The sequence below is a fragment of the Crassostrea angulata genome, unplaced genomic scaffold, assembly GCF_025612915.1.
Source record: "Crassostrea angulata isolate pt1a10 unplaced genomic scaffold, ASM2561291v2 HiC_scaffold_151, whole genome shotgun sequence".
NCBI classification, from domain to species: domain Eukaryota; kingdom Metazoa; phylum Mollusca; class Bivalvia; order Ostreida; family Ostreidae; genus Magallana; species Magallana angulata.
This window is the reverse complement of record NW_026441706.1, coordinates 17,409-82,500: the sequence shown is the minus strand read 5'-3', so window position 1 is coordinate 82,500 and position 65,092 is coordinate 17,409. Positions and strand designations below refer to the sequence as shown.

The 65,092-nt window shown below is 32.9% G+C and overlaps 1 protein-coding gene and 1 long non-coding RNA gene across 2 annotated transcripts; both read left to right on the top strand.

The window, feature by feature from the left end:
• The first annotated feature begins 5,967 nt into the window (after positions 1-5,967).
• LOC128169587 (uncharacterized) lies at positions 5,968-20,087 on the top strand. The gene is made up of 5 exons (XM_052835700.1): positions 5,968-6,096; positions 17,529-17,704; positions 19,051-19,155; positions 19,260-19,466; positions 20,080-20,087. Exons 1-5 carry the CDS (start codon positions 6,023-6,025, stop codon positions 20,085-20,087), a joined length of 570 nt encoding a protein of 189 aa, XP_052691660.1. The 5' UTR covers positions 5,968-6,022.
• Positions 20,088-20,525: 438 nt separating this feature from the next.
• Positions 20,526-39,591, top strand: LOC128169586 (uncharacterized). The gene is made up of 5 exons (XR_008241557.1): positions 20,526-20,995; positions 25,031-25,072; positions 34,617-34,688; positions 35,244-35,291; positions 36,964-39,591. It is a non-coding gene; the product is annotated as an uncharacterized LOC128169586 (long non-coding RNA).
• Positions 39,592-65,092: the final 25,501 nt, after the last annotated feature.

The following is a 65,092-nucleotide window of genomic DNA, read 5'->3' as shown; positions in this document are numbered from 1 at the left end:
GTTCTTTTACAATTTCAAGTGACAACCCACATGATTTGCCTTTGCCTGATTCTGCTGCTTTCCACCAAGCCTCCTTTCTAATGTTCATTTCACTCATACGTTTTGAGCAACATCTAACTCTGTTGTTTACGAAAATGTGATGCGGATCAATGATGGGCTGTATCAACTGATTTTCTGCTAAGCATGGTTGAGCATACCACTGTGGAATATGAAAAACTCTGCCAGTATCTGTTACTAGATTGCATGAACCTTGAAACTGATTTCCTTCATTCCATTCTTTGAATTTTTCAGAGAAAATCATTTGTGCATACGCCACGTTAACAGCGTCTACAGACCATGATCTAATATGCTTCTCGGTGATAGCTTTTAGGGATTTGGGTGATTTGAGATTTCCTTCAACTGTAGAACCGTCCCCAAATTTAGCAGACACAATTGCAACAAGCTGATGTTTGAGCAGTTTTTGAGATGTTTTTGCAATGAGTTTTAGTTCGTCGACTCTAAAGCATTTCTTTATCGTTGAAGCATTTTTAAAGCATTCCCTGAAACTTTCTTCAGAACACTCACTCCAACATTTTGACCTCTCGCCATTGTTAAGTGATATTAAAGTTTCACGCAAAGTCTTAAAGTCTGTTGTACATGCATCTGTCATGTCAACCCCTGAATCCTCGGAAATAGTTTGATCTTCCTCATTTTTCTTGGCATTTCTATAAGTTGCCATCTGTCCAGCTTCTGTGATGGACTTCATCGTCTCTTCGTCCAGTTCTTTCAAAAGATCCTCTGGTAAATACTTTAAGATGTCTATCACTGCACATTCTTTGTCAACTTTGGATTCATCTTTAGTTTTGACACTCTTTGATTTTTTATTCAGTGCTTTTGTAATGTTTTGTGGAGATCCAACTTGGGAGGAAGAATGCAAAAGAAATGAAAGCTTCTCATTTTTTGGCATCTTGCATACCTTTTCCCATAGTGCTTTCATGAATTTGCATACCGTAAGAGGTTTTCCAGAAGCATCCGAAACGGCCAGTTCAAGAAATTGTCCATCAAACGCAATGACTTTGACATGTAAATTCCTGGAATTACAAGCTCGTATTGCTTCTCCTATAAAGTTTCGTGCCGTTGTCATTGTTAAGCTAAAGCCACTGAATCAGCATGACCAGCATATGGAGAAAATGGGGTTGACAATCTATCTAGATCAGATACGACAGTGACGATTACCTCCTTGGCAGGTTTTCTTACAATGTCATAAGTGTCCTTAAATGCATTCATTGTACTTTCCAGTGATGCAGACAGGTCCGCAAAGGTAAAGATCGTCGGCTGAACATCTACATATGATCCATGTTGCATAAAAACTCCATCAATACTGGACACATCTGGACATTTACAAGCCTGATATCTTAATGATGGAAATTCTGCAATGAACTGGCATTTCCTAGCATATTCATCTAGTTGTTTACCCACAGCGTTTGCAAGAGGGTCACGCCGCGTAGGTCGTTTTGCTGTTGATTTTCCATACAAAACCTCTGCGATTTTCCAAACTTCTTTCCAAATGTCTACGTCAAATGATCCCTCAAAAAACGTTGCAGATTCTGGAGTGAAGCTTAGGTATACTAAACGATGACATTTCTTTGCTGACATCTGACTGAGCACCTGTGTAGTATAATAGTTTGGAAAATTGTAATGAACACCCGTGGTTCTCTTGTTATCTGGATTGGGGCATTTAAATTCGAATGCCACTTCTGTATTTCCGGCATAGTCTACGCCTGACCCATCTCCACTTATCACAGCATATGAGTCACCAAGAGGAACCATCTCGTATCCATCCTCCCTATAAGATAAATTTGGAAAATATACTGGCAAAATCTTCCCAAGAAGTGTTGCTAGAGCATTGTTTTCGTTATTTGTCCCATAATCGAATAGTTTTTGAAGTTCCACTGAAATCGGTTTTTGTATGCCATGAAAAACATTGTCATAATGTTCTTGTTGATCTTTCAGAAATCCAAAACCAAGAGCTTTATAAAGTGTGCTTCCTGTTATTCTACTACTCTCTCTTAGCTTACACCATCTCTGGGATCTTTGTTTTGTTACTCTGGCAGATATTTCATCAGCAGCTAATTCAAAACTATCATCTAACTTTCGAAGGCATATGTAATTTGACTGTTTTTCAAAATCAACAACAACATTTCTTCCCCTCACATAATTGTGACTCGTTCCATTTATGCAGGATACAGCATATCCAATGCTGTCGACGCAGTCTAGAAGCTGTGAGATCATTTTCTCAGATTGCAATATTTTGGTTTGCCAGTAGCTAATTGATGGTGCAAAGCGACTAGTTTTCCAATCTCCTTCTACTAAGGAAAACAAACTTTCTAGATATAGTTTTCTACTCAAGATAAGATTTCGTAGTTCCTTAATCCTACTGCTCATGTTTGAAATTGTAATTAGTAATGCGTTCTTCTTATCTTTTTCTTGTATGCTAAGACTTTGCTGATTGTGCAAATCATCAGCAGGTAATGATGATACAACACTTTGTACAAGATTAAGTTCATCTTTCAGTCTCTGCTTCTTTTCATTTAATGTAGGACTTGCTTCGTGCCCCATCATATCTTCATCGCCAACTCTTCCAAATCCAATAGCAAGTCTCTTCCCATCAATAGACAATTTAACATCCTTTGACTGGTGTGTTTTTACAAATGCATCAAGGGTTAAGGTCAAAATCCCTGGTTCTGTGGCGTCGTCTCTGTAAGGGGCTGCTGTTTTCGATAAAACAGGATCAGATGGAACGGCAAAGTTAATTTTACATTCTGATGTGCTAATTCTAACATTTCCCAGTCCCTCGCCTTTATACCCACGAAAAAAATTTACTCCTTTTCCCTTGAAAAGTTTTTTAACTGTCAACCAAAATGCCATTGATTTTTCGGAATACCGCATTGAAGATGCTGTGGGGTTTGAAAAAAAATTAGCAACATCAAATAACAAGTGGAGCGTTATGTTGTCAATAAGTTGGCCAGAACAAATGCACTTAACAACCGCGATAAAATCTTCAATGATGTTGTTTTCTTGCAAAATAGGGATAGCTTCTGATATGAGTTCATAAAGTTCATGCATATCTGTTTGACAACCCTCAGAAAAATAATTGTTTCCTGTAGTTTTATCAATGTCATGGTGTTTTTCTTCTGATGATCGTTTGAAAGAAAGATTTCTAGCTTGGATATTTATATAACATTTCAATCCATTTTTAATTTTGGAAATTATGTCAGTAACCAAGATACCAAAATGTATGCTTCGGTACACTAATGTTCCTACACTTTCATCAAACAATTTTTGTCTTATGCTAAATTTCTCATTTTTCTGTGTCCATTGACAATTCAATGTATGATTAAGTACTTCATTCGGATCTGATGAACTAAACCCACAGGAGAGAGCATAACATATGTAGTTTTCATCTGAAAAAAAAAATCAATTTGTATATTAGTGGTACGTATATCTTACCGATGGTACGCATATCCAAAAATTCTTTTTTGTTTAATGGTACGTGTATCTGTTTTTGTAGGTACGCATATCATCGAGATTTTCATAAATGAAGAAAATATCAATTAATATGCAGTTTTGGTTTATTTTACAAGTATCTACATGTGAAGACTCGGTAGCCCTTCAGACACTTATGTTTTACCCGCTGAAATACGATGTGAATAAATAAAAAGAGTTGTGTAAACTTACGAACCTGCAGAGGTCGTCGCCATCTTATGATATGCGTACCAAATGGTACGCATATCGGCTTAACACCAGTGAACTCGTTGGATAAAGCAAACATAAAATCACACAGTATAGATAACCTCTATATATCCATCGTCAAAACCCACGGGTTTTCTATCCGTTAAAGTGCTGCAACGGATAGAAAACCCCTGGGTTCCGACGGTGCTATATATCACACCACTTTCCGGAAATCTCCAGATGTTGTATCACACCCCTTTCCGGAAATCAGCTGCTATTATGACGTAGAGTTCAACATGGGTCGTTCGACTCCGATCACCGAGTATGACGTCAAATAGTTACGTCGACGTCAACATGCTATATAAACAGCTTGCAAAAAAAATTCACGCAAGTTTATCAGAAATGGAATACATAGACAAGGAGCGATTTGTCAACACTAATCATTCATTACATAATGTTTTTCATTTTTTCTTTAAAATTTAAATAAATCCGATAAATCGGAAGAGTACTGTCGTTTGTGTTATATATTTAAAACATCACTGGTACTTGAAGATTACCAATTTATTTTTATTTTTTTTCCCAATCAAGCTTCACTATTTAATAATCAATAAAAATTCCTCAAAAAATTGCGGAAATCATCTGGATTTTGGGGATTTTACGCATGCGCATTACATTCACGCTAAATCTCATGAGGCTCTTTAGTTTATGTTTCCATAATATCACATTTGCATGGATAAACTCAAAAACGATAATACAAATGCATGTAAATTTTCATTCGGCTATATATTCTGTTCATCAACGAAAATACGGGAGATAACTCTAACACAGTGCATTTACTTTGTAAAATCACGAGAGTTCTGAATTTCAACATGTGTTAATGTGAAGCGAGTAAAAAACGTTGGTGAAAAAATGTTACATACTTCGATATTATGAATTAAATTTTTAGATGAAAGGTATTTATGGCCTCAAAATGGTTTGTTATGAATAATTTGACTGGTTTTTTCAATGCAACTTCATTAACTTTCTCTAAAATCGTTTCAGAGCGATTCTGCAATGTTCTGCTGTATATATTACGGGTATATTGGAGCATCTTAACTGTGGTGAAGGCGTGTCCCGAGACACAGTAAGATTATTCTTACACAACAGAGTGTAGTGAAATTAATAGTGCACGCACGGGTCAAAGTCTAGTTCGAATTAAAAAAAACAGTTATCCAAAAATTGATATCAATTTCAGTTAAGTTAATTATGAAGTTATAAAATTCATGTTTTTATAATTGCGTGGACCCTGAGGTCCACGCAGAAAATATATAAGCGAGGTTAAACCGGATGCTATGGGGAAAATTCAGCCTGTGCATGAGCTAGCCTGGTTCCTGTGCGTAATGGGTAGCTCAGGGAACCAGGCTAGCACACGTTTATCGGAATCGGGATTCCGTGCCATATGCACACATAAGTTCAAAGGCGCTGTAATTGTAAAGATGTCGGTAAACAGTACATAAACAAAGTATTCCTTTTTAAAAAAGATTGGCATGTGATATGAACTATCAGTATTATGAAATAAGTTAATGTTATGCCGAAACTACAACATGCATCAAATAGCATAATTTGCAATGTTTTGTTGTTTTCCGAATATACATGTAACTTAACTTTACTATTATATGCCTAGAAGGCGAGGCTAGAGTACTTCTCGATTAAATTTTTTAAGCATTTAAGTATGATTGAATAATTATGTCAGTTGAAAAGTTTAAATCTCAAGAAAAATGCGTAAAAATATGAAATTTTTAATTTACACAAAGCTGTCACTGCATAGTTAACAAAGTAGTGCGAATCGTAATGTGTGCGCAAATAGTAGAATTCACCGAATGCATGATACTGTACATGCAAACTTCATTCATAGATAGATCATAATTATTTAAGAAGTATGAATCCTTTAAATTCTGAGATAAAAAGTTAGGGCTATACATACATGTATACGTAATACAACGTACAAATTTAGTGGTTAAAAGCAGAGGGCTAGAGTCGGTGGAATCTCTGATAATCATAAGGCTTTCACGTTTTCGTTGGAAACGCATACAAATGGTCCACGTATTGTAGTCCTTTTTAAAGGACAGCAACTTGTTTTATTATATAAATTACCGACCCCTCAAGCTTTACGCTAGGCTGTTCAAGTTCTTCAAGTCGACCCATAAATAAATGCCTCTCATTTAAACGGATCCGCTCGATATTTTTTATCAAAACTTTTGGTATTTAAATACAACGAACGCCACGTCTCGATCGATAACCTTCTTCCGGTTTGTGAATCTGCCATTCCAAAATGATAAGTGCAACAGCTTTCCTTGACTTTTTGATAGCGGGATTATTTGCATTGACTTTAGTGGAAGGTAGAAGGTAAATATGAATTATATATCCAAAACTATAGCTGTTGTATGGATCGGAAGGTTCCATTTTTCCGTATTTTTCAAAACGAAAGTTGATTGAAATATTAGAACCTATGTAGATTTAAAAATTAATTTCATTCGTTTGCATGGTCGTTTTATGTTACCTTTGCATATAGCAAGTTAACTAGATGTGTTTAATCACCAAATGTTTACTGCATATATATTTGTGAAATTTTGAAATAATATTAAGGCATATGCAGGAGGAAAAAAAACAAAATAATATTCCCTCTTATTCGATGACATATACATGTACTACTAACTTCATAAAGCACGACTAGTTCATAAACTGCGTTATGTAAAGTAGACATTGCAATATCCAATCTATAATAACTTAACATTTATCCGTATGTATTAATATGTAATGTAATAAACAAATACCACTTAAAAGCATTCATACGAGGTTGAGAGTTTATGCAATACCCTCGACGTCGTTGTCTGGTTTGCAACGATAATCATTTTAAATTTTTAAACAAAGTTTTTAGGTTTTTTCTGTGTTTTACAACAATGAAAAATTTGAATTACAGAAAAAATATATAGTTTTAAGACAAGAAACCAAAGTGATTGAACGATATATTGAATTGCATATAAATAAAATCTACCATGTTATCATTAAATTGTTATTATCATTCCATGCTGTTACACGGAAAACCACACTGCTCTATAATTTAAGTACAATTTATTTCAAAACGTACATTTTTCATTATTTGTTTTACAAGACAATGCTGTAACGGCATCCTGACAGCGACCGACCTTTCCTGGCGTGTGTGTTACCATAAAGTTCGCATGGGCGACTGACTGTGCTCTCGTTGAATGACTATGACGTAAACAGATTTTTTACTTAATGTTCACTGCGTGTCTAATGAGCTCATGTATCAGAACACAGAGTCCCAGCGCGTAGTTTTTGAGTGCTCAGCGGCACGTTGTAACAAAAATTGTCAAAACTGTTATCCATCATAATATAGTCATGTTATAGTTATTACAATTTAAGAATTATTTTATATCCAAGTTTTTTAAAAGTCTTTGTCTTTAAAAAGGAAACCAAAGCAGTCTCACCAATCTGATACTTATTCAAAATGAAACCCACAACATAAGTATCGCTAAAAGAGGCACGCTTTTTAAAATGATTATGAAATGGTCAATGATTATCAATAAAATTTACACTACAAAACACGATTATAAATTGAAGTGCCAGGGACAGACTATTTTGCCTCGTTAAAAGCGTTATACGTTATACACGTGACGTTAACATGTTATAATGTCACGGGGAAGAAGATCATTTCACTGTAAACGTTAATTCATTATAAACGTGATCGCTATAACCGTATTTACTGTCAAAGTTTGCTTTCGATAAAGCAAAAATTAAATCACACAATATAGATAACCTCTATATATCCATCGTCGGAACCCATGGGTTTTCTATCCGTTACATTGGTGCAACGGATAGAAATCCCCTGGGTTCCGGTGTAATGAAGAATAAAGACCCCCGTAGAATATTGACCGGGGTCATTTTTCTACGTAGAATAATGACCCCCCTTGCTGAAGAATAATTGGATTTTTCTGAAGAAAAAAGACCCAGGGGTTATTTTTCTTCATGTCAAACATGAAGAAAAATAATGACCCCCATAAAAAATTACCCCCCCCCCCCCCCGTAAACTTGTATAGAAATTGGTTACCCCGTGTCCAAGAAATGACTTTGAAATTACTTAATTTTTCACTTTGTTCAACTGATTTTAAAGTTAAAAACACCGAAGTTGTAAATAAATCGCTGTATATAGTTTTTCATATCCGTAGCAAGCACACGCAAAACACTCTGACATTGCCACAAATTGATTGTTAACAGTTACGTTACTTCTCTCGTCGATATACGGCGGGAAATGACGCAAATAAAGAAAAATTCATACACAATGAGGATATTGTTTGATAATTAACGAACAATAATCATGAAAGAATAAATGTTGTAATGATATAAGCAATATTCATTGGTGAATGATTTGTCAATCGAAGAATGATACATGTATATATCTTTATGGAAAAAGACTAAGGGGCAGGTAACGTAGAAATGTGAATGCTTCTTATTTTCATTTCTTGGGGAAAGTGATTTTTTAAAAAATCATTCTGCGTTAGTTTTGTTTTCTTCTACGTAATACATGAACATCAATATTCTAAACATTTGTTGTAATGTTGTTTTGTGATCATGAATATACTTTATTCTTTTGGAGCAAATTTGTGAAAAGTACCTGACTATAGTAAATCTAAATAGATAATAAACACTGATCGATTATGATAAGAAAAGATTGTTTCTAAAAGCGTTGATAAGAGGTTAGGGCCCATGTTAGGGGTTTAAATCCCGCTTGATTTTGATCACACGATCTTTATTGTATCCAAAGTTACCAATGCTCATACAAACTATTGCAGCATTAATCATCTTGATATTAGCTAAACTAAAGTATGCCGAGGATAAAGTAAAATATATTTTCTGTACGAGTACTCTCAGTACTTTGACAATTTTTCTTATTGGCCGTTAACCTCTACTGGCTTAATGGCTGCTGTCAGTGCCTACTAACTTCAGCTTGGTTATAATGCCTAACAGTGGAGTAAACTTTTCATAATTTTGGTTTTATCATTACTTCTGGGTGATGAACTTGTATACCCAGCTGTTTGTATTGTGGAAATCCTCAATGCAAGTAAAATTCATGAACAATATGAAAAATATAGAAGATGCGACGGCGAAGTGCGAAGATGCGAAGACGAAAGTGCTAAGTTGCGAAGTCGAAGAAGTGATACTACTATTGCTTCTTCGTTTCTGCAACTTCGCACTCTCACCTTCGAAACTTCGTGCTTTCGCTTTTTTAGCTCACCGAGATGAAGTCAATGGGAGCATATGCTATACCCCCCGCGTCGGCGTCCGGAGCTGGTTAAAGTTTTAGTTGCAGCTCCTGTATCTAAGCTATTACTTGTCCTCTCTTCACCAAAATTACATGAATGATGCATCTGGATCTACTGAATCTGGCTCCTAACTTTCAGAGGAGGAGGTTAAGGTTTTTGGAGCAGGTTAAAGTTTTTTGTTGCAGGTGCCCTTTGATAGCAATACCTAAGTTACTGCTGGTCCGAACTTCACCAAACTTGCATGGATGGTGTGTCTTATGATACTGATGCTCGAGACAGGCTTGAATGCTGAATCTGAGCCATAGGTTTCGGATGCTGGAGGAGGTTAAGGTTTTTGGAGCTGGTTAAAGTTTTTGTTGCAGGTGCCCTCTTATGATTATCTCTTAGTTACTACTGGTCCTAACTTCATTAAACTTGTATGAATGGTGCGTCTTATGATACTGATGCACCTGAGAGGATTGAATGCTGAATCAGAGCCATAGGTTTATAATTCTTGATGAGGTTTAGTGTTTTGGAACAGGTCACATGTGTTATAGATGATAACTTGCATAGTTGATTTAACTATATTATAAATGAAACGTAGAGGTTGCTTAAGATGCAGAGCCTGATCTCCATTATAAAAGATGCTAGAGAAATCGCCTACCTCACTGAAACCTGCTTGATAGATAGATGTGGTTGTTGTTAAATGATGTAACACGATTCCTATGATACAGTATTGTATGATTTGAAACACGATTGTTTAATAGGATGCAATATAATGCCATATGTTATATTGTAAAACGTTATATGATGCGATAAAATATTGTATCATTTTTTTTTTATATTTTATGATATGAAATTGTATCGTGATATTGTAATGTATAGTATTGATTTTTTATGATACAATATTATAAAATATCGTATCATACGATATTGTATAATATGATAAATTATCATATCACATGAAATTGTATTTTAATATATATTATTGTATCATATGATACAATGTGTATAAAATCATTGTATTATATAATATTTTACTTTATCCCATGATATTGTATCATTTGATATGATACAATGTTGTATCAAATTATATTGTATTATATAATACAATATCGTATTATGTATCAAATATGATATAGTATCATACAATACAATATCATACTATAATATTCACATTCACTTTCTTTCCCTCTATTAAATTGCATTGGTTGATTTGAGTGATATTTACGCACAACACAGAAGACCCAATCACCAAATCTGAAGCGTATGAATACATTTAGTATTCCTTCAGTATTTCTCGAAGAACAGGAACTGACTCTTCTCGCGACTTCAAATCGGATATCGACCTGTTATTATACTTACGCTGATAAATATTTCATTGATGCAAATATATGTTGACAGTTAAATGATTTCAAGTGATTAATTTCTTAGTTTACCAAGAGCAAATTCATTAAATTACAGAAAGAAAAATAAAATTGTGTTATTAGAATTTAAAAAGCTGTGCACTATTTTTGTCAGCATATTTCGGCTGTTCCAGTGGCCATTCCGTTACTTTCGCATAACTCCTTGAATAAGACAGAGCTTTTAAAAAACAAATCATATTTGCGGGACGGAAATACATGTTTAAAAAACGTAAATATAAGCATTGATTCATTATTTATTGAAAGATGAGGTCTTATAACTGCAACGATGAGTGCAAACAAATTTTCATTACGAGCTAGCGCGCGTTATACAATTTGTATGCACACACCGTTGCAGTTATGAGACCACATCTTTCAAAAAATAATGATTTAATGCCTAATTATACAATCTAATATCATATGTTTCAATGTTACGATATAATATTATGATATGATATTGTTTCATATAATACTATATTGTATTATGTTTTATGATGTTCTAATATTTGATCAAATACAATTATAATGTATAACATCATAATATCATATCTCACAATTTTTTACGGTATTTTATGGTTTCATATGATATATATTGTAAGTATGATAGGATGCAATTTTAATTTTATATTATTGTATTGATTAACATATGAACATATGATTACCATACAATTTTTTAACAAATGATATACGATATTGTGTCAAAACAGAATCCATGAATATCCAAGATCATAAAGGATGGTTTTCATATAATACAATGTATGATAAAGGTGGTCTCATAAAGGTAATGCCTCATAAACGTGATACATCCTCTTGGTGAGCTTTGTAATCTGTGATAACCTATGTTTTATAATTGCGGAGCTCTCCATCGTTTAAAGGGTTCCGAGGCATATTTTGGATTTTTTTTATAAATTAAATAAAATTAAATTTTCCAGGAGGATAGGGTCCGGACTTCCTCTCCCGTTTTACTGCGCAAACTTATTAATATTGAATTTTCCGGGGGGCGGACCCCCTCTCCCCCTCTAGATCCATGCATGAGCAAGGAGTGTCGCATAATGAAATTAGAATGTTACTGTGTTTGGTTCACAGTAAACAGACGGCTGGTAAGTGACATGAGTGTATACATTATGGCGGACATTACATTTTTTGTGGAGTATATAATGATTAAGCATAGCCAGCACTGGTAAACATACATGTTACATGTTCACATTAAAATATTTATAAACATTCATAGTAAGCGCGATGGCCTAGCGCATGCGTACCAATAATAGCATGGATTAATCGGAAAACCTTGGCGAGTACGGTGCCTGTATTAAATTCTATGTAATCGACCGAGACTTGCTGAATTCAATCAAAAAAGGCGAAAGTGCGAAGATTCGAAGGCCAGAGTGCAAAGTTGAGAAGGAGGGATAGTAGTATTGCTCCTTCGCCTTTGCACTTTAGGCATCACATCATCGCGCTACGTCGTCGCATCTTCGCACTTTTGCTCCTTCGCCTTCGCACTATCGCCCTTGCAACTTAGGTCGAAGTGGCCCTATCGGAACACTATATATATAATAAAATGTAATTGTTAAGATGACAACCATGATACTCCGATGCAATACATCAATATCTTGTTATAACGGAAGGATTTTTATTTTCTAAGATTAGAAAAATTACAATACTGTAAAGACTATTTCACAAATAATAAAAAAATATACTGAAAAACTTTAATCTACAAGGGGGTCATTATTCTACAGGGGTCACTTTTCTTCGTGTGGAGTGTGCTCATTTTTATGAAAATGACACTTATTCTTCAGGCAAAGGGGTCATTATTCTACGTAGAATAACGACCGGGGGGTCACTTTTCTGCGTAGAATAATGACCGGGGGGTCATTATTCTACGTACAAAGATGACCCCCGGTCATTATTTTAAGGGGGTCATTATTCTTCATTACACCGGCGGTGCTATATCTCACACCCCTTTCCATCAATCTTTAGATGTTGTATCACACCCCTTTCCGTTAATCATAAGCTATTATGACGTAGAGTTCGGTATGCGTCGATCAACTCCGATCTCCGAGTATGACGTCAAATAGTTACGTCGACGTCAACATGCTATATAAACAGCTTGCAAAAAAATCCAGGCAAGTTTATCAGAAATGGAATACATAGACAAGAAGCGGATTTTAAACAATAATCATTCATCACATAATATTTTTCATTTTTTCTTTAAAATTTAAATAAATCTGATAAATCGGAAGAGTACTGTCGTTTGTTTTATATATTTATATCATCACTGGTACTTGAAGATTTCCAATTTGTTTTGTTGTTTTTTTTCCAATCAAGCTTCACTATTTAATAATCAATAAAAATTCCTCAAAAAATTGTGGAAATCATCTGGATTTTGGGGATTTTACAATCTTGCGTATGCGCGTTACATTCACGCTAAATCTCATGAGGCTCTTTAGTTTATGTTTCCATAATATCACATTTGCATGGATAAACTCAAAAACGATAATACAAATGCATGTAAATTTTCATTCGGCTATATATTCTGTTCATCAACGAAAATACGGGAGATATCTCTAACACAGTGCATTTACTTTGTAAAATCACGAGAGTTCCGAATGTCAACATGTGTTAATGTGAAGCGAGTAAAAGATGTTGGTGAAAAAATGTTACATACTTCGATATTATGAATTAAATTTTTAGATGAAAGGTATTTATGGCCACAAAATGGTTTGTTATGAATAATTTGACTGGTTTTTTCAATGCAACTTCATTAACTTTCTCTAAAATCGTTTCGGAGCGATTCTACAATGTTCTGCTGTATATATTACGGGTATATTGGAGCATCTTAACTGTGGTGAAGGCCTGTCCCGAGACACAGTAAGATTATTCTTACACAGCAGAGTGTAGTGAAATTAATAGTGCACGCACGGGTCAAAATCTAGTTCGAATTAAAAAAAAAATAATTATCCAAAAATTGATATCAATTTCAGTTAAGTTAATTATGAAGTTAACAAATTCATGTTTTGATAATTTTAGTATATAAATTACCGACCCCTCAAGCTTCACGCTAGGCTGTTCAAGTTCTGCAAGTCGACCCATAAATAAATGCTCCTCATTTAAACGGATCCGCTCGATATTTTTTAACAAAACTTTTGGTATTTAATTACAACGAACGCCACGTCTCGATCGATAGCCTTCTTCCGGTTTGTGAATCTGTCATTCCAAAATGATTAGTGCAACAGCTTTCCTTGATTTTTTGATAGCGGGATTATTTGCATTGACTTTAGTGAAAGGTAGAAGGTAAATATGAATTATATATCCAAAAATATAGCTGTTGTATGGAGCGGAAGGATCCATTTTTCTGTACTTTTCAAAACGAAAGTTGATTGAAATATTAGAACCTTTGTAGATTTAAAAATGAATTTCATTCGTTTGCATGGTAGTTTTATGTTACCTTAGGCTTTGCATATAGCAAGTTAACTAGATGTGTTTAATCACCAAATGTTTACTGCATATATATTTGTGAATATTTGTATGCAGGAGGAAAAAAAACAAAATAATGTTCCCTCTTATTCGATGGCATATACATGTACTACTAACCTCCTAAAGCACAATTAGTTCATACAAACCGTTATGTAAAGTAAGCATTGCAATATGCAACCTATAATTACTTAACATTTATCCGTATGTATTTATTAATAAACAAATACCACTTAAAAGCATTCATACGAGGTTGAGAGTTTATGCAATACCTTCGACGTCGTTGTCTGGTTTGCAACGATAATAAGTTTTTAGGTGTTTTCTATGTTTAATAACAATGAAAAATTTGAATTACAGAAAAAATATATAGTTTTAAGACAAGAAACCAAAGTGATTGAACGATATATTGAATTGCATATAAATAAACTCTACCATGTTATCATTAAATTGTTATTATCATTCCATGCTGTTACTCGGAAAACCACACTGCTCTATAATTTAAGTACAATTTATTTCAAAACGTACATTTTTCATTATTTGTTTTACAAGACAATGCTGTAACGGCATCCTGACAGCGACCGACCTTTCCTGGCATGTGTGTTACCATAAAGTTCGCATGGGCGACTGACTGTGCTCTCGTTGAGTGACTATGACGTAAACGTAGTTTTCACCTAATGTTCAATACGTGTCTAATGAGCTCCTGTATCAGAACACAGAGTCCCAGCGCGTAGTTTTTGCGTGCTCAGCGCCCCGTTGTAACAAAATTGTTCAAACTGTTATCCTTTATAATATATTTATGTTATAGTTAATATCATTCTTAGAATTAAAGAAATATTTTATATCCAAGTCTTGTAAATTGTTTTGTCTTTAAAAAGGAAACTTAAGCAATCTCACAAATCCGATACTTATTCATAATAAAACGCATAACATTAGTATCGCTAAACAAGGCACGCTTTTAAAAATGATTATGAAATGGTCAATGATCATCATGATAACTTACACTACAAAACGCGATTATAAATTGAAATGCCAGGTGTAACGGGATGAGCGGAGGGTACTCCAAACAACAAGACATCTTAAATTTAACAAAAAAATTTAACCAAAAAAAATAAAAGAATTTTAAAGAAAAGATGGAAATATAAACACTTAACCACACAAACACTCACACACCTTTCACACAACTAAATAAAAAATATGATGTATATACAAATGACCAAAAAAATATGATTCAACAAACACCTCTTTACATCTTAACTATCATATTAGACGAGTGTCCGAATCTCCGGGGCTGTAGTCCTGGACCAACTGCGGACAACCACAACTAAAATAGTTACGTCACCATAATCATCATCATCACCATCGTCATCATAATCTACCACACCATAATCATAATAGACATCATCGTCATCACCATAATCATCTACTTCATCATCGTCACCGACGTCACCATGAACGACATCATCTACTTCATCATCATCGACATGACCATCATCATTTTCGACATGACCGTCATCATCATCGTCGTCGTCGACATCACCACATGCATAACATCAATGTCGTCATCAACAGCACCATCATATCGTCATCGACATCACCATCGACGTCGATATCACCATAGAATCATCATCGTCCTCAACATCAACAATATGATAATGTACTTGTGATACCATAACACCATAATTAAAATAATTTTGTATTATACATTATTTATAGAATCATTCATTATTACGAGTGTGGGATAGTGAAATTCCACCGAGGGGACAAGATTCACGGTCTAGGACGAGGCTTTGCCGAGTCCTAGACCGTGAATCTTGGCCCCGAGGTGGAATTTCACTATCCCACACCAGTATATAATGAATGATTATTTTTCTCGCATTATATTACCTTAAAAATGATGTTTGACAACTTTCTGTTATGACGTTCAAAAAGATTACTTTCGGTTTATCCTTCCGCGTGCTTCAAATAGTGCAAGTCAAAATGAGAGCATACGACAGTTTTTTAATTAAAAATATAATAAATTGTAATTAATTAAGCAACACAATTACTAAATAGATAATCTCAATGCACCATTTTGCATTTCCCTACAATAAACAACGTTTGTTTATGTTTTAAAACGGCGTAGTAATACACAGTGTAAGACAGAAAAATCTCACACTGCTGTCTCACACCGGACAAACCGATCTCACACCGGTGATAATGCGAGAAATAAGTATCTCACTGATAGTATCAAACTATGATAATGTATAAATAGTTTTATTTTAAAGGAAACATCTCAAAATATTCTAAGTATATGGTAACTAAGTTATTTGTTTACAGTTAACAATATGGCGTCTGAACCTTTCGGTGTCGCACTTCCGCCCAAGTAGTTAAATGGAAAAAGTAACAATAGATTATAAAACAAGTTAAGCTTTTTAAAAAAAGCTTACCGTCTTAAGGGCAAACCCTAAACAGTAATTAGCTATCAAAGACAATTTATTCTTTTTTATATAAATGTCACTTTCCTCTACGTACCATGGCGTTTGGAACATTTTTATGCCATCATGTGTCTTTTTGTATGAAAAATAAAATAATGAAAGAAAAGGAAATAATTTCAGTAGATATAGAGTATTGCGTTCAACTAGTTGGACCTGAAAATCCAAGGAAGACGGTAATAAAATTACGCATAGAAAATAGCCCTTTAAATTACTGTTTCTTCATACAGCAATATCAAAAACTGTACTTTAGAAAAAGACGAATTCTATTTAAACACTCTCGCTAAAGTCACACCTCAGTGAACACACACGTAAATCTACAGTGAATAATGGCCAATGTGATTTTATAGGACAACTGCGTAAAACTAATAAAAAGGCAAAAATTTACAAATAAACTACACAAAACTAAATAAATACTTACCACGGTCAGCTATCCGTGTCCGCGTCAAATGCTGAAACTGAGAGACTAAAACATGCCACACAGGCTTCTACCACGATACTCCCTTCTAATACTGAGCACGTATTAATCGCTTGACAGCTCCGTCAGGTATAACCTAGCGCCTATTTTTTGGGTCGGCCAAGCCCGTTTCAAAGAACTATGGGTAAAACAACAAAATCGGGTGCGTTTGATATGAACAGTGATTGTCACACCACGGACAGACTATTTTGCCTCGTTAAAAGCGTTATTCGTTATACACGTCAAGTTCATATGTTATAATGTCACGGGGAATAAGATCACTTCGCTGTAAGTGTTAATTCATTATCAATTCATTATCAACGTGTTCGCTATAACCGTATTTACTGTAAAGGTTTGCTATGGAGAACTTATAACCTAAGAGACCGAATTTTTTATTTCTCAATTGATCTACATGTATATCGTTTTGGAACTACTCGGAAAGAACAAACCGATTCAATAGATACATATAAATCAGCCCTTCTCTGCAAACTGAAATTTTGTGATGTTGTTGGGTTTTTTTTGCGCCTTTAAAGATTTCTACAAAGATTTTGAAAACCAACAATAATAGTTCACTGCACGTGTAAACATATGCATCTATTCTATAGATATTCGTTTCTGTTCCTGTGTCAAAACAATGAGTTTCTTCCAGTAAAATGTATCTTATATAAATGTAACGTGATTTCTTCTTAAAAAAGTTTAATTATTTTATTCACAGGATGAGTTTTGTCGACAACTGTCCAACAAATCCAGCTGAAATTGAAATTGCGTCAAAACGGCTTAAATGCATGAATGATATATATGGAAATAATCAATATATATGTGTTCCTAATTTTAATAAAACGTCATTGGTGGAATTCTGCTTTGATGGAGTTATGGGTATTCATAAGAAAAGTAAGAAATTTGAGACTGAAAGTCAGTCAATTTTTTTTTCGACATTATTTCAATCTTGTTGAAGAAATATATGCATAGATATGTTTTTAGAGTTTTTTTAGTATACGTGTACATCCTTACGCTTGTTTCCTACAGCAAACAAGCCGAAAGATGCATTCATTAGATTTTGTGTTTGTAGGCTATACGTGTATATGTCAAGATGCAAAATCTTATTTTGTTATATTCAGTAGTATATTCTCACTATATAACTCGAAAAATATTGACCGGTCAATTTTATTTTATGGTTGACCGCCTTGGACTAATATCTAGAGAACATCCCCTTTATTTCAAATAATCGCCTCTTATTTGTTGATTTGTATACGATGACGTAAATATATCTTCGCGACTCCAAAACAAGGGGACGTCATAATTGGCAATTAGTCAAGACAAGTAAACAATGGACACGCAATGCGACGGCTCGCTATCATAACGGGGATATGGAATTGCGAATTATTGTGAAGTAAAATCAGGTAAAACATCTTTAGCATACTTCCTACGGACGGTGGAATATCACCAGTGAACTATTGATGACGTCGATATTTTGGAGATGAACTTTGCGCAAAATTAAATTCGTGAATTCTATATCAGCCAAGGAAATTACGGCGATCTGTTTTCAAATCCTTTCATGATTTTCGGTTTGTTCCTTCATATAACAAAACAAATGTTGACTGAGTTTTCGGGCAACATTGATTCAATAAGCCCCCTTTGGACGACTATTTGCCCTCCGCTTCGCGTCGGCCGATATTTCGTCCCTCAGAGGTTAATATAATCAATGTTGCCCTTAACCCAGTCTACATTTGTATAATATTCATTTATTATGTATAGTTTTCTTTTTTCCGTTTTTGATATTGAAGTCCGGAACATTTTTTTAGGATCGAGTTGGTGTTTTGGATACTATTTATGCTGCACAAATCACCATCATTGAAAAAAAAAAGATTAAAAAACTTTTCTGATATAATGCATGTTTCACACGGGCAAATAAAAATAACACATCATGCATTCCTGGAAATATTTGGTATTTTTAAAAGTCCAAATAAAATGTTTACTTTTTTTAAAGTCTGCACCTATTTCCACTTACTGTAAACCAATTTTTATTCGCGGCGACAAGGCTCTCGCTAACCTCGCGAAAATTTCTCACATGCGAATAAAAGTAAGAGTATTGTATAAAATGAGATCCTCTTTGTATACAGTTTATATTGATTTCTTTCTTTTGAATAATTACTGGAATTGTATCAACGAAAAAAATAAGATTAACCCTGTTCAGTACAAAATAATGTTTTACAAACTAAATACTTTTTTATATTTAGACCATTGTGTCGAAACTGATGGACAATCATTAAAAGAATTCAACTGTCTCAACTTTTCGTCTGGGTGCCCACAAGAGCTTCATTGGAGTTATGAATTTTACAAACGTAAGTATTAAAAACAATTTATTTACATCCCATTTACATCTATCTTTTCTTCGAATTAAGCTTGTTACTAGTATATGACTCATCAATGCTCTACCTATTGTTAGATCCTGCTTGTCAAAACATCAACACAGAGCACCACTGCTATGCCTTGGACCCGTCTTGCCCACATCAAGTGCTCGAAAAGGACACAGGTTATCGTGACACAATTACTCCAACATGGATCATCGTTGCTATTATCGTTGTGGGCGTGCTTACTCTTGTCTTTGCGTGTTTTTTGCTTTTTCAGAAGGTACACAAGAAATGGACAAGAGGTACGATTAGATTATTTCATTTTAATTACAATGCAGTGAATAAGTTAGTGCTGTTTCTGTTAATAGACGTAAGAAAATTCAGAGTTTAATAAACCAAAGACCATGTCTCTCTCAGAACAAATGTCTTACTTTTACAATATTAACAACTTGAAGAAAACTCGCCCATACCGGCAGTTTTGCTGATCTTATTAGATTTAGGCATACGAGGGTCGCACATTTTTTTTTGTATCGAGGAAAAGTTGTATAATTATGTATAAAACTCTGTCTTACAACTATTCAAGTTTCTGTGATTTTTTAAATCATAATGGGAAATAAAACTGCTGGATTTTGCTCATAATGCACATCTGTTAACCAGCGCCGCACTTGTCTATGTAGAATTAAATCTTTAAAAAACTAATTTTTCATTTCAACAGCTATGTTCGATAACTCGAAATTGTTTACCAAAAACAAATAACGTTTTCTTTGTAGTGATAAAATTTATATTGACGGAAAATTTAGCTATTATCAAATTGATTGTACCTAAATAGAGTAGTTGGAATGAAGATAGAAAATCCGATAAATTTGTGTGATTTTAAAAACAATACTGATTGTGTTCTTTTATGATATTCTGAAGATCGCTAAAATTCTGTTTGACAACTTAAAATATTTTACTCGTCTTGTACTTTTAATTTGCTCTGACGTTACACAAATTTATGATTCTAGTGAGCTTTTCCTCCTGTTTCTGTTATTCGTTTGTCTTTCCGATCGTCTGTATACAAAATTTGCACATTTTCTACTTTCTTACGTACCGCTAAACGAAATAAACAAAAAGACACACATTATCCCTTTATTTATGTGAATAGAAATCTAACTTTTTCGATCAATGGATCAATTTTTTAACGAAAGGGTAATTTTATACTTTGAAATTGGTATGATTGTGCTTTAAAATACATTTTATAAAACTTCTGCATGAAAAATTTTTATTATTACAATAAAGATTCCATATATATATATATTATTGATCATATATTAAACTTTTATTTCCTCCAACATTTAAAACATATGACCCAGATTTAAAACTATTGCTAAATCAATATTATTCATGTCCTAAGATGGGCCGTCGAATCACTGCATGATGGAGCGTTATTGTGCACATAATAAGTTAGATTTACATGTTTGTGTATGACTGACATCACTTTAATCTCATACAGTATCTGCAACCGGTTAGATTTAGAATTAAAAAATGAGATGCATCATATTGTCATCGTCAAAATTTGATGAAAATAATACAAACAGAAAATGGTGAGAAATTAGCATAAAACTGAATCTGCTTGAAACAATCGGTACAAATCCAATACACTACAATAACAAAGCTATCTCACAAAACAGTTTGTGTTAAATCAAAACACCGAGATTTGATGAGCGATAAAAAAATCTTTTTCATATTCTACAAAAGTCTTAAAGTTAAATCGAATCTCGCACAAATAGTTTGTCTTATATTCTTTCAGAACCACTGAATAAAACTCAGAGAGATAACAAGAAAAACCCAGGTAGGTTACTAGTTTGAAATAATAGAGCACAGCTAATAAATCAATTCATTTCTTTTTTTACTTTAATTGTGTGATTGTGATTTCATCATTATGTGTTGTGCTACTGAAATTATGTAATATGCTTCTCTCATTGTGTGAAGTTCATTTACTATTATGTCGTGTCCATTTATCATTATGGTATATGCATTTTTTTAATGATCACTTATCATTGTATGATATGCAGGTACATTAGTATCATTATGTGACTTGGATTGTATTGATGTAATGTGCTTTTTCATTAAATGATTTACATTTATCATTATGTCATACGGTTTTTAGCTCAACTGAGTTGCTAGCTCAAGTGAGCTTTTCTGATCACATTTTGTCCGTCGACCGTCTGTCCGACTGTTTTGTCCGTCCGTCTGTCCGCCCGTAAACAGTTAACATTTTGAACTTCTCTATAACCGCTAGATCAATTTCAACCAAATGATGCACAAATCATTCTTATGGAATGGCAAAGATAAATGGCAGAAATGAAAGGCCTGTTTGCATTCAAAGCGGCGAAAACCTCAAAAGTATAACAAGAAGGGCTGCATTTTTAAAATCTTCTTCTGAAGAACTATTTACTCAAATTCAAGGTAATTTAGCATAAATCAACCCTATGGAAATTTAAATATAAATTGCAAGAACTAAGTGCTAATTTTGTATAAATCTAAGTTATTACGAAAATAATGATAAAGGAAAAGCGTCGTTCAATCAGTTTATAGCTCCAGGTTAGGTATTCCATATTTAAAAAAATGAGGTTCTTTATTTAAAGCAGCCATGTTGGACGGATGATAAACGGGTAGATCTGACAAAGATGAATTTGTTTGTTGTGTAACAGTTCGCGTTCGAAGGGAAGCTTTAAAACATGCAAGATACATTGGTGCCAATTTTGTGAAGTAAATTGAGGTTAAATATTTCAATGCTTTGACCGTTTTTAATATTTGACGTTAGCTTGTTTTGATTTTTGTATCGTTTTAATTATCTATGCTATGAAACCTGGGGGACTATCGCCTGCATTTTGTTATTTTTACGTATCAAATTAAACAAAGACTTCTGGAATTCAGTCAGTTGACTGTTACCCTGCGCGAAATAAGCAAATTCTGATGTATTAACAACATACTAAAATGCTATCTATTTTATTGGTAATTGGGTACCATCTTTTTGCGTAATGGTTGATTATTGCAATGTGTTTTGTGGAGATGCTAAGCATTTTTTCGAGTTTATTCAGCTTAAACAAAGTTTAATATTCCTGAGGGAAATATGTAGGTACATGTATAATTCATGCATGAAGAAAAAAAAACAGCTCTTTATATTTTTAGTGCATGTTTATTTTGATTTAATTCTTACAATTTCTATTTACTAACCACATTTGAGTGTTATGCTTCTAGTTATAAGCAAGATACGGAGCTTTGCTCACAATTCTATGTTTGTACACAGAACTGAGGCCAGTATTTTTTATTGTTTACATTTTAAATGCTGAATAGGAAATACCAAGTTAAAGATATTAAGCTGTAATAAACAATAAACTCATGTTAACAAAGTATGCATCAAACTTAGCAGAATTGTGAGCTCTGTATTTTGCTTATAATTCTACGATTGACGCTGAAATTTGGTTGATAATTTGAATTGTCTCGCTACATGTAAATGTTAAATACTTGTTCAAAAATTTAAGAACGATAATTATGTTGTATCTACTTTCTCGGGCTCTCTCTTAATACGACGAATTATATGAAATCTACATTAACTTTGGTAGCTTTTCATACACGAGTAAGTAAAAACAACACCGTTAAAATAGTTCTGACACATTTCTGTTACGGGGATAAAGGCATTATAGTTATTCATCAGAAAATAGTACAACGGAAAATCAACATGGTTTGTAGGTATTTGTTGTTTTTTTAATAAAGATGAAAATAATTGGTGAGCCTTAGATAAATAGAGTAATATGCTTGTCAATGCATTAATTATAATCGCCCTTTAACAGATCACGTGACAACATTTATCATTCGAGTGTATTCATCAATCAAGTGAGTAAAGATATAAAAGTCACATGAGTTCAAGCCAACAGTCGTTTATAAATGGGGAAGACCAATTAAATTTTTGAATGTTCTTAATTTGAGGAAATGTACGAAAACCGAGAAGGATCATTCGAGAATCGAGATTCAAAATACGAGATTCGAAATACGAGATTCGAAATTCGAAATTCGAGATTCAATATCTATATTAACCAATCAAATCATGAATCTGAAACCTGTATCCTAGCAACATCAAACTGTTCTAAATAAAGATCATTCGTACATGCTCTTTCCTACAAATAAATGTCTTAATAGCTCTTATGTAATGGTTATAAAATGGTTGAAATTAACATTGATCAATTAACCCCACACAATATAAACAATTAAATTAGTGATAACACTGTTGGTTTTGCGAATCTTTGTGATTTTGTTTGTCCTGTATGTATTTTCCCTCCGAACTATTTTAACCCGTAGTGTATTCGCCCCAACTGTGTAAAAATCGGCTCGCGAAAAAAAAGATCTGTTTAATCTAAATAATTAAAACTGAGTGTGGTTTTAGCTATGAAACGAAATTCAATGAAATAATCGACATGTCAAAATATAGGTTATGATAAAGTTTTAAACCATAGAAAATATAATGATTTACAACCTCAACGACAACAATCCAGATAGGAATAGTGTATTGTAGGGTATCAATGTCACTGTCGATATGAGAGAGAGAGAAAGAGAGGGAGAGAGAGAGAAAGAGAGAGAGAGAGAGAGAGAGAGAGAGAGAGAGAGAGTTGTAGTGTCATATTCAATTTTGATTTAGAATTTGAAATTGATTTGGTTTGATACAAGCATATATAGACAATTAAGCCTCTCAAAGGAGAAAAGAGAGGAGGTAGCTAGGGTAGGGCAGACCAACTAGCAAGCTTTAATTTGAACGGTGTTAGCGCACGTGTGATTTACATCGACTCTCTCCCTCTCCTTTCTCTCCTTTCTCTCTCTCTCTCTCTCTCTCTCTCTCTCTCTCATCACCTAGCATTTCCTTGACATGAACTTTTCTTTAAATTGTGTGCGGATTTTGTACTCAATAATCTGTTTTCAGTATATAAATTTCGGGGGGGGGGGGGGCTATATAGTCCTAATTTAATATGTCAGTCATTCTGTCCCCACTTCGTTCTCTCTTCGTTTCCAGGCTTTTTTTAATTTGGCTCGGCAAATTAATTTCAAACTTTCTGTGTAGCTGCATAACGATGCATTATTTTTTTTTTATGGAGAGACACAAATTACCCCTGTATTTATGTGAATAGAAATCTAACTTTTTCGATCAATGGATCAACTTTTTAACGAAAGGGTAATTTTATACTTTGAAATTGGTATGGTTGTGCTTTAAAATACATTTTATAAAACTTCTGCATGAAAATTTTTATTATTACAATAAAGATTCCATATATATATATATATATATATATATATATATATATATATATATATATATATATATATATATATATATATATATTATTGATCATATATTAAACTTTTATTTCCTCCAACATTTAAAACATATGACCCAGATTTAAAACTATTGCTAAATCAATATTATTCATGTCCTAAGATGGGCCGTCGAATCACTGCATGATGGAGCGTTATTGTGCACATAATAAGTTAGATTTACATGTTTGTGTATGACTGACATCACTTTAATCTCATACAGTATCTGCAACCGGTTAGATTTAGAATTAAAAAATGAGATGCATCATATTGTCATCGTCAAAATTTGATGAAAATAATACAAACAGAAAATGGTGAGAAATTAGCATAAAACTGAATCTGCTTGAAACAATCGGTACAAATCCAATACACTACAATAACAAAGCTATCTCACAAAACAGTTTGTGTTAAATCAAAACACCGAGATTTGATGAGCGATAAAAAAATGTTTTTCATATTCTACAAAAGTCTTAAAGTTAAATCGAATCTCGCACAAATAGTTTGTCTTATATTCTTTCAGAACCACTGAATGAAACTCAGAGAGATAACAAGAAAAACCCAGGTAGGTTACTAGTTTGAAATAATAGAGCACAGCTAATAAATCAATTCATTTCTTTTTTTACTTTAATTGTGTGATTGTGATTTCATCATTATGTGTTGTGCTACTGAAATTATGTAATATGCTTCTCTCATTGTGTGAAGTTCATTTACTATTATGTCGTGTCCATTTATCATTATGGTATATGCATTTTTTTAATGATCACTTATCATTGTATGATATGCAGGTACATTAGTATCATTATGTGACTTGTATTGTATTGATGTAATGTGCTTTTTCATTAAATGATTTACATTTATCATTATGTCATACGGTTTTTAGCTCAACTGAGTTGCTAGCTCAAGTGAGCTTTTCTGATCACATTTTGTCCGTCGACCGTCTGTCCGACTGTTTTGTCCGTCCGTCTGTCCGTCCGTAAACAGTTAACATTTTGAACTTCTCTATAACCGCTAGATCAATTTCAACCAAATGATGCACAAATCATTCTTATGGAAAGGCAAAGATAAATGGCAGAAATGAAAGGCCTGTTTGCATTCAAAGCGGCGAAAACCTCAAAAGTATAACAAGAAGGGCTGCATTTTTAAAATCTTCTTCTGAAGAACTATTTACTCAAATTCAAGGTAATTTAGCATAAATCAACCCTATGGAAATTTAAATATAAATTGCAAAAACTAAGTGCTAATTTTGTATAAATCTAAGTTATTACGAAAATAATGATAAAGGAAAAGCGTCGTTCAATCAGTTTATAGCTCCAGGTTAGGTATTCCATATTTTAAAAAAATGAGGTTCTTTATTTAAAGCAGCCATGTTGGACGGATGATAAACGGGTAGATCTGACAAAGATGAATTTGTTTGTTGTGTAACAGTTCGCGTTCGAAGGGAAGCTTTAAAACATGCAAGATACATTGGTGCCAATTTTGTGAAGTAAATTGAGGTTAAATATTTCAATGCTTTGACCGTTTTTAATATTTGACGTTAGCTTGTTTTGATTTTTGTATCGTTTTAATTATCTATGCTATGAAACCTGGGGGACTATCGCCTGCATTTTGTTATTTTTACGTATCAAATTAAACAAAGACTTCGGGAATTCAGTCAGTTGACTGTTACCCTGCGCGAAATAAGCAAATTCTGATGTATTAACAACATACTAAAATGCTATCTATTTTATTGGTAATTGGGTACCATCTTTTTGCGTAATGGTTGATTATTGCAATGTGTTTTGTGGAGATGCTAAGCATTTTTTCGAGTTTATTCAGCTTAAACAAAGTTTAATATTCCTGAGGGAAATATGTAGGTACATGTATAATTCATGCTGAAGAAAAAAACAACAGCTCTTTATATGTTTAGTGCATGTTTATTTTGATTTAATTCTTACAATTTCTATTTACTAACCACATTTGAGTGTTATACTTCTAGTTATAAGCAAGATACGGAGCTTTGCTCACAATTCTATGTTTGTACACAGAACTGAGGCCAGTATTTTTTATTGTTTACATTTTAAATGCTGAATAGGAAATACCAAGTTAAAGATATTAAGCTGTAATAAACAATAAACTCATGTTAACAAAGTATGCATCAAACTTAGCAGAATTGTGAGCTCTGTATTTTGCTTATAATTCTACGATTGACGCTGAAATTTGGTTGATAATTTGAATTGTCTCGCTACATGTAAATGTTAAATACTTGTTCAAAAATTTAAGAACGATAATTATGTTGTATCTACTTTCTCGGGCTCTCTCTTAATACGACGAATTATATGAAATCTACATTAATTTGATAGCTTTTCATACACGAGTAAGTAAAAACAACACCGTTTAAACAGTTCTGACACATTTCTGTTACGGGGATAAAGGCATTATAGTTATTCATCAGAAAATAGTACAACAGAAAATCAACATGGTTTGTAGGTATTTGTTGTTTTTTTAATAAAGATGAAAATAATGGGTGAGCCTTAGATAAATAGAGTCATATGCCTGTCAATGCATTAATTATAATCGCCCTTTAACAGATCACGTGACAACATTTATCATTCGAGTGTATTCATCAATCAAGTGAGTAAAGATATAAAAGTCACATGAGTTCATGCCAACAGTCGTTTATAATTGGGGAAGACCAATTAAATTTTTGAATGTTCTTAATTTGAGGAAATGTACGAAAACCGAGAAGGATCATTCGAGAATCGAGATTCAAAATACGAGATTCGAAATACGAGATTCGAAATTCGAAATTCGAGATTCAATATCTATATTAACCAATCAAATCATGAATCTGAAACCTGTATCCTAGCAACATCAAACTGTTCTAAATAAAGATCATTCGTACATGCTCTTTCCTACAAATAAATGTCTTAATAGCTCTTATGTAATGGTTATAAAATGGTTGAAATTAACATTGATCAATTAACCCCACACAATATAAACAATTAAATTAGTGATAACACTGTTGGTTTTGCGAATCTTTGTGATTTTGTTTGTCCTGTATGTATTTTCCCTCCGAACTATTTTAACCCGTAGTGTATTCGCCCCAACTGTGTAAAAATCGGCTCGCGAAAAAAAAGATCTGTTTAATCTAAATAATTAAAACTGAGTGTGGTTTTAGCTATGAAACGAAATTCAATGAAATAATCGACATGTCAAAATATAGGTTATGATAAAGTTTTAAACCATAGAAAATATAATGATTTACAACCTCAACGACAACAATCCAGATAGGAATAGTGTATTGTAGGGTATCAATGTCACTGTCGATATGAGAGAGAGAGAAAGAGAGAGAGAGAGAGAGAGAGAGAGAGAGAGAGAGAGAGAGAGAGAGAGAGGTGTAGTGTCATATTCAATTTTGATTAAGAATTTGAAATTGATTTGATTTGATACAAGCATATATAGACAATTAAGCCTCTCAAAGGAGAAAAGAGAGGAGGTAGCTAGGGTAGGGCAGACCAACTAGCAAGCTTTATTTGAACGGTGTTAGCGCACGTGTGATTTACATCGACTCTCTCCCTCTCCTCTCTCTCTCTCTCTCTCTCTCTCTCTCTCTCTCTCTCTCTCTCATCACCTAGCATTTCCTTGACATGAACTTTTCTTTAAATTGTGTGCGGATTTTGTACTCAATAATCTGTTTTCAGTATATAAATTTCGGGGGGGGGGGGGGGGGGCTTAATTTAATATGTCAGTCATTCTGTCCCCACTTCGTTCTCTCTTCGTTTCCAGGCTTTTTTTTAATTTGGCTCGGCAAATTAATTTCAAACTTTCTGTGTAGCTGCATAACGATGCATTAGTATTTTTTTTTATGGAGAGCGGGTGGTGCAGGTAAAAGACATGTATTGTGTGTGGTAGTTGGGCTATACTCTCATTTGTTATAATAGGTAATACTACATATTGATATAAAATGAAAGTTTCCAATTATACTGTACATAGATTTTGACCCGCGCGATAGTTTAAAACAGTTTTCAAAGCATTTAATGCAATTCAACCGATCATTTTTGGAAACAATTTTTCTGGATCCCCGCCTGATACGTCCGCCTCCATGTACATTATAATTACATGTACGTTGACTTTATGTAAACATCTTAATCGGCTATGTTATGTGAGGATAAGATTTGTTATCAATGTATTTGCAGGATAGGTAACAAATAACAGCCTATTTGTTGGTTTCCGCACTGGTTATTTGAGATAATTTGCCGCCATCTTCCATGCATTCCCCACACCACACACAGTTTCTTTATTTGGTGTTCTGTGTGTATGGCGACAAATTGGTAAATTTGCACTTCTCGCCCCTTGTAGCTTTACCCTATTTACATTTTATCTGGCTAAGTGAAATGTAGTAGTATATTTAAAAGTACACATAGCTTTACCCTATTTACATTTTATCTGGCTAAGTGTAATGTAGTAGTATATTTAAAAGTACACACATCTTTTCAGTGCTTATCTACATCTTTAGAGAGTTACTTACATACAAAGTAAACTTTTGTATGATTTATATGCAATTATTGTCAATTTTGGTGCGTAGGGGGGGGGGGGGGGGGGTAAGAAACTACAGAGAAACTCAACTTGGGTGTGATACATATGCCTGTCTATACCTTCTATTCTTTCTTGTTGATATATCAATGAATGAATTATAACAAACTACAACAATAGATTTTGAAAAATTCATGCACAATCAAATGTTTATAATTTTACTGTTCTCTGCACAAGAAATCGGCAATGTGAACAAATTGGCACCTATTATCCCTACATTTAATTGTACAGAATATGTATCCTTCCATATTGAAAACAATGCCAAAAGTAAGACTCATGATAAGTTGTTTACTGGTCATCTTATTTAAATTCTATTATAGCAAATGCTCAAAAGAAATTGGGATTAATGAAAAAACTTAAATTTAAACTCAATAGAAAATCACTGATACTATTATATACTTCTTTGATAAGGCCTCAGTTAGAATATGCATCTGACGTATGGGGCGGATGTTCTATTAATGGTTCTGACAAATTAGAAAAAATACAATTGATTGCAGCAAGAATTGTTACAGGTTTACCTATTTTTGCATCTCGCGAATCTCTTTACTTTGAAACAGGGTGGGAAACGCTTTATAGTAGAAGGATAATATCCAGACTAAAAATGTATAAAATTGACAGAAACCTTTTATCCAGTTAGGTAATGGATATTTTTCCAAATAAGCGTGGTAATGTATCTAACTATTCTACCAGAAATGCACATAATTACTTTATACCAAAATGTTGTTTGGAATTGTATAAATCTTCGTTTGTTCCTACTGTAAAAGTGTTGTTGATGAATGGAATGCGCTTTCAACGGATGTCCGTGGAAGCGACCTCTGTTCGCATTTTTAAGGAAAAAATACATGTTTCTGTCAAAAATGAAAATGTACTTACATGTAGAACTAGACCTAATTTTTAAGGCGTCGGGCTAATGCTCGGCAGCCTTCTAGCGATCGTCTGGATTGGCAATCGTCCAAAAATTCATGCTCTGCACCGACTTTTTAATGCGCATAAAAAAATAAGTTCCATGAAGTATTAAACGTATTACAAGATTTGTATTCCTTATATTCAACTAAATAGTGTACAAAAAACCAAATTTGCCTCCCTGGTTATTGACAACTCATTGCATTAGTATAATTTGCTTGATTAAGAAATGGCGGATGAATACAATAATGTGCAATGTAAACATTCACTAAAATATTATTTAAGTTTATCGCTTACATTTTGATTGGAGACCGTGCCCGATAGAAATAAAATTTGATAGGTAAATTAATTTGTTATCGGGCATGGTATCCAAAATAATTGTAAGCGAAAAAGTTATCTATAGATTTTGTTGCAATTAATAAACACGATAATGCAGTTGGTTTGGTCCAGCATTTTAGATAGCACGTGTTGTGGATTTGTTTGTAAACAACCACAGCATAGGTAATCTTGTTTCAAACGGGAATTGAAATAAATAAAAGTATGTTTTATTATTATAATTAGGGACACACTGTTAATTAATCAAATTATGAGCCTGAGAAAATTGTGCAAAGACTTTTTAAAGCAGAAAGAAAATAATTTTTTTTTGAACTTTGAAATTTCTTCGATTTTTGTAAACATGATGAGTTATTGTATTATAAACGAAATACATCACTACCTTTTTTATAACGAAATATACTGATTATTGTTGAAACAGCACAAAACGTAATTTATTTCTTTTTTTTTATTCTAATATTATCTGACTATTAGCACAGAAATTCAAATTTTTGATATCATTCTATATTATAAAAGAAAATGTCAGCTCGACGCCTTTGTGGCCGTTGCGGCCTTTGATTTTACATATGGGGATAGATTTTTGAATATCATTCATACTAAACTTCGTCACAATTGTGCACTTAATAATGATTTATTTCGATGTAATATTATCAACAGTCCACTCTGTTCGTGTGGTAAGATAGAAGATACGTACCATTATTTTTTCACATGTAATAAATATAAAGATGCTAGAAATGTTCTATTTAATGACGTTTTTCAAATTGTAAATCTTAACATTGTCAATACTCATGTTTTACTTTGGGGTGACAGTTCAATAAGTGACAATGAAAACAATCATTTATTTACATTAGTTTATAATTTTATCAAAAATACTGAAAGATTTAACTGATCTTATATCTACTAGTACACCGTTGTTTATTATATACATGTCAATTGCATATATGTATACGTCCATTCTATCCACTGACCTTTATTTATGTTGTGTACACATATATTGTATTATATCTTTGTATTGGGAGAGGGCGGTCTAAGTTATGGAACTTGTGTTCAATCCCAATTGTATTTTTGTACAATAAAAATATGTTCAAATCAAATCAAGTTGTTTACTCAAGAAAAGGGGGAAAATTGTATTAATTAATAATTCCGTATGATATGATAATATTTCAATGATTAATTTATAATCATAGTACTAGTGTATGCCTGTATACATAAAAAAAGATAAGTAATGCTTATATTTATCGGTGAAACCTGGACTGATTATTTAGATTTAGATTAAAACATATTTTAGTTACTATAATCTTCATGCGCGGAGGGGGTCTTTATAGGAGGGGGTCAGGGGGTCTGGACTTTTCTCGGGAAAATTGAAGCTTATTTAATTTACATAGTAAAATTATTGAAAATTAGCCTAGGACCCCCCTACCGAAAAAAATTGGCTCCGCTTATAAAGCTCTCTACCATAACCGCATTTTTACACAAAAAGGGGTTTAAACATTGGTGGTGAAATAACCCAGGGTTCGAACGCATCAGGTGGAAATGCACCAAGGCAAACAAAATCACTTAGATCTGCGAAACACACTGCATTATTACTAGTCTACTTGAATATTCTGTGTAAAAATAAATACAAACAATTATTTAGTTAGCTAGGGAGAAGTGAACATAGCATTTATTTGTGTATTATAGAGCTTGGATTAATGATCCTTGATTTGATTGGTTAATTAGATATTGAATCTCGAATTTCGAATCTCGAATCTCGTATTTCGAATCTCGTATTTTGAATCTCGTATCTCGAATGATCCTATTCGGCTTTCGTAGTAATGAGCGTATTGAGGTACAATTTTATTCTACACATCTATAAAAAAATTTAAAGTAAAATACACCAAATATTATAATATATTTAAAACATACAATAACTAGTAAGTAGGTGAGGAAAAGCAGATGTCTCATATATTTAGATCGCTTTATAGGGGTGGAGGGGGGGGGGGGCAGAACGAAAATAATTTAAATTAAAGGAATCGAGCGTATTGAGGTACAATTTTCTTCTTCACATCTATAGGAAATTTGATTTAAGAAAATACAATAACTATTATATTACATTTTTTTTTAAACTAGTAGGTAGTTTAGGAAAAAATGTACCTTTACGCTCTCATATATTTTGATTGCTTTATAAAGTTGGGAAAAGGGGGGAGGCAGAACGAAATTATAGGAATTGGAAGTTTTATATCTTGCGTAGGATTTCCTATTTCGGTAAGAATGGTATTCCATAAAGAAACAATGTCAAAGATTAGGTGTATGCAAACATAACTGTAAAATTCGAATACTTTACAATATTTGTTTTTTGTTATTCTACAGATGGGCCATTAGGCATAATATCTTTTGAATACCCATATAAAGCCATTGTGGCTCAGGTGAGCGATGTGGCCCTATAGTCCTCTTGAATGAGTAGTTCATGTGTATAAGTAATGATGTGCATTTTCTATAGCATTATGCAATGTGCTATTTTTCTGATGGAATGAGATTTTTCTTTATATGCTGTTCCTTTTTGGGCGAAACGTATAAAGAGGTGTTAAAGTTGTCTTATTGTTAGATACAAGATTTCGCCTTAAAACGAGAATAGATGAAGTTTAGAAAAAAAAAATATTGCCTCTACAAATGCGTTTAATCAAAGAAAAATACAGAATCATACTGTAGATTTCTACCTAAACACAAAGAATTGATGTATGCGTTAAATGGCGGGAAGCACATCTCGCGAATTTTGAAATCTCTTTTAAATTTCGAAAAGATGTAAGCTACAGGAAACTATGAAACAAATTCGGCATTCGCTATTTTATATTGTTATATTCATATATTGTTATATTATATAATGTTGACCGGTCAATATTTTTTAAATATCAACAAACTAAGAATAATATCTAGAGAATATCCCTTCTTTTTAAAATAGTCGCTTCTGCTTTGTTGATTCGTAAACGGTGAAGTAAATAACTCTTCGCGAATCCAAGGTGACGTCATAATAGACAGTTAGTCAAGGTAAAGTAAACTACGAACTCGCAATGCTACCGTTCGCTATCATAACGGATATAAGGATTTGCGAATTACTGTAAAGTAAAATCAGGTAGAACATCTGTATGTCATTTTTTACGGGCGACGAAAAATCGCCAGTGACCGTTTGATGATAAATATATTGTGGAAATGAACTTTGCACAAAATTGAATTCGTAAATTCTTTGTTCAGCTGAGAAAATTACGGCGATCTGTTTTCAATAACTTCCTTAGATTTTGGTTTGTTTCTTTATATAACAAAGAAAATATTGACTATGTTTTCGAGCGACATTGATTATATTTATCCCCTTGGGAGTAAAATATTTCGTCCCTCGGGGGCTAATATAATCAATGCCCTCAACCCCATCAATATTTGAAAATTCTTGCGAGCTGATGGAAAACAATTGATTTGCGGAATTAAGTACTCGCGTAAAATAAGGAATCTACAGTAATAAAACAAAAGGCTAAACTCTTCGTCATTTAAGAAACAGGAGTGACACCTTTGCCTTTGATTAAATTCTGAATGAATTTAAACTGAACCAATAAAAGAGAGGCGATAGTAAAATTGATATACATCAAAATTTTAAGAGGGCGCGCATGATGTTTGTATATTAGTCAATACATTTAAAAAGTGTTTATTTTCTTTCATTGTGAGAAAAATCAAAGGATAGTCGCTGAACATCAGATTGTTTTAAACATCATCATTGTCCGCCATATTTAGATTTAATTTCCCTACACAACACTATTTAAATGCACTTGGTATCCACTGGTGTTCACCCAGTTAAGCTTAATCATACGCACCAAGAGCGTTCTTGATGATTATAGTATTGACTTGTCTAGTGCGGTAAAAATTGGGCCAAATAACTATTTAAAAACCAATCATTCTCCCAACATCCACAACTATAGTTCATATGCAGAACCCAATTTGTCGAATGCATCATCCTGTCAAGTTTGGTAAAGATTAAACTGAGAAAATTCATATATTGCCATGATCTCACTTAAACCAATAATGAGCCATTACTTCTTTTAGAATATAAAACCTATCGCTCAGATCTAACATCAATAAATTTTAGTAACATGACGATTTTTAAGAAAAATCGTTTACACTCTCACTAATCAATCATTACCTAGTCATGTACCAATAATGTAAAGGTTTACTGGATTATATTCTAGACAATAAAAGGAAAAAATGGAAAACAATTTAAGTTTAAACTGAAATAATTTACAATCAGCAATCAATAGCAAGATAACTTTTTCCTTTAGGCATGGTTTCTGATTTCATCAAAAGCATAACAAGCAGAACAAGCATTGAAAGCTATTTAAAGTACAAAAAAGGTAAGTAAAATTAGAATAATACTATACAATACAATTATATATATATATATATCCGCTGCGTCGGACGGGATTTTTCTTTCTCAGGCTCGAATTCTTCAATATAAAGATGTAGCTGCCACGTTTTGATCCGGTGTTTAAACATTATCTAGTTTTTATATATTATTTAGTTTAGTTTAGTGCTAGTTTTGTAGATGTTTTTCTTCTTTCTTATGTAGTTTTTATTTTGTTGTCCTGATAAAGGGACGGGTTGTCCCGAAAATTTGACAATATTTTACTTTATTGTTCGTGTCGTTGGTTATTTTTAGTGTTTATATATATATATATATATATATATATATATATATATATATATATATATATATATATATATATATATATATATATATATTCCAATTTTAGATTTTGAATAATGCATAATATTCACAGTCTGCATAACAACATTTTGTTATTTGGACATGAAATAAACTTTTTTTCCATGGGCAATTTTGCAGCAATTTATTGTGTTCCAAAAGAAATTACTCTAGTCATCACATGATACCTCGTTTTGTTTTTCAGATAAGGGACACTCTGATCATGGCTGTGAAACATATATGATTCATGAAGGTAAAATTCATTAAGCTGGTATTGAATACCTCCGTATAGTCCGAAAATTCTGACGTGTACAAGGTTTTTGAACTATTTGATATTTTACATTCCAGGAAAACGTCAGAACCGACGTCATTACGAGAATTGGAAATTCACCTCCTCTTACTTGAAGCGGCATTCTCGGCTCGATTTTAAATAAATGTGATTTTAAACTCACTAATACAGCTCGAAAAATAATCTTACTTCACATTTTGATAATCACAGTGATAAACGATAATGTTGTAGACCTATTTTTTCTCCAGTTTGAGGCGGCAAATTTCCAGTTTTCGTAATGGAGCCGGTCCTGATGTTTTTCTGGCATGAAGAATTGTATCAAATCGTTAAAAAGCCACGAAAACGTCAGATATTTCGGACTAAAGAAACAATGAAATGAAATAAACAAGGGTTAATCCAAAAGTAATGTCACTCTATACATCGCGCTTGTAATATATAAATAACATAAAAAATTGCCAAATCAAAATGTTTATTCGAATTGAAAATTTGACCGAAATTCGTTGAATAATTACAAAAATAAGAATGTTAATACAGGGTTTCATGATGTTTACGTGACATCGCCGCATCATAAATTTACGTCTTTTTTAAGGTCTATAAGAGACAGTAAATAACATGTTTCAAAATTTGAGAAAAAATACTCCAGGGAATGCAATATTTTGAAACAGATATATCATATACTTTTCCTACTATTTTAAAAATTAGGAAGGGTTACCGTCCATTTTTTGCTAAATAAACAGGTTTTTTTTCTAGATCTAGAGATAAAAAGACAAAAAAAATGCGAATTATGGTACAGTTTATTTCTTGCCTCGATAGATAGAAATGACTAGAAAATATTGGAAACCAGACTCTTGCTGTTATAAAAACAAAAAAGTCTTTTGTTCTCATATAAGTGTATTTCAAAGGCTTATTTCAAGTAGAAAATACAATGGATATAATATTTAATTTAAAGAAAACTTTAAAAATTTACTTTTATGTCAAACAACGAAAATGAAAAAAAGAAATCAATTTTTGGAGTACTTCCAGTGACGACTGGAAGTAACGCCGATTCAAGCAAAACATGTTTAACATATTTACAGATATAATTTGTCATCCCACAAAGTTTGGTTGGTTAAGTCTTTACCGTTTTTCCTAGAGACCAGGTTTATTTTGCCGGGAAAGGAAACGGACAAACGGAAGTGCCCAATGAAAATAGAAGTTAATATTTTTTTAATTATGAAACAATTATGAACTCTACATCTTGCTTATAACTTAGAAATAAAATTTGAAAATTTCATGTCAAATCGTGTCATAGTCCCTTTAATGATAGCAATTGCTGATGTCAACTGCAACTGTAAATGCAATGGTTTTTTGCATTAAGCTGAATAATGACGTACTTGTGTGGTATGATAACATTTTTTCTACTACCTAAAAAAAACATTTGTGACGTTTAGATTAAGATTTATAAGATGTTGAGTATGCCGAAGAAATGACGAGTTAAGATAATCTATAACTTATTTCCGTATTTTTTTTAATGTTTATGATTTGAATACAATCATTTTACTTGCAATTGCATGAACAGTATTTATACATTTTTTATTATAAAAATTTAATTGCATAAAAAAAAAGTTTTAGTTATGTCAGTCTTTTTATTTTACAGATGCATGATCGCCACGTAGGAGTGTGGTTTATATGTCTCTGACTAAAGTAGACTTTAATAATCTTTATATTATCTTATTATCTACTTGTCATTGTGTGTAAACTTGACCACCTAAGAATATTGTTCAACTATGTGCCAAATCTCATAACTATTATGTTTTTGTAATGCAGGTGTAGTTAACAAATATAACAAATTAGTTTTTTTTTTAAATTATCTGTCTTATCTCTTTGATATTGATATGCAGTATAGAGATATATTGCAACATGTAGTTAAATGACCCTAAAACATTTAACTACATATAATCATTCACAAATGTGGCAGGTATCGAACTCAAAAAGATATTGGTACCAGACGCCATTAGGTCGGTGATTAATTTGTAGTCATGTTTTTCTGCAAAATAAACTTTATATGATAATTCATTATAAATTTATGACTACTTATAACTCTGTGTCTGTGATAACACTACGAATTAATTGTGCAACGTATTGTCCAATACATTTTATAAATGACTAATTTAATATTTAATCGCACAAGTGCGGAACATTACATAAGTATAAGTAATGAGGAGTCATAATGTGAATGCTATGAATTTATCGACGTGATCAAATCATTAAGCCCTTTTGGCTTTATTTAATATCATCACCAATAAATGATTCCTTATTTCTTAAATACAACTGATAAGTGTACTGTGTAGTAGTGATGGTGTTGGGTTTTTTTATTTTACACAAATATATTTTGATCCCCTTTTTGAGACATTGAAACACGTTTAACAATTAAAACACGATATAGGTTCTAATATCAAGATCATTCTTGATGAAACGCAGTCTGGAGAGCTAGACTGTTAGTGGGCGTGAATTGCTGCTTTAAACATAAGTAGGATAAATTTGATTGTCATAATAATTAGTATTTATACAAAAATAAATTACGTTATGTTTATTTTTTCATCATATACTTTTTGAGATTTTTTTTTAAACTTCCGTTTTTTAAGCTTGGCATGTTTTAGTGTATCTTAAAATATAAAAACATGCATAAAGCGTATCTTATATGTTTAAATTAAGCATTTATTTATTGTCTTTCGTTGTTACATTGCATGATTAACTAAATCATATACATTTTTTATGCATAAAATATGTAAAATGTACATGTACATATGCATGTATGCATATTCCATTGCTTGCTCTCTTTGGCATACGAAACAGTTTTCTTTGCTGATTCAACTGTAGACTCTATCCAAATTTTAAAATTTCACTGTGTGTTTTTACATATATAATGTTATTTAAGTTTTGTACTTGAGTTTTTGTTTTGTGTTTTGTGTTGTTTTTATCAATAAGTAATGTTGCAAGATGTAGCAATGGTATGAGTATTTTATATCTTAATTTATGCTTTTAGATTTTTTTTCTTTACCAAAAAAAAAAAATACAATGTTATCTGATGATTTTTTTGTTTTATTGTCTTTATCATGTTCAGGCTAGTTATTAGTTGCAGGGTATATTTCCGTGTTTGAGAAACCTAAACGAAAGTAATTTTCATAATATTTGAAACAAAAACAAATATCATTTTTATTATCTCTGTTTTTTTTTGGTTTTTTTTACTTTTTGTGCATGTAAATAAGTAGCCTTGTGTTTTTGTTACCGGTGGTGACGTCTAAAAGAAAATCTTTTTGTTCATTTTTATTTAGGTGTTGTATCACAATGTAAGTATTATACCTCTTGCAACACTTAAAAAAGCTCCAATTTTATTTGACAATTTCCATTCACTATCCCTTTATGGTCATTTTTTGTAAGAAGGATAACTTTGTTGAATAATGTTGGCCACCAAAAAAGTTAAAATTATCTTTGTTGTGTTGATATCATTTTATTGTTACCCTTAAATGCATGGTTTAGGTCGGCGTTGGCGTTGGTGTTGTCGTAAACTTTTCACACTGTCATCTTCTTCTCAAAAACCACTGGGAAGATTTCAACCAAACTAAAGCATCACTAGGTGAAGGGGATTCAATTTTGTTCAAATGAAGGGCCACACCCTTTTTCAAAGGGAGATAATTAATATATATTCAGAATTTGTTGGTATTTTTCAAAAATCTTCTTCTCAAAAACTATAACGCTAGATAAGCTGTAACTTGTACTGAAGCATCCTCAGGTAGTGTAGATTCACGTTTAAATCATGGTCCCCAGGGGAAGGGTGGGGCCACTATGGGGGAATGTATTTTAACATAAGAATGTATAGTGAAAATCTTTAAAAACTTCTTCTCAAAAACTATTTGGCCAAAAAAAAGCTTAAACTTGTGTGGAGGCATCCTCAGGTTGTGTAGATCTAGGTTTCTTCAAATCATGATCCCAGGGAGAAGGGTGGGGCAAAAATTGGGGGTTAAATTTTAACATAGGAATATAAAGAGAAAAGCTTTAAAAATTTTCTTCTCAAAAACTATTTGGCCAGAAAAGCTCAGATTAAAGTGGAAGCATCCTCAGATAGTGTAGATTCACGTTTGTACAAATCATGGTCCCAAGGGGAAGGGTGGGGCTACAATGGGGGCTCACATTTTTACATAGGAATATTTAGAGAAAATCTTTAAAAATCTTCTTCTCAAATACTATTTGGACAGAAAAAGCTCAAATTGAGTGGAGAAATCCTCAGATATAGATAGTGTAGATTAAAGTTTGTTCAGATTATGGTCCCGGGGGCTATGGTGGGGCCATAATGGGGGGGGGGGTGAATTTTCACATAGGAATATATAGAGAAAAGCTTAAAAAATTTCTTCTTAAAAACTATAAGGCGAGAGAAGCTCAAATTTGAGTTGAAGCATCTTTAGATAGTGTAGATTCAGGTTTGTTCAAATCATGGTCCCCGGGGGTAGGATGGGGCCATAATGGGGGGTGGGGTGAATTTTGACATAAGAATATACATGTATAGAGAAAAGCTTTAAAATTATTCTTCTCAAAAAACTATTTGGTCAGAAAAGCTCAAATTGCATCCTCAGATAGCGTAGATTCAATATTTTTTAATTGATCGATACAATTACATAGATTCAATTTTGTTCAAATCATGGTCCTGTTGGTAGGGTGGGGCCACAATGGGGGATGAATTTCTACATAGGAATATGTAGAGAAAATTTTCAAAAATCTTCTACTTGAAAAAGTTAGGCCAGGAAACCTCAAACTTTTGTGAAGGCATCCTCAAATCAAGTCTGTTTAAATCATGGTCTCCAGGGGTAGGGCGGGGAAACAATGGGGGGTGGGTGGGTTGAATTTTTACATTTTAGGAATATATAGAGAATATCTTTAAAAATATTCTGGGAAAGTTTTTGATCCAAAAAGCAGTAACTTGTGTGAAAGCAAGGGTTGAGCACCCTAAACTTTGATCAAAACATGAATCCCTAGAGAAAGGTGGGCCACAATGGGGGGGGGGGGGTATATAGAAATAGAAAAAAAATCTTCTTACAGGTACAACAATAAAAGGGGCTTGGTATTTACCATGAAAACATGTGGATAAAAATCGGTAGATGTTTTAACAAAATTTTGAGCAATATTCACTGTACTTAGTTGTCAAGATATTTTGATTTTCATACTGTAATGCTAATTTGATCAGAGTTAGGGATATTGATGCTCAGGTGAGCGATGTGGCCCCTTGGCCTCTTGTTTAATAATGATGTATCAATTTTGTTTTTGCAGTATATATATGCAATTGTATCGATCAATTAATAAACAATTGTTAATTGTTAATCAATATTGTTTGTTTTGTGTTGGGGATAATGAATGAACTGTTGTTTTTGTTCGTATTGTCGTTGTGGGTTTTTTTTGTAATACTTACGAACTTGTTACAGAAAATTTATAGTTTGATAAATGCCTACAAAAATAATAGGGCATTAAAGGTACGATTGTTTGTCATTAAATGACAACAATTTAAAAAAAATCATTTGTCTTTTTTGTTAAAAAAGTGAAGAATTTTCTTGGCCAGTGAACTTATGTAGCCTACACTGAGAGTATTAAAAACAAATGCACATAATATTTTTTCGTTAAGTACAAGAATTGATTATCATACAAATGCATAACTTTTTATTTGGTATATTGACAGTTCCTTAATTTTGCTAAAAGGTTAGAACAGTGATCTCTGAGCAAATTGATGTTCTATAATTATTGATTTAAAAAGAGGTTTGTTTTTCACGAACTCCTAATAATTAATGACCTTTTGATTAAGTTAATTCTGATTTAAATTTCTACCAAGAAACTGATAGATATATTTTAAGCATGGAAAATATAGGAAGTCTATCCTCAAAATCGCTGCATTCATAATATTATCTTAATCTAACTAATATGTTATTCATTGAACTTCTAAGTCTGTTTTGAGTGCACTGATAGATATCATTTAACTTCATAAGAAACGGACAGGGGACAACCAAAAAAACATGAAAGAGCTATTCTCTATTAGCATTTGAACACTTGTATGGAAGGTAAGCTAAGACAGCTAAGAACATAGAAAACTGAAAATCCCTAGTCCTTGCCCTATGTGCCTCCGGGTGCAACAAGGACAAGCTAGGTAGGTATGGCAAGTTCGGCAAGCATACATGTATATTGTCACCAATTTTTATTTTTTCAAATGTTTAATATGAGACATATTTATTTATCATAAACTTTTCATAAAACACTTAGATTTGGTTCCTAGGCAACACCGTTACTAAGGATACACATACTCATCATTCGTAGGAATATGGTCTTGATTTTTACTGAAAAACACATTTTTTCTGTATGAATATCAATTTAATTCGGTGTGATACATCTTCATCAAAGTAAGTAAATAATAAATATTTATTTTTCTTTAATGTACTAAGAGATTAAATGTGGTAAATGACTCGTTTAACTGTATTCCACCTGTATCTCAACCGACCGTGTAGTGAGCGACCAGCGCGATAGGTTCCCTTCGTCATCAAAGGCAAGGTTTTTGTCTTGCCTAGATAGCCGAGTGGTTAGCACAGTGGTCGCTCTCTGATTGGAGAATGGGTTCCTGAGATCGTGATTTCAAGCTCTCTGTCAAAAGCAAAATCAAATAAATGAATAATGTAAATTAAAAAATAGAATCATCTGAGGCACGTATCGCAGTTTATACTGAAAAAGCTTTAGTACACGCATTACAAATGATTGATCCTCCTCTAAAATTTATCGTAGCGCGAGATCACTGTGACGTCACACGTTTAAATCTATATTATCGACTCAACACAAAGGAATGGATGCATGTTAAAAAATCTCTTAGGTCTAAGCAAAGCTTGTGCGCTACCTAAAACGTGTCTTCAAACCTCGAGGCACTAAATACGAGTTAAAAATTACCCATTGTTGGCATAGCACCACGAGAGAAAACATTATAGAGCATTATAGGATGTAGAAAAAAAACTCTTGATGAATCTGTTGGTTTAACGCGTTCTTTATCCAGTGCGCACTGGTTCTTAGAGCTCACTTCGATTGCTATAATCAAACAGTTTTTAGAAATGTTTAAAGAATTATTAAAAACTTGTCTTGAAATTGCTAGCTTGGCTTTTTTTTTGTCCTTACACAGTTTCATTCATATTTTCTACCAACCTTTAATAGATAATCATTGATTATCAAAATCTCTTTTTAAGTATACAGTATATAATGAACATTAGTACCTGATATGATACTGTCGTTTACACGTATCATTTACAAAAATAGAGTTTTCTATTTCTGCAGGTTACACATGTAGAGAATTTCAAAACATTTCATCAAAATGATTAGTTAATAGACATTTTAAAGTGAGGCTATATTTTATTAAATTAAAGTTATTATTACATTAAATTTGCACTTGCAAATGTTTTCCCTTATATAACACTGTTTGCAATCCGCTATTATTCCTGCATAACATCATTATGGGTCAAGAGGTCAACGTAGCGCATGAATAATCTAGGTCACTACTTTTTCTATGTGCAAAAACTAACCGACTTGTTCTGAAACACACCTATTTAGATATCGTAATGAAAACATAATTAAGACGTAAAAAATAAACGTATCTGCATTTTGTTATACGAAGTTTTATTCATTCATTTTCTTTAAAAAATATAACATTAATTGCGGGAATAAATGATATAGGTAACACGTTAGGCCTGTAAACAGAATGTTTACGGGTCGACATCGTAACGAGGCGTTCTTGAAAATTACAATCGCAATTTGTCAAAGAAGTTAATTTAGTTAAAATTCATTTCTGACTTTATTACAAGCCTCGGTCAAAATTGCAAACGCAATATCACAGACCTTTCGTGTTTAGTCCATTCACGGATCACGGTCGAATTTAACTCCTTTTGCTTACTGCCCGATTTGTTCCGTAAAAAGAACGTCGAAATTAAAATCGCTTTCCGCTATAATTTCGGAGAAAATCATTATGCTCTTGAATCTGATTATGTGATAGAGTTTCCCCTGAAAATGCCTTAGTAGACTCTAACTCAACTTTCAATCGTTTTGTTATTAATTTTTTTTTTTATTTGTACAAGTGAATTTTCTTTTCTGTTTCCCTTTTTAGACGGTGACTATAAATAGCCACGGTCTATTGCTACGGTCCTGACCGGAAGAGTATTTCTCACGGGGACCCTAGCGGATAACGAACGATAACTCAGTTAGGTATGCAGTGTTACACGCAATGTTTTATCTATGTGTCGATTTCAGTATGATAACTAATTTTAATCTTATCAGATATTTTAAGCATTATAGCTGCTAATCATTTTGTACATATATTTAAATAATTTATGAAATTGTGTTTTATTTTAAATGAGCCGTTACCCTGTCTGCTTACGCGGTATCGATAATTTATGCACCAACTGCCAGTTGTGACGTTAAACTCTGTATCAGGACTGCATAAACTATATATCACTGCGATAATTGGCTAAGAGATCTCACAATAATCGCTTCTTGTTTATTTTTTATGATGTAAACAATTGTCAGAAACACACACAATTTAAAAAGGTTTGCCATTTCATATTTCAGCAAGTATGCTTCATCGATAAATTCATTCATTTTCAACGCATTAATTTTAGTTGAGGAAGAATATTTATTTTTTTGTAGCTTATTCTAAAGAATTCACAACAGATACTGATAATGAATATAAGATAAATTACATTTTATTGAACTTCAACCGATCAATGGCACACTTTCTTCTATAAGTGTTCATGTGTTCTTTTAACAAACAAAAAACTTAAAATTTACGACACAAATGTGTTTAATTTTGGACTATCCTGTGATTTACCTAATTTTGTAACCACTGATGTTGACGCTTTACTTGCTGCTGACTTTCTCACAAACACGTTAATCGATCGACCTCGGATTGTAAAATTCACGTGCAAATCAAGTCGCCATTTTACATGTACATGTATAAACAAACAAAATTTTACGATGTTTCAAAGATTTTCAGTTCAGATTTTTTGTCAGCAAATAAGGGATTAAAGACATGCTGTAAAACGTCTTATGAATTTTACGGCGTATCAGCTCGTGTATCTCTAATTTGCACCAAACGCTAGATTTTTTGTGAGAAAAAACAATCGTTTCAACTCATGCAATATTCCAAATACATTTATGGTACATTAAATTGTGAACGGTAATGTAAGATATAATAATTTTGTTCACTTAACAGTTTCTGACAAATTTTTCACACTAAACTGAAATAACGCAATTTGATGAACGAAGTACAATCTGTGATTTTAATCCATATACACCCGTCTCTGCTATTAGAAAACCTTTTCTTTGGTTTGGGGGGATTTTTTCGCAAACAGATAACATTATTTAAACATGTACGTAAATATCACCCCTTTTGTTCTCAAATAATTTTTAACTCGCGAGTACAACTCTATTATGAGCTTTCTTCGACATTTGTTTCCATTTACAAATAGGCGGGCCTATATAAATGCGCCAGTTTGTTGCGACTCGCAATCGAAATAAGTGTCATCACTCAACGAAATGCTACATCGGCCGTAGCGTATACATCCATGCTATATTTGCGATAAATAATGAAACATGAAGGGGATTTGCGGACCGTAGATCTATTTTATAGACTATAGTACATGCAAAGAATAAAATGAAATTTATATATATACAGCCCTATGGTCAGAAAAACATGCGTTTAACTTGGATTTTGTTTGTTTGGTGTTTTTAAAAACAAATTTTGAATAATTAATCTATATTTCTTGTAAGTTTACGAGAAAAAGTTTAATGTTGCAAGTAAAATATGCGTGTTAAAGTGTACTGAGAAGCGATAAAATATACATGTGACTTTCCAAAATTTATTCAAATGATTTGAATGAATCTATAGCTAAATACAATTAGACAAATGTACTTTAAAACGTTGATTATTGAAACTGCCGCGACTGAATATTGTATGATATTTTTTTCTCAAATTTTTATTCACTTTTGTTGTGAGCAAATGGAAATAATCCACTACAGTCGAAGATAAAATATTGATTGACTCTTCTGTGTCATGATGACGTGCATTCCAAAAGCAATACCAGTTTTATCAAACAGGTTCTTGCAAACCATTCCATTTTTTGTACACCTAAATGTATAACTGACTATGAGGACAAAAGCAAGTGTGATAGTCCACAAGCAAGTGTGATGATGCAACTTTTTCCCCGTGAAGAAATTGAGGGAAAATGCTGTCGAGAGGAACAATAAACATACTACATGTATGCCCAAATAGTTAGTAAAAAACTGATAAGTATTTTATCATACTAAAGCTTTATTTGTTCTCGTTACTTTGAGAAATCTACAATATCTTTAAAGCACAAAAGTCCAATCCACATTTTTCAAAAGTTGTTCCCCTTTGCAGGGTCAACCCAACGGTCAAAAGGGAAAAAAGGGAAAAAACCATAATTCCCCTTCTTTATACAATCAAATAGTTTGGCGTACTGTGATGAAATCGCTTTGGATTTGATTTATTCATTCAATATGTGGTGGCAACCCACATATTTAAAGAGTCATTCTGGGGCAATCAAAATACATTTGTGTAGTACATGTATTACCGAAAACGGAGTTTTGATATCAACTGATATGGATACAAGCATAAAGATACAAACATATAGATACAAACTTCTATACTACAAAGGCTACTGTGATAAATCTATGGATTTTCCCCAAAAGATGACTATAAAGAGACACAACATTTGTAAAGTGTGGATTGTGAACACAACTACGATTTCCACAGAATTATCCATGTAAGTAACTTACGACCAGTTGTGCTAGTACATGTATGAGACGCTGACTGTGGATTTTCGACAACAATAATTTACATACATGTGATATGCCACTTTCAAACAGCGCCACCGTCTAACAGTACTTTCAGTACTTTGATTAATAATAAAAAAAGTGTTGTCTTGTCAAAAGTAGTGTCATATTTATTTATCACGATAATCAAATGCTTGCGACATTGTTGCAATATTTTTTGTTACGTCATCTTTATCGAAGCGGCTTTCTAGGTCATCACAAAAGAGTATGGAGCATTGTTATTGTCATAATTTGCAACAAATGTAAATATAAGAAATAAGGTATCATTTTTGAATGTATATCGGGATATGAATACGGGTTGGTACGTGATTAAATCTTTCATAAAGCCCTTCAGGCTTTATGGAATTTGATCACGTGACCAACCCGTATTTATATCCCGATGTTTCATACTATTTAAGGAGGCCGACTTGGGAGTTTTTTTTGCGGATAAATATACAATAGCAAAACTCTTTATTTTTTAACCATATGTAATTTAAATAGTTTATCTGCGAAGTTTCAAGCAAAATCGACCGTCATGTTCTTTTTAGAGACCATCTCAAAGTAGAAGTACATTTACTATAGGAATATAAAGGAAACTGTCATTTTTCTTACATCAAAGCAGATTAAAAATACTACAATAGCTTTTTTTCTCAAATTGTTATTTTATGATTATTAAAATCATTTCCTGCATAAATGTAGAAAATACTTAATTCTAACGCTTTGGTTTTAGTAGGGGTCATCTCAAAATATTAAAATGCAAAAATATTTGCTATATATTTGGATTATTACAAAATGTAGCTGTGCAAGAGACGATACATGCAGATGTATTACATGTGTTGATAATGAACAGTGTTTAATGATCGATATTTGTCGGTTTTCCCCCTTTGTTAAAATATAGGTGGCGCTACGAACGTTTAGGTTCACGTTCTATACTTCCGGTAGTAGCTCGTCACTGTTTTGGTGTTTACATTGTTATCGTAATGCCTACATGTTGCTGTGTCCCTGGGTGCTCAACCCGCGGTGGATTGAGTTTCCCTAAAGACAAAAAACTGAAGAAACTCTGGGTGTTAGCCATCAAAAGAAACAGCGAGGAGTTTCGCTATAAACAATGGTGTCCTCAGCCACACAGCGTTGTCTGTCACAAACATTTTCGGGAAGATGACTTCATATCTGTAACTTCGCACGGTAAGTTTTCTCTCTGATATGTTGTTTCATTGGCGTTATAACAATTTTCAGTTAATTGAATTTGTGTTTTGGTATTAAATTTTTATAATGAGTGAGACTGTTTTCACTGGGCGGAGGGGGGGGGGGGGGAGGGGGTTCGGATTGCTTTGCATTGTAATGTATTGATGTCCCGAAAATGAAAAAAAAAACGAGAAAGTGAAAACATATGTGTCTTGATTATTTATATGTTGTATACTTTTGTTCGTTGTTGAATAATTTTTTACTTTATTTTCATGAATTGATTGGCCATGTTTGAATAAATTGGCAGATTCAAAATATGCAATGAAATTGACAAACTTGTGATTATGTTACAAAGTTTGCTCTTCCATGGCTATTTTGTTTTGTCATAAATCACAAAGCATAGACCCATATTTAACTTGAGCTGACAGAATGTGATGAAGAATGATGAAGAAAATCAATTTCTTGGAAGAGGAATGTCACAACATGCAGGATAAGATTTATTATTTTCTTTTATGTTAAATGTTGTTATCAAACTTATGTATCAGATAAAATTCATTATAATATTTATAATGTTGAATGTTGTTATCAAAATTTGAGAAAGAAATGAAATGGAAGAAGTTTTTCACTAATTAGAACTGAAGCTTAATATAGTCATAGCTTCAGGTAAAGCCTGTCTGCTATTGAGAGAAGATGTAATCTGAGCTTTTTTTTTTCATAAAAGAAATTCATTATAAGACCAGCAATTTGAATAAATAAAATGAAATTGTATTAATATTAGTTTTAGGAACTGATCCTTTGAAAAAACAAAGAAAAGCTGATGCGATCCCTTCAGTTTTTCCTTGGAATAGCTGCATCAAACAGAAAAAAGATGAGCGAAGTGAGCGAAGAGATGCGCGCAATCTTAAAGTTGAAGAGATTAAGAATGAGGCTGAAGAACCATTAGAAGTATTGATGGATGATGCTGATATCTCTGATGTGGCAAACTGGTGTATTGATTCAACAGACAGCAACTTAAATCAGGACGAAGATGCATCAAATTTTACTGAGTTGGAAGACAAGGAAGAAGTGTGCTTCACAGACACATCATCTCAAACCATCCCTACACCTTTTTTATCCATAGAAAACTTTATTGATGACCATGAAGGAATGCTATTTTACACCGGTCTTGCAACACACACAGATTTCCTTTTTGTTCTTCATAGTTTAGGTCCAGCTGCTTATCATCTAAGATATCTTTACAATCAAGTTCAAAATTTGTCAGTTGAAAATCAACTGTTTTTAACTTTGATAAAACTAAGACAGAACCAAACAAACTATGAATTGAGTCGCTCATTTGGAATATCAAAAACTACAGTAGACAACATTTGGATTACATGGGTAAATTTTATGGCAAGACAATTTAGAGAAATTAATTTCTGGCCTGATAGAGACACAGTTAATTTGTTTTCACCCTGTGACTTTTTTCAAAAATTTCCCTCTACAAGAGTTATTATTGATGGCACTGAAATCCCAGTCAAAAAACCAAAACCCCCTGTTGCTCAACAATCTACCTTCTCAACTTACAAAAACAGAAACACTGTTAAAGTGCTTGTTGGTGCTACACCTGGAGGACTTATATCATACATCTCCCCAGCTTATGGAGGGTCTACCAGTGACAGGCAAATTGTTGAACGTAGCCCTTTAACAAACATTTGTGAACCAGGGGACTCGATTATGTCAGACAAAGGATTCAATGTCCAGGATTTGTTTGCCACAAAGGATGTTAAGGTGAACATTCCCACATTCTTTAAGAAAAAAAACCGTATGTCTAATAAAACTGTTTTAAGAGACAGAAAAATTTCAAGCAAACGTGTTCACATTGAGAGGTTGATAGGGCTTGCGAAAACATATTAGATATTAAAAGGACCCCTCAACTCTACGGAAACAAAATTAGCAAGTGAAATTTCTTATGTGTGTTTTATTATGTGCAATTTTCGAAAGTGCATTGTCCCTAAACATGCATAAATACACTCCTATTCAAGTTGAAAACTTTCAGTTTTTTGCTGAAAACAAAAAGTATCACATATTTATAGATTGAAATTTTTTATTATCAAAAAACACTTTTTATAAACAATTATGCACTGAAAATGTATCCAATTTGTAAGTGCTGCATATTTCAATCTAGTGTACAGTCAGAGTTTTATGTTCAACTAATATACAGGGAAGTCTAATGTATACCAAGAATTCCACAAGAACTCAATAAGGCACATCTCAGCATTTAATCCATTTGTTGGAAAAAAAACCTATTCAAAACAGCTTTCTTGAAATGAGTTTCAAAGAATTCTTTCAATTTCTTGAGCATGTTTTCAATAAAATGTTCATCTCTATGTATTGTAACTGTTTTTATGTCTTTTAAAGTATAAACAATAAATGTACATTCCTTCCTTCCAGAACAGAAGAGCTGTCCTTGCACTTGATAGTAATAATCATGAGAATTGTCAAGCTCTAAGGTGTCATTAACATAATTAAGATAAGGTACAGTTCCCTCTGATATTTCTTTGTTTTTTGCTGAATAGGGACATTTGATTTCAACTAATCTGTTGTCATCAATGACTGCATCAGGAGATGCAGCCAAGTAAGGATGTGATTTAGACACAAAAATACCACACTTTTTGGTTTGAATACCAGATTTTTCTTGAAATTACTGTAAAGCAACTGATTCATAGCATTTGCCATGTAAAATAGCAGGGGCAAATAATTGGGGGCTATGTTTTGTCAAATTTTTGGCAACTTTGTTTAGATCAGTTTTCTCAGTTGCTTTACAAATTTTTCCAAAGTTAGAGGAATGAATTCTCTTTTGACGTTCAGTATGCCATAATTTATTGTTACTTTGTCCACATGTCTGTCTTTCCGTCCGCATTATTTCATTGTCAGTTATGGCAGTAATATTCATATTCCGAAGCCAGTTGTCGGAAAGAAAACCTTGTAGATAGTCATGGTCATTGTTTAAAGCCACTTTGTTGGCATATGAAAATAGCTGAGACACAGGGAAATAATCAAGATTTGCGTGATTTAACCACACATTTCTGAAAATGTCTTGATGTCCAGCAGCATTTTGAAATTCTCTTGGTCGAGGTTCAAAAATGACATTAAGGTCTTGGTTAGCCAATGGTAAGTCTTTGGCCTTGATGGGGCTACCCTTATAACGTTTGGTATGATGAAATGTTTGGAGATTTTGAGTGCATGTTTCTTCCGTTACTATGTCTCCACACTCACTAAACATTTGTAAACCAAACAACACAGTAGATACATGCTTACACACAGCAGATGGACCCATCCCTGCAGCACATTCACACTGGCATTGCACAATACACCCATCTACATCCACACAGACATCCACTTTGTATGAAATGCTTTTCTTCATCTCTGCATGACATTCAGCTCTCACAAAAAACAAACCAACATCACACGCCAATCGCACATATTTCAGAAACTTGCTCTCATATATATACTTCACATGATCATCCACACTTTTCCCCATTTTCCCTAAATATGCAGCAATAGCTTCTTTCTTTACAGGTGTAAATTGTGTGTCTTTGTTAATATCTTTGTACTGCTCATAGCAAGGCACTTTCATTTCATATTCTCTCTCAACATTCTCACTGCTACCAAAATTACTGTTTCTGTCATAAGCTTCTAGTCTGAAAATATAGACCATAATAAGTTTAATCTTTTACTTAATTCGGATTTGTTGTTATTTTTCTAATTCTTTTCATTCAATTATGTGCTAAAATGAAAGACATTTTTCCTTGTGTATATTCAAGTTTGTGTTCAGTATTTTTTTTACTTCAAAACAATGTTCCATGACTTAACCCTATAGCTACAACTGTAATAGTCATTTGCGTAAGTAAATATTTCTCATACACCAGTTAAAACAACTTTAAAACATTTAGATTTCATTTATTCACCACTCTACATGTCAATAATGTTTAACAGAGGAAATTATGGTTAAATATCGAAGCAAGTCAGACCTTTCGACAAGCTCTCTTTTCCGACCGGAGACTCGCGCATTCCGTCGACGCAGTTCGTCTCTTATATCTTTGAGGCACCACGATCCGTAATCAGCCATTATGTATAATGTTTAAAGGAATCTGCGAAGCGAATTACGATTGAAGGTTAAAGTGAAAGTGATCTTCAGTCGCGGAGGCGAGAATAGCGTTGAACCTAATCGTTGTGAGCGCCACCTATAATAAGGGGTGGGTAATTGGGAGTTTTATTTGCCATTTCAATAGTATATATTTAAAAGTACCGTAATAGGGTGAAATATTATTTGAACACTGTTCGTTATCACCATATTTCATTTTTAATTTAACACAATACTTATTTTGATATCAGCGACTGGTGGGGGGGGGGGGGGGTGAGGATTTATAAATGTTTAACATGTTTAATATTCGACTTGATTTGAATAAAAAAAACGCATAGCATTCAAATCTCATAGCATAGCATACAAATCTCATAGCATACAATTAAAATCGCATACCATAGCATAGCATAAAATTGTAAAAGATATGCATGAAATGACTGTACGAATGAAGATTGGTAAAATGGATTCATTTAAAATAAAAAAAAGGAAAATGTCCTCGAGGATAGCACCATTCTGTATATCAAATTTCAATGGCGTACAATTTCTACTTTTTTTTATCCTTTTTCTTATAACGTACTCCTATAAAGCTTCATTTTATCATAACGTCAGAAAAGTGCAATGGCAACGCTCCCCTACCCCACAAAGAAAAAGCGTTTAAAAAAAAAGTTTCCTTTTAAAGATATATATTTTTATCTGTATGTTATTTTATGTGTTCAATTTTATAAATGATACCGAAAAAATCTCATAAGAAGTATAAATCAACTGTATTTTACTAGAATGCGCAAAAACATGAGTTATATCCAAGACACGATGTAGTATCGATATTGACCAATATCGATTCACTGATTTCAGTATAATAGAACTTAAATGCATATGTACACAACTACATCTGTCCAAATTTAACGTCCATATTTAACATCGATATCGTCGATATCGACGATATCGTATCGATATTGATTTTCTTTGTCCTCAACTGAATTTGTCCATATTCATGTCGATATCGACGATATCGTATCGATATCGAGTTGCATATGTACACAACTACAGCTGTCCATATTTATCGTCGATATCGATTTGCATATTTATAGAACACAGTCTGTCCATACTTAACGTCGATATCGACGATACCGTATCAAAATCTATTTTCCTTTGTTTACAACATAAGTTGACCATATTTTATGTCGATATCGTCGATATCATCGATATCGTATCGATATCAATTTGCATATGTACACAACAAAAGCAATTTGCTTTTGTGCAGAATGTTATCAAGTACTAAGAAAACTGTACCATGCTTATCTTTAGATTTGACTATCCAGATGATTACAATTATATCATTTTAAATTTTAAATTTAAATCCTTAAAACCCATCATTTATTTTTTTTCTCATTGTTATTTATTAAATTTTCTTACCGATGATTTCAAAAGAATTCATAAGAGTTATTATTGAGGTTGATATTGACATTGTTTAAATGCAATTATAAAGATCGCTATTGTTTAGGATATCGTCATTTTGTGTACGATATCGATATCGCCTATAAATAGTTAGCCTTAAAACTTATTAGTGTCGATATCGATGTCGATATCGTCATTTTGTGAACGATATTGTCGATATCGACAATAACATTGTTTTTACAACTTCATCAGTGTATGTCGATATTAATGTCGATATCGTCAAGTTGTGTACGACATCGTCGATATCGACATCATTATTTGTTTAGAATTTTTCAAAATTCGATATCGATGTTGATATCGTCATTTTGTTGTCGATATCGTCGATATCAACAACAAAGTTGGTCTTGGACATGTATGAAAAACATGCGCAATGAAAACTAAAGTCGGCCTCCTTAATAATGTTCTAATAAGGAAACGGCTGAATTAGAATGTCTCGTACATGAATAAGTAGAACTCAGCACAGGAGCTTTGCATAAAATATAATTTCTCGATCAGCGGAAAAAAATATTACTCTCTTCGTGTAAATATATATATTCAATACCATGTATATGATACTAACGTTGGGATCATTAAAGTATTCGATCAAAAATTACTACAAATGTCATAAATTTGATACTTATTTCAAAGTTTTATCAAATTTTAAATTTTGAGATATCGGAGAACTTCATTGGTAAAGATAATTAAGGTGGCTCCTATCATTATAATGCTAAGGATCCCACATTCATTGAGGATTACGTTTACTCAGAGGCGCAAAAAAAATCAACTAATAGGAACAAAAAACTACGTATTGTACATTATAGCTCCACTATGGTGGTGCTATTTTTCACTTTCATAATACTAGGTCAATGACCTACTTTTTCTGCTAATGACCTCTGAATGTTTTTTGAAAAAATTGTCAAAATTTGTCAGAATTGTCCACCATTTTCAAGGTTTTCTTTATTTTGTTACTATTAGAAATAATAAAACAATTTGTAGGTTGGGAAAAAATAAAAAATGAATAGCTTTACTAATTTTATTTTTAAATGAATCGTTTAAAACTCATATTTTAAGTTTAATTTAGTCCGAATTTCCTCTATCAATTTCCAAAATTGTACCCATTTTTGATCGAGTTTTACAAAAAACTGACTAATAGGAGCTCCAAACAATTAATTGCCTAAAAATGTTTTTATTGCCTGAATAATGTTGACATTAACATTTTATAAGGTCAAATTTCGAGATATTTTATCTTGAATCGATTTTATACATTTTAAAGATTTTTCGATCGCGTGCTAGCCAGTGATATAAATTTATAGACGAGTAAATACAACCATAAAATATGTAAAATGATATGAAAAAACATATAGAAACTTAACTTTTGCAATAATATTGCAACAGAAAGTTTTTAAGAGAAAATAAGAAAATGAAAAAAAGTCCGAATTTCCTCTGTTTCAATATCAATCTACCCATGTCTATGCATATCTTCATCAGATAAACAAATCATGAATATCAATAACAATATTTGTTAAAAGCGCTGTTATTTTGTGTTTTTAAAACAACTTTGTACTTCAGACATTGAACTTTGTAAAAATATTTTTTGAAATCTCAAACCCTGAGTAAACGTAATCCTTAACATGATTTTTAAGTGTTTTTGGGGAAGATTTATTGTCATTTCTTGTTACTTTTTTATGAATTTAGCAATTCTAACTACCACAGGGCATTGACCCTGACCCCCGACACCCCTATAGATAAGTGCGTAACACGGCAAATTAAGTGTTTAAATATATTTTGAGGAAAACAAAAAAGTTTTAAGATCTTTGTATCAAATTGACAATCCATCCTATATCCAAATGACAATGATTGGTTTAAAGAAATGAAAAAAAAACATGCCAATTTAAAAAAAAAAACAATTACTTACATGTACTGGTACAGTAAATGCATTTTTATTCACTGATAGGGGCATGCTTGAAAAAAAAATACCACACAAAACAGTATAACAATTGACTTGGTAAACAACTGTTTCAAAATTCTTAATATACCATAAAACATAAAAGAAAGTATTAAAATTCCTTACCCCAAACAATGAGTAACTACCACTGATGGACATTGACTGTTGATTTTATCCCCCATGCACAGGTATGGTTGATATATGCATTGTACGTGAGTGTATTGTTTGACTCATTTTGTCTCAGTAAATTGACAATATTTTCAATCCTTCTTTAAATTCTTTCAACAAAAATGTTAAATAGTTTAATGATTATTGGAATGGCAATTATATCCAAATCATTGACACGCTCAGATAAAACTTCCTTGTATAAAGAATTCAAAAATTAAACGTCATCAAATCTAGATTATAAAATAGTTGTGAACAAGCAAACTTCTAGAAGGTTTAGACATATTTATTTGACTTTCTGTATCATCAGCTGATCATCGCAGAAAATAAAGAAGGGAAAATTCTAAGCAAGTAGTCAAATGGGTAAGCTAAATTCATTTTATTTTAACAGATTTTGTTTGCTCTTGAAATGATAATGTACAAGTGCGTATTTGTTGTTTTAGATCATGTTGAATTACGATGTCCTTTATCTTCAGCCTCGAAATCTAAAATAGTTATAAATTGCTGATCGTCGCCACCTATCACTGATTAGAAAATAAAAACAGTAGGCGGTAGACGTACGGTAGGCCAACCACAAGAAAACGCAAACACAACAAAAAGGGACAAGTTTTATAAGCTCGTTTTAAATGTAGAAATAGAGGGAATTTTACTTATTGGACGAAAATATTACGTTCAAGCAAATCAAATGAGGTGGTATAACCAAAATAAAATTATTGTAGTACATGTTTTGAGCATTTATGACGTCATACACGCAACAGTTGATCAAATAGAATTTTCTATAAAGAGCAATTTCAAAATATGCAAGTCTGTCTTATAGTATAATATCGGATTTTGAACTTTAAACAGATTATTTTAAAATTAGAGTAACGCGTAGAAATTAAACTTGATTGAGATTTGATCAATCACAAATGTATAGTTGCTGTATTGTCAATGATCTTTAATGCAATATGGTTTAATACCTAATTCTGAAAAAGAATTACCGTTATAGATGGCATATGTCTTCTAACAATATCTGTGTTTGAAAACGTGTATGGCCGCTTAAACATATTTCAAGCTGGCATTTCAACTAAATAAAAACAAAATAATAGAGTAACAAATCTAGCGGGTTTTGACTTTTGATTCTTTATTGATATAATATATCCAATATGCCTACAGTCCCTCCAAAAGTTGTATAAAACGTGCTTTTGACCTGCTCTTGAAAATGATATCAAATCAAATTTTGATTTTAATTTTGACTTTAATATACAAAATAAAGTATCATTGGACAAAAATAATATCTTATTCAAACATCCACATAAACAAAAAAAAATTGTTAATTTTTGGGAGAACACGTATCATCTTTAGATGACATGAAATGGATAAACAAGTAACTTACACTACCACTAAAACTACAAAAGGAACTGCACAATGTTATGGTTTGGACAGTGTTGCTCTGCACCTTCGCTCGAATGCTATGAAGCTGATGTATTCATAGATTTGTTTTCCTTGACAGTTTGAATGGTTTATGTCGTTGGCAAATTTATATGCGCTAAAATATATAAATTTTACATTTACCTATCGAGTATTTTTTCTTCTATTTCTTAAAAAAAACACCGAAAGTTAACCATTATAGTTCTTAACTAGACACGATCTCGTTGCGAGCAACGAGGAGGTCTTCCGTCCGATTTTTAGAATATGGAATGACCTTACGCTTGATCTCCGCCAACGGAATGATCCGGAAAATGAGGCGGGATCTATGAGTAATGGGTGAAAGACTATCTATCCCTTTGGTGTCCATTATTTGAGGGATCAGCTCCTTTTCATTCAGTCTAGTCAAAAGGTATTTTTGTGTACCACTAATTAGTGTTTAGAAATTTGGTTACCGTTTTTGAGATATCTGGGAAAAATCGTTTTGATATCCGGTCCTAAAACTCCTTTTAGGGTCCAGATAACAAACAATATATGGTTGTACATTGTTAAGCTCAATATTTTGAGCATCTTTTGTTCAATATTGCTTTCCAAAGTTTTCCTCCATTTTGAGATATTGAGCATCAAAGTTGTAGACTTCTGGCCCCTTAAAATCCCTAATTATTTAACATAAGAGTAAATGATTGGCATGTATAGGTAAATAACATTAGAATGAACATAATTGCTTCTATAACGTATCACAAAATCTTTCACAGTAAAAAGTTATCATCAAAAGACTTTAGAGCCCCCTCAGCCCCTTATTTGAAGGACCAGCCCCTTTTTCATGATTTCAAATGAAAGCTCTTGTCAATTCAAACACTTTTTGTTCAAAAATTAATTACAAATTTTGTACCGTTCTCGAGAGTACTTGAGAGGGTCGTTTTAGGGGCCGACCCTGTAACTCCCTTTAAGGACTGCATAACAAATTAATTATGGTTGATTATTGTTAAGCTCAATAATTTGAGCATCTTTTGTTCAATATTGCTTATCCAAATGTTTCTTCATTTTGAGATATTCATCTTCGCTAGCCAAGGGTTTTCGGTCCACTTTGCTCCCCATAAACCCTTGGCGGATTTCATTACGAAAACTCGGTGACAAGATCTGTTTTATGATTGGCTGCAGCTGCGAGTAGCTGATCCAATCGCAGTGCTTGTAAATATAAACTTTAAAAGAAAACACATGTGTGATCTTTGGTAAAACATTCGGTGCTTTTAACAAATTGAGACACAAGTACAGTGCCTCCCCAACGATGGTCTAACCAGATCGCTTTAAAAACCTATATATTTTACTGGGATTGACCATAGTTCTACAAACTTGTCAAGGCTCGCGTGATAGCATGGGAAGTAAACATGGCGAATGTAGAAGTTGCCTATCCCGTTAGTATATATACGTTCCTACTTATGGTTATTGCTTTTAAAGGTTCAGTGAGCTCTGTTTTATTTAATTTCTTTGGTCTGCAATATTCACGGCAACGATATCTGATTTTATGGTATGAAAGCTTTCATATAATCGGCGACTTTTTCACTCCCGGTACAGGTCTTTACAAAACACTATGAATAAAACATTCCGTGCTTTCCCTAGGTTATAACTTAATTCGTATTTAATAGCATCGTTAATTATGTTCCGATATTCGGTAGTCAACATGTTTTCAATTTGTATTAATGCCGCAGTGTGTATATAACCTGTTGAAAATGTAAATATGCAAGGGGCGCAACTCAAGTTGCTCGCTAGATAGCGCCACCACATCACCGAGTTTTCGTAATGAAATCCGCCAAGGGTTTATGGGGAGCAAAGTGGACCGAAAACCCTTGGCTAGCGAAGATGGAGATATTAAGCATCAAAGTTTTGGACTTTTGGCCCCTTAAAATCCCTAATTACGTAACATAGGTGTAAATGATTGCCATGTATAGGTTAAAAACCTAAGAATGAACATAATTGCTTATATAACGCATCACAAAATATTTCACGGTAAAAGGTTATCATTAAAAGACTTTAGAGCCCCTTCAGCCCCTTATTTGAAGGGCCAGCCCCTTTTTCATGATTTCAAATGAAAGCTCTTGTCAATTCAAACACTTTTTGTTCAAAAGGTGTTTACAAATTTTGTACCGTTCTCGAGATATCGGGAGAGGGTCGTTTTAGGGGCCGACCCCGTAACTCCTTTTAGGGACCGCATAACAAGGAAATTATGGTTTCAGATTGTTAAGCTCAATATTTTGAGCATCTTTTGTTAAATATTGCTTATCCAAATGTTTCTTAATTTTGAGATATAGAACATCAAAGTTTTGGACTTCTGGCCCCTTAAAATCCCTAATAAAGTAACATAGGAGTAAATGATTGCCATGATTAGGTTAATAACCTAAGAATAAACATAATTGCTTCTATAACGCATCACAAAATATTTCACGGTAAAAAGTTATCATTAAAAGACTTTAGAGCCCCCTCAGCCCCTAATTTGAAGGGCCAGCCCCTTTTTCATGATCTCAAATGAAAGCTCTTGATTTAATAAGTTTTTTTGTTCTACATGTTTTCACAAAATGCTTTCAAGAAAAGAGATATTCAAAGAAAACCAAGAAAAATCATGACGCCTTTTTTATCTTAATTTTCAAGCTCGGGCGAGCTTCGGCGCTCTTTGAGATAAAGATGATTAATGACCATTAGACACTATTTCAGTCTTTCGTCTATCAGCCCTGAAAAGTTCAACATCATATCTTCAATGGTAAAAGAGGAGTTCTCGGTACAAAATACCCCTATAAAAACTGATAAATCCACGATATCTCGAGACAGGAAGTGACGTCATCAACAAAAACATTTGACGTAAATCGGTTGAGCCGTTTCCGAGAAATCGTGTGCACAAAATCGGTAAGAAAAAAAAATAATAATAATAATAGGGAAAAAGAAACCTAAGAAAAACAATAAGGTCTTCCGTTGGAAACGGAAGACCTTAATTAACGTAAGGTGATGTATATAAACAGCAGTTGAATTTATTTCACTTACTTTCTACGATCAATTCATTAATGTTTAAAGGAAAGGGAAGATGTTAATATAAACAGCAAAATGGAGGTAATAAAGGTAGCGATCATTAAAAAAATATATATATAATAAAGCGCTTAAACGCAGGTTACGTATTTTTCTTCAATATCGCTATCTTCATAATCGGAATGAATCACCAAAGAAAACGTTTTATTGCTTAGATAATAATATTATTTTTGTAGAATGTAGAAAAGGATATTATGGTGACTTTTGCGATGAGCCCTGCCCTGCGGGCTTTTTTGGATTCAGGTGCGGCGGTAAATGTTTCCCAAGATGCAGTATAAAAGATTGCAACCATGTTAGTGGTTGTAGTTACAAAACTGAATATACAAGCAAAACATCTTACAAAGGTATGAGACATAATTACACAAAATTAAGGATTTTATCCATGCATTGTTTTGATGCAAGTCATCCAAAGATTGTGGGGTTTTTTGTAGAGGTGTTTACTGCAAAAGGAACGAGTCAACGTTTATGTACATCGTGTGTCACATCGACTTCATCTATGACAAGTGAAATCGTCATTACAGATGACAAAAAAATAGAAATACACAGAAACTATTTACTGGTTGGTGGAGGTATTTTTATAAGTTTGATCCTTTTTGTAATACTTTTACAATTATATACATGTAAGAAATCAACAACTGCAAGAACCAACACCAAACCAAAAACATGTAAGGAAATTGGGAAAGAAGAATCTGAAGAACAACACGTAACTCAAGAGGAATCTGGGCATGCCAGTAAATATATAACAAAAACAAGATCAAATATAAGTCAACCAGTGGAATGTGATTATCACGATATTGATGAGATAAAAGAAATAAGACACTTAGCAAGTTTTTCAAAGGAATCTCCAAACTACGAACTACCTCGTCTTTTGACAAATTCTCGACACTCTTACTCGCCATTGACAGTAGAAAACAGTTATTTGTCACCCCAATTTAGCGACAACTCAGTTGAACCACAAGGTGGACATAGTAGCAAAAATGACGCGGATTTCTATCTTCAGCCGATCAGCGTTTTGAAATATGCTAGTGTTGCCAGTGATTGTTAAATATATCGAAAATCGAATTAAGAGTACTATCGTAAGATAAAGAAAAAATTAGGTAGAGAGGAAAATACATAAAATTACGTTGCATTACTTTAATAACCTTCTTTTTATCTGCTATCAAAAAGTATAAATTCTAACTATACATTAGAATACTGAATATATAAGGACATATGTTAGTTACAGAAACTCATATATTTTTATTGAATGTAAATGTATTTTCTTAAACAAGCTAAGTGTAATTCTGAACTACAAGACTTAAAGTTTTTGTTTTTTTTTAAATCTGGGCCCTTTTTACTCTCAACTGATAAATAGTATTTGGCTCCTTAGTAAACGAAATAACACAACTTTGTGGATATTGGGTTTATCGACATGTAGTTGTTTTCCACTTATGATATGGCTTTTCATTTTTCATTTTCAAATTAGATTAAGAGGTAAGAATTCAATGTCATGTAAAAAAAAAAACAAAAAACAAAACAACTCTAGTCTTACCTATGTACAGTTAATGTAAAGTATGGAAGTACCATTTATTTTACAAAATGACTCGTGGCAAACAAGGTAACTATGTAAAAAAAATCAAGTCCCAAGCTTTCTTTACTAAACAAAGAATGTCAAATTCTTACTTACACATGTAAGTCATGTATTTGACTTTCAAACTTTGACAAAGCATTAAAAACCCCATATTAACTATTCCAAACACTAACTATGCATGGTAAAACTTTAAACTTTAAATTGTTCAAATCGTGTCAAAGTCCCTTTAATTGAAGTACATATAAATCGGTGCTTGAATATATTTGAATATAAGTTTTTAATTCGTTTTTTAAAAAGTCTGCCAGGCCAGAGCTTTTACATATACAGGAAAAAGACGGGAAAGTGTGGATGCATGCATGCATCAATAGTTGGCTGGGTAAATGGTTGAAGTGTTTTACTTCCTTTACTTCTGAAATATAACGATGAACATAGAAAGCAGTTACACTAAGTAAATCGCGCCTTGTATTGATTCACAGCACTAAATCATTGCAATTGTAAATAATTGATCAATTTTACATGTACTTAAATTTAATTCACGTTGAATGAAAGGAAAAAACCAAAGACAATGGCTTAAGAACTTTTTATCACATTTGTTATAGCATGGAGGAATTTATTCATATGAAAGTTCTCTAAAAGTCATTTGGTGCACAAATTTCCTCTGTGTAGTACTATTTAAGCGATTTACTTAAGCTTGTGACTTGGTCACAACTTGATTATATATAATACCTAGTATGCCTTTTTGATTAAAATTATATCATCAACTAAATATTACAATTTATTAATGTATTTTATATATTGGAAATGTTTTATCGATATATTGTATCCATTAGTTCTACAACAAGAGGCCCATGGGCAACATCGCTCACCTGAGGAACAATAGGTATGATAAAATCAGCTTAATGGAGTCATAATACAAACTATCTGGACAATGAACAATAATACATGTAGATCCTGTATAAATAAAATCCATTTTTCCCCTGGATATTCTTATGTTTATAATCATTAGTCCCTTTTCTAACAGGATGATTTTATAGTCATATCATATGTTGAGTATTGCAGTTCTCAAAAAGATCCTTAACAATAGTTTATATATGGGATATAAACGTATATCATCCTCTGAACCTTCTCGTGAGGCCAACGAATTGTCCTGGGGCCAAAGTCTTAACACTTATAAAGAATCATCTGGCTGATTAGTTTCTGAAAAGATTTTTAAAGATTTACCCTATATATTCCTCTGTTAAGCTTTGTGGCCCCACCCTACCCCTGGGGATCATGATTTTCACAACTTTGAATCTACACTACCTGAGGATGCTTCCACACAAGTTTCAGCTTTCCTGGCTGATTAGTTTCTGAGAAGAAGATTTTTAAAGATTTACTCTATATAATCATATGTTAAACTTCGACCCCCTCCCCCCCATTGTGGCCCCACCCTACCCCCAGGTGTTATTATTTTCACGAGTTTAAAACAACTTTGAATCTACACTACCTGACGAAGCTTCCACACAAGTTTCAGCTTTGCCGGCTTATTAGTTTATGAGAAGAAGATTTTTAAAGATTTACTCTATATTCCTTCGTTAAACTTCGATCCCCAATTGTGGCCCACCCTACCCCCGGGGGTCATGATTTTCACAACTTTGAGTTTACTCTACCTGAGGATGCATCCACACACGTGTCAGTTTCCTGGCCGATTAGTTTCTGAGAAGATTTTTAAAGATTTACTTTATATATTCATATGTTAAACTTCGACCCCCCATTGTGGCCCCACCCTGCCCCCGGGGGTCATGATTTTCACAATTTTGAATCTACACTACCTGAGGATGCTTCCACACAAGTGTCAGCTTTCCTGGCCGATTAGTTTCTGAGAAAAAGATTTTTAAAGATTAACTCTATATTTATTCCTATGTTAAACTTTGATCTCCCATTGTGGCCCCACCCTACCCCCGGGGGTCATGATTTTCACGAATTTGAATCTACATTACCTGAAGATGCTTTCACACAAGTTTTAGCTTTCCTGGCTGATTAGTTTCTTAGAAGAAGATTTTTAAAGATTTTCTCTATATATTCATTTGTTAAACTTCGACCCCCCATTGTGGCCCCACCCTAAGGTGAGCTAAAAATGTTAAGTTTACAATACAATAAGTTGTTAAAGTTGGTTTCTGGAAGAACAGACTTTGAAAATTTTCTTAATGAATATTGACATTATTTTTTACTTTTTTAATCTTTAGATTTTAAGATCTGTGTACAAACATAGAATTGTGAGGAAATCTCTTTATCTTGCTTATAATTCGAAGCTTAACACTTAAATGTGGTTAGTAAATAGAAATTGTAAACAATTAAACACAACATGCACTACATGTATAACAAATAAAGAACACAATTTATTTTTTCGAAATGAATCATATATATACATGTATATACCTACATATTTCCGTCAGCGATACCAAACTCTATTTAAACTGAATAAACTCGAGAAAATGCTGAGCATCTCAACAAAACCTATTGCATTAATCTATCATTACGCAAAAGATAATGCCGAATTACCGATAAAATGAATTGTATTTCAGTAGGCACCTACCCCTACATCAGATTTTGCTTAATTTGCGCAGGTAAACAGTTAACTGTTTGATTTACCGAAGTCTCTGTTTGATTTAATACGTAAAAATCACGAAATACAGACGATAGTTTCCAGGTTACAAAGCATAAAATAATAATGAAACGAAACGAAATTCAGAACAAACGAACACCAACGTCATGTGTGAAAACTGTCAACGCATTGAAATATTTAGCCTCAATTTACTTCACAAAATCGGCACCAATATATTTTGCATGTTTCAAAAATTCCCTTTATACGCGAACTGTTGCACAACAAGCAAATTCATCATAGTCAGATCGACTCTATTTCGTATAATGTCATGGCTGCTTTAAACAAAGAACCTCGTTTTAGAAGTATGGAATACGAGTCTAGGTAAAATGGGTATGCAAACCCGGGCCGTGGTAAAATAAAAGCCGGGGCAGATCGGCAATCGTCAATTCCATATCCGCATTATTTTGCAGCAATGTTTACAGCGAATACAAATATACTAGTCCATCAAATATCTTGAAATTTTAATGAGATTGGCAGATTAATAACTTCCAATCTTTTGTTTTGCCCTGGCCAAGTCTTGCCTACCCATTTTACCGGATGCCGAGCCCGAAGCTATTAAACTGATCGAAACATGCCTTTCCTTTATTATTATTTTCGTAATAAGTCAGATTTGAAACAGAATTACCTCTTAATTTTTGCAATTTATATTTTCCTTCCCATAAGGATAATATATGCTAAACTACGTTGAATTTGCCTCGGTAGTTCTTGAGAAGAAGGTTTTTAAAAATGCACCCCCCCCTTTTTCTACAATTTCAAGGTTTTCTCCGCTTTGAAATCAGATCGGACTTTTATTTCTGCAATTTATATGCGCCCTCCCATAAAGATGCTTTGTGCCAAATTTGGTTGAAATTGGGTAAGCGGTTTTAGAGAAGAAGTTCAAAATGTAAAAAGTTTACAGACGGACAGACGGACAGACGGACGGACGGACGGACGGACTGACGGACGACGGACAAAATGTGATCAGAATAGCTCACTTGAGCTTTCAGCTCAGGTGAGCTAAAAAGGTATCATATTAAATGAAACCTTAAATCAAAAATTAAAAAATAACAAGAAAATAAAACATTGGACATTTTGTTATATCATTGCTTGAAATTCCAGTCAGGGTGACACTGTGTGAGCTTATCAATTAATAATCTTGAAAGCTTATCAACAACATAAAATGTTAGTTTCCTCGTTAAATATTAAATTAAAACATTTAAAAATGTGCATTTGTATTCCAATTTAAAATAGAAAATCCATTAAAGTTCATACACACAAAATGGTACGTGTACGCAACATCAAACATAAGGTCATGGCCACATCGCTCATCAAACAACAATAATAGCCATAATGAAATCAA

Excerpts from the sequence above, each read along its gene's own strand:
- LOC128169587 (XM_052835700.1), top strand. The coding sequence starts at position 6,023 with ATGATAAGTGCAACAGCTTTCCTTGACTTTTTGATAGCGGGATTATTT. Across the intron at positions 17,705-19,050 it reads TATGGGTATTCATAAGAAAA|ACCATTGTGTCGAAACTGAT; the intron begins GTAAGAAATTTG and ends TTTTATATTTAG. Across the intron at positions 19,156-19,259 it reads GAGTTATGAATTTTACAAAC|ATCCTGCTTGTCAAAACATC; the intron begins GTAAGTATTAAA and ends ACCTATTGTTAG.